The 72,089-nt window shown below is 35.1% G+C and overlaps 1 protein-coding gene and 1 pseudogene across 1 annotated transcript; one reads left to right on the top strand and one right to left on the bottom strand.

The window, feature by feature from the left end:
* Positions 1-27,727: 27,727 nt before the first annotated feature.
* Positions 27,728-49,399, bottom strand: LOC120197390 (annotated as a pseudogene).
* On the top strand, positions 34,277-34,921 carry LOC120197391. The gene has a single exon (XM_039198933.1). The coding sequence runs from the start codon at positions 34,337-34,339 to the stop codon at positions 34,868-34,870; it is 534 nt and encodes a 177-aa protein (XP_039054864.1). The 5' UTR covers positions 34,277-34,336; the 3' UTR covers positions 34,871-34,921.
* Positions 49,400-72,089: the final 22,690 nt, after the last annotated feature.

Genomic DNA, 72,089 nt, shown 5'->3' with positions numbered 1-72,089 from the left:
TTGCTTTAAACCATAAAGTGCTTTTGTCAATTTAAAAACATGATATGGAAATTTTTAATCTCAAAACTAGGAGATTGTTCCACATACATTTCTTCTTTTATAAAACCATTTAGATGGATCGCCTATAATTTCACCATCCTTGACATAGTTGTATTCTCTTGGGTAAGAGACTTCCCTTTCTTCAATGGTTGGATTCTCGAGAGAATTGTGAGTTTCCTCATATTTCATTTCTTTCTTTGATGGTGGTTCTCCAACGTCATGTCTAACGTCATTTGTATTTATAATACCTACGTCATCATCAACACAAAAATCCTTCCTCAAAAGGGGATTATCATCGAAAACATGTATAGACTCTTCTACCACTAAAGTTCTTTTATTAAATACCCGATAAGCTTTAGAATTTAAGGAATAACCCAGGAAAATTCCTTCATCACTTTTAGCATCAAATTTGCCAAGATTGTCTTTACCGATGTTTAAAACAAAACATTTACATCCAAAAGAATGAAAATAACTAATGTTAGGCTTTTTATTTTTGAAAAGTTCATATGGAGTTTTCTTTAAAATAGGCCTAGTCATTACTCGATTAATAACATAACAAGCGGTATTTGAGGCTTTCACCCATAAATATTTTGGCAAATTGTTTTCACAAAGCACGGTTCTAGCCATTTCTTCTAAAGTTCGATTTTCCTCTCAACAACTCCATTTTGTTGAGGGGTTCTAGGTGCTGAAAAATTATGGGTAATCCCATTTGAATTATAAAACTCAACAAATCCAAGATTTTCAAATTCAGTACCATGATTACTCCTAACAATAGAAATGGAGTAACCTTTTTCATTTTAGATTACTGTTGAAAACGTGATGAATTTTTCTAATGCTTCATCTTTAGTACTTAAAAATAGACCCAATTATATTTAGAATAGTCATATACCAATACAAAACAATATTGTTTTCCACCCAAGCTAACAGTCCTAATTGGCCCAAAATGATCTATATGGATCAATTGTAATACTCTACTAGTTGATACATCATTAATGGACTTAAAGGAAGCTCTTTTGTGTTTTCCTTTAGCACAACCATCATAGATTTTATCTTTATCAACTTTTAGCTTTGACAACCCTCCTACTAAAACTCCTTGAATTATTCTTTGTAAAACACTCATGCTAGTGTGTCCTAGTCTGCTATGCCATAACCAACTATCATGTTCATCCTTAACAACTAGGAACAAGTTAGTCATATTAATAGAATCCAAATGCACGATGTAAATGTTTCATATTCTATGACCAACAAGCATAATCCGATTAGATGCAATGTCAACAATTTTACAACCATTTGTTTCAAATAAGACATTGTATCCTTTATCGCATAATTGACTAATACTCAATAGATTATGTTTTAACTCATTCACATAAAATACTTTTTCTATTTGTATGGAAGAGGTATTACCTATAGTATATATACATTCAATATAACCTTTTGAGTGTCACCAAAGGTTACCACTCCTCTATTTTTGTTGTTAAGCTCTATAAACTGGCTCTTGTCTCCTGTCATGTGTCTTGAGCATCCACTATCAAGAAACAATGAATTTGAACTTGTATTTTGCACCTTGTAGCCATGCTCATTTTCCTACAAACATAGTTTAATTTTTGATTTTTGATACCCAAATTATTTTGTGTTCATATTCATTAGTTCCTAAAATCCTAGTCCCCTTTGGTATCCATTTGTGTAGGATATCCTTATCACTAGTAGAAAAAACCCCTTTAATGACATGCATTGCACGTTATCTATGGGTGCGGATGACACACATTTTCCTGTCGTTGAAGCCACCGACATGAATTTCAGATAACGCGCAACTGTGTGTCATAAATCTATGACGCGTATTTATGACACATATTTATGACGCGCATTAATGACGTTCATTGATTGTCATTGAAGACCCCGTCATAAATTAAGATGACACACATTTGTGCATCATAAATTTATGACACGCATGTATGACTTACATTGCGCGTCATTGAAGCCCCCGTCATAAATCTGCTTGACATACATTTGTGTGTCATAAATTTATGACACGCATGTATGACTTACATTGTATGTCATTGAAGCACACATCATTAAAAAAGACGACAAACGTTCGTGTATCTTGATTGTATTTCGTAAATTATATATATATATATATATATATTGTAGATTGACAAATAATCAAACTAAATCACATTGAATGCCTCATAATACTAAATCTATGTATCATATTATATATAAACAATCCATTTGCATACAATATATTCACATTAAGTTATCAAAAATATTGTATTAATCATATGTTGATACAAAATATCAAGGCACAATAAAGTTTACCACATAAGATACCCATTCTTTGCGAATATCATCATTGTCATCATCTGTGTATTCTTTTTTCCCATCACCAACCTAAGTAAAAAATATGAAATAAGTATATAATTTATACTTATTTAAATTGAAGTATATAATGAACTATTAAAGAGTACTAAAATGACCAATTTTACATATGCATTCTTTGAAGCATAATAACATTATGCAAAGTCATCAAATCAATAGCATTATAAAAAGTACCAACTTTGTTCACAACAATATCACCACAAATAATAACATTATGCACTATACGATGCGAAAATCAACGATGTCTATGCTTTCAATAAAAAATATATGGCATGAACAACTGAATCAACCTCATGTTCTTCCATAATATAGCTCTAATTTTTTAACTTTTGGCACCATGATTCCTCGTGCGAAAATGAATTATCTTTTGCTTCCTAAATTCATCAGACTCACAAAGCTTCAATATGTCTTATTCATCATAAAATCTCATTTTTGTCTATTTTGCATCCAACAAGAAAGTGAAAGTAATAATTGCATCATCTAGAACTATTGAATCTATAGGACATAAAACTCGACAATCATTTGTTGACCTTTTATCACCACAAGAGAGTCCCTATTACATCTAGAGTACTTAACAAAATAAAATTTTGGATTTTAATTGCTAGTACGTGTCAAATGCTTTCACAACTCCACCGAACATTTCAAATTATTCTTTTAGACATTGATTCATATATTGAAAAATGGTATCGATTGCCACATGCGTAAAACGTGCAATTAGATTCAAGAATTCACTCATTAATTACAACAGAATCTATCAATAGAAGCAAATAACAAGAAGTTTACCATCAATGTAATCTTTCACTAAGTTAAATTCACAAGATTTTTAAGTTTGTTTCAAATTATAAACGATAACCTCCATTCCATACAAAAACGTGAATCATCAAAATAAAAGAACATTTCAAACTAGAAGTCTAGAATAGCATCTAACTATGAGTTTTTCAGCAGAAATAAAAAGAGCATGACAATTCTTATTAATATGAATAGACAAGATGTTATCGTAGATGAATTTCCAATAATATCATCCTACTTCAAGTCCATATGATAGTTATATGACTAATGTGTATGTATGATATGACAGATGTGTATCAAAAATGTTTGCTTACATTCTTATTGACCATCACTTGAAGTCCGTTCTCGACTATCTCTTTCATGAACTTACAAACATAATATCCACACTTGGTACCTCCCGACTGACGGGGACACTACAAACAGTTTACAATAAATGATTAGTCAAATTGAAAGCTACAATTTAAACAAGGAATGATCGTTCGAAGTCCTCAACAAAAAATTTATCCAATTGAGGCTAACCCTTTTGTTAGATCCACTTTGAGTAGTGTACAATTTCATTGCCCTATAAAAATTGATGAAATATATCAAAGAATATACTGTAATATTTCGATAATTTATGTTACTTACGCATCAATAACTTGCTTCAACTGTTGATGGACATTGGTGGGCCCCAAGGAATCAAGATAATAACTACTTGTTGCTTTCATATCTATCACCGCCAACACCCAATATCTTCTATAAAAACGAAAAACCAAATTAAGTTACTAAAATATATTGATAATCGATGAAAAATCAAATGAAAAAACAAACCCGAGATTATATGGCACTAGGACGATGTCATTGTCCTTTCTTAGAGACAATCGATCTACAATGCTTCGAATTGCCTCATCGCTATTTTTGAATTTTGCCTTACGTCCTGATAGCGAGATTGCAGACGGGCTCATAAAATAATTTCCATGATCTATTTTTGGCATATTCTTGATTTCCTCAAATAAGTACCTATATATTAATATTAGACAAGTACGATGATTAAATATATTGTGTTTGAATAAAATTAAAATTATGCACTTACATCATATAACAAGTAATCGCAGAACCGGTCATCTCATCCACAGTAAAAACCACTTCAAAATCTTCCCAAGTTATGTACGTGAAACCCTCATACCCAAACATATCGTCCTCACATTTCACTTTCACGGACTCCACATTTTTAAGTTGTATATCAACCATACATGCAAACACTTTCAAAACACGGTTGCTTTCAACTCCCGGTCATCTCATCCACAGTAAAAAACCACTTCAAAATCTTCCCAAGTTATGTACGTGAAACCCTCATACCCAAACATATCGTCCTCACATTTCACTTTCACGGACTCCACATTTTTAAGTTGTATATCAACCATACATGCAAACACTTTCAAAACACGGTTGCTTTCAACTCTTAGCCTTGTCCTTATTTGTGCTCTCGTCCTCCTCCTTTTCTTTCTTTTTTCCCTCTTCGGTGTCCCTTCTCTTTTCTCCTCTTCCTTTTTCTTTTTCGGTGTCCCTTCTCCTTTACCCTCTTCATTTTCTTTCTCTTTTTCCATCTTCGGTGTCCCTTGTCATTTCTCCTCTTCCTTTTCAACAAGTTCTCTTTCTCATTTTTTTCCTTTATTACTTTCTACTTAATCTCCGTTCACATGTTTTTTCCCATAAACGCCAACACTTTTTCCTACAATAAAAATATAAGGATATCATTTAAATTAGACATATATAATTTCTTTAAATAAATGAAAATATTACCAAATCAGAGCATCGAATGACTATATGTCTAGGCCACTTCACTAAGAACCCCACTGTATCTTTATCCTTGTAAATGAACTCCTCATCTAGTGGAAACGGTAGTAAAGCGTCTCCTTGCACACTTATTTCCATCATTACTTCAATGTTTTCACCTGTTATATAAAGTTATTACTAAGATACAATATTCTAAAAAGTCAAAAAGAAAACTGATATTTTTTGTAATACCTGATAGATAATTGTGCTTCATTATCGTTCCTTTGGCAACTATATTGGAGGCAACTATATTGGAGGCAATATCAATCGTAAGATAACAAGAAGTATCCTAAAAATTATATATATATTAGTTGTAGTCAAGACTTACATTTAATTCATACTATAATTTAATAAGACTTACAAGTAATTCCTCGGGTGGGTTGTCTTTAAAATCTGCTTTGCCCCACTCTTGGCAACTTGCACCTTCAGAAGCATGATTCATCCCTTTTTGTAGTTTCCCTATTGCACCTTCAATTTGGTTGAACCTTTTTTCAATCTTTTTCTTCTCACCATTTAAGTAGTTCTTCACGGTATTGGGTAAGTAAAAGTATTGTTGTGGCCTTACAAATTTGCCCATCCCTCGTACACGCCCACGTTGTTCCTGGGTACCTAGGGCTTGGGTAAGCATGTCATTTGTTTCACAACTGACTTCTCCTAAAGTTTATGACTTCTGCATCTCTTCCTGTAGTGAAAACAAATATTCATATTCAAAATATTCAAAGGATTAAAGCTCATATGGTGCTATAACAATAAGATGAAAATAAATATAGTAGGAATGTTCACAGGAACTTACCATTTTATCAGCAACAATATGGACATTCGGTTCATAACCTCCTTTCTCGTTTCTTGCATCTAAATTTAAAAAAAAAATAACAATGAATTAACATAAAAAACTGTATATCTAAACTATTCAATTAATTTACTACATACAATCTCAAGAGTTAGTCCAACATATCCTTTTCTACTCAACCGATGATTGTATCTATGCTGTCCACACATTTTTTTAGCTTTCTGACTTATTTCCTGCATTAGAGACATTAAAACAGTCAAGACTGGTTTCTAAAACTAATATATATAACAAATACAGACTGGTTTCTAACCTCCCACTTCTTTGAAAGTCTTTACGATACAAAAACCTTCCACTCATCTATCTTCAAATAAGGATACATCTCTGGAGGGTTGAGCAGATTTGCATTAGGGTCATTCTTAAACTTCTCAATGAATTTCTTATACATATAATGCTTAAAGTTCTTCCACTTTGTCCCAATGGATTGATGGGTGTTCTTCCGACTCCTTGGATCAAGTTCAAAATTCATCTGAAACATAAAACATTAATTAAAAAAATATTATTTTTAACAAAAAAAAAAGATTAATTGGAAGTTAAGTCAGATGTTTGATTTACCATAATGTATTGCCATAAGTCTTCTTTTTTTCAATGTTCAACATCTCGCCAAGTGGCATAAGTGATAGGCACCATTGATCTTGCTACCATACCCTCAAAGGAAGCAAGTTCCGTTGTTTCAACGCCAATCGGAACACCCTTTTTTATTGTAAGTAACGATAACTTTTCCTTTAGTAGTTTTTCCCTTTATTGTCGGACCTCTTTGTTTAGAGTCTTCATCATGACTCGAAGACTGATCCGATTCCATGGTACCAAGTACAACCTGTTTCAACATGATTCAAATAAAAAAAGTTAGTACATTGCTATTTCTTGCAGTTGGGACATAATTAATAACATACAGATGTTGAAATAAAAACATACCAAAAAGTTCAAAAAGATTTTATTTTGTATAAAATATTTTAAACTAATATGCCCTCGTCGTCCGGGCGTGTACACAAGAAATCATCATCAAGTTCTACTAAAGGGGAGTCTTGTAAAAAATCAAAAGTAGCATGGTATTCCAACATATCATCAGTTTCACCATTTGCTCCATACTTTTACATCTTATGTGGTGTGAAGCCGACAATAGACAAATTCGTATCTTGTTGATCTTGAACATAAAAAACTTGTTTGGCTTGACTAGCTAATATGAAGCGTTCAGATTGGTGATGAAGCCTAGCAAAGTTAACCACTGTGAATCCAAAATCATTTTTTTTATTCCACGACTATCAACCCAATCACACATGAAAACATGAACAGTGAATATGCGATAATCAAGATCCCATATCTCCTATATACGACCATAGTAAGTAACAACTCCATACACGTGATTGGAGTCTTTTGCACTAGCAATCTGCATAGCATGTGCAACTAGAGATACTCCACTACATTGAGTTGTTCTTGATTCATCTCGAGATGTTGTATGGAACCGATACTCATTTATGGCAAAACCGCTATATTTTTCTTCACATAAAAACTTGGCCCTTTGGCCAACCAACGAACACTCTCACAAATGTCTTCCCCGTTAGCGAAATGTGTATCAACCTTGGTCTTAAGCCAACTAATAAATGTTCGACTGTACTGAGTCTGCAACCATTTACTATTTCGAGAGGCATGGGGGTTATGATCCTTCAATTCCAACATATGTTGCTTAAATAATATTTAAAGATAGAATCATATTAGAAGTTAGAAAAAGTTTAATGCATTACATAGAGTACAAAGAAGACACAGTGGTTCTTACTATATATACGACTCCACATCAGAAGTAGCTTAGCATCTACAAACTTGACTGTACCCCGTGATAAAAGTTTGCTGATGCAAATTCTTTTATCAACACATTCATGAGGATTGCCAATTGATTTCATGTCTTTTAAGTAGTCTGAGAAAAATTCCAAGGCTTCTTTTGCCACATAACATTATGTAGTACAACCTTCGGGTCGATGATGATTCCGTACATAGCCTTTGAGTGTTTTCATGTATCTCTCAAATGGATACATCCACCTAAAATGAACCGGGCCACATAACCTCACCTCTCTAACTAAATGCACCATCAAGTGGATCATGACATCGAAAAATGAAGGAGGAAAATACTTCTCTAACAAACACAAAGTTAATACAATGCCACTTTGTAACTTGCCTAGCTTATTAACATTAACAACTTTACAACACAACACGTTGAAAAAATAACACAAACCTATGATTGTTTTCCTCACTTTCACATGTAACACCCCCTTTATTGCAAAAGGGAGAAGTTGTTGCATCAGTACATGACAATCATTAGACTTCAAACCATTCATCTTTGATACATCATCAAACATGAGATTCTTGAAATTTGAACAATACCCATCAGACACTTCTATGGTAGAGAGGGTCTCGTAAAATTGGTGTTTTTCCGTGGTATTCAATATGTAACACGCAGGTGGAAGCCAAGTAAGAATCCCTCTTGGTTGAGTTTGTAATTCAAGCTTAATGCTCATCGCCTCAAGATCTTGTCGTGCTCTTAACCCATCCTTCGTCTTGGCAGGCAAATTCAACAATGTCCCATAAATACTCTCAAACAAATTTTTCTTTATGTGCATAACATCTAACTGATGACGAACGAGCAACTTCTTCCAATATTCAAGCTAAAAAAATCGATTTATTATGCCAAAATTTAGCTCTCTCATTGATGCTTTCTTTTTCCTTCTTTGACGTTTTCTTCTTTGACGTTTTCTTCTTAGACGTTGTCTTCTTACCCCATGAAGTCTCAAACCCTATCATATAGTCATAAATCTCTTCACATGATAATAGTTGTTTTATAACACCATCCTCTTGTTGAATGTTGAAATCTTTTTTTCTTTTACGAAGAGGATGTTGAAGTGGCAGAAATATTCTATGACCAAGAAAGCATACTTTTTTTTGAATTTGGCAACCACTGTGAACAAGTATTCTCTGAACATATTGGACACACGTAATAAACTTTGGTAACACACCCCGAAAGATTACCATATGCGGGAAAGTCATTTATAGTCCAAAGTAATATTGCTCTTAGATTGAAGTATTCTTTCTTATAAGCATCATATGTCTTCATGCCAGTTTCCCATAAGAGTTTTAGATCTGCTATCAATGGTGCCAAGTAGACATCAATATTGTTACCATGTTGTTTTGGACCTGATATCAATAGAGTAAACATCATGAATTTTCTTGTCATGCACAAATAAGAGGGTAGATTATAAGTTATTACGATAACTGGCCAACAACTATACTTGGAACTTAATGACTTGTGAGGATTGATACCATCAGCGGACAAGGCTAATCTAAGATTCCATTTTTCTTCTATGAATTCTTTCCAAGTTCTATTAACAAGCTTCCAAGAAGGGGAACCGCGAGGATAACTTAGCATACCGTTATTAGCCCGACCGTGTGCATGTCAAGTTAAGTCTTGTTCCATTTCTGGTGACGAAAACATTCTCCTAAATCTGGGGATGGGAGGAAAATACCATAAAACTTTCGAAGGTACGTTTTTGGTATTCTTCTTCCAACGAGATGTGCCACAAGTTGGACATTGAGAAGCTTCCTTATGTTCTTTCCAGAATAGCACACAATCGTTTTCACATGCATTAATTTTTTCATATTGTAGACCTACTCCTTTTAGCAATTTCTTGGCATTATATAAGGAGCTAGGTATTCTATTGTTTAATGGTAAGTCATCTTTTAGGGCACCTAACAATAATTCAAAACTAGCCTCAGAATACCCAAATTGACCCTTGATATGTTGGAATTTCAATAATCCACTAAGTGCATTATACTTTGACCATACGTAAAGTGGCTTCTCACATTCTTCAAGAAGTGACTTCAATGAATCGGGTTCTTTTTCTACATCTCTGAAGGCATCATATAGCATATCTTTTGTATAATCAAAGTCGGGAGGAATAGATTTGTTAGGGCATCTAAAATCAATCTCGGGCTGTCTTTCTCCATGGAAAGACCAAACCTTATAACTTTCATCGAAGCCATAGACAAACAGATGATAGTGCACGGTATGAATTGAGTGGTGCCACAAATTGATACAATGTATACAAGGACATCGAATAAGATCTGAATTTGGATCATTACTTTGTGCAAAGTCTAGAAAGGTGTTTATACCCACTTAATATGCATCAGATAACCTATCAGACGAAATCCATGCTTTATACATCGACCATTACTTACCAACCTAAATAATTATAAAATATTAGCAAAACTACAACTTTATAACTGATGATTAATGAAATATTTATGTAAGATATGAAGAACAAAATGTTTACCCTAAATTACCGAGTACAAAGTAACCCTAAGAAATTAATTTTGTACTATGCTATAGAACAATGTTTAAGGGTTATGACACATTCATAAAATCTAAAAAACCTATTCGAAACTGGAATAAATCCTAACAATGTTAGATAAATTATTGGTGTTAGCCTATTCGATATCTTCTAACGTTCTTGGTGTTAGCCTCAAAATCTCTGTCTTGTGCTTGTTGTAATTTACGTTGAAGCACATGGTTGTAACATGAGAAAGCCTCATTGCCTATATTCGTAATCATCATTCAAAGAATGTATTCTTATCTAAGTTAATAATCATATTTACGTTACTTGAATTCATGTGTGAGCATTAGATAGGAGTACATGTCTGAAATGATTATATTAGACATAAGATTCTTAAAATTCATATGCTAGTACCCATATGGCAGACAAAAATGTTAGAAATAAACACTTCAAGAAAAGAATGAAAAGTCGGAGCAACATATAGTTACAAAATTCGACTAAAATAAATAATAAGATAAGATGCCACTAACCAGTATACCCAGAGAACTGTGGATATTATGTATGGGGCATTTCTTGAGAGAGACTCAGCAAAGGAACATCATGTTCCATCCAATGATAGCATCCGTGCCAAAGTTATGCCAACCTACATTTATTAAAAATAAAAATTAAATTTCAAGAGGGAGTGTTTAGTTAAACTAGCAAAACAATAAAAAGGGAACTATGCTACTCGAATGTAAGTATGAGTGTCGAATACATGTATTATTAGATTTTTTAAAGTTATTTCTATACATTTAGAAGATATTTGGAGGTCATATCCACATATCTATATGTCCGACACAAAATGTCAGATACCGATACTTCAAATGAAAAGAAGAATCCAAACAACATAGAAAGCAGAAAAAAGCAGGAAAAGTTGTGTTAGTGAAACATTAAGTACCAATGCAAAGGAAAAACCCAGATATTTAAAGCCTCTTCACTAATGAAAAGTCCACAATCAGCAGCCATAAGCAACCACAAGTAAATCCATCTGAAACATGGCAATTAGGTAAAAACTTGGAACTATTCTAGTTAGCGAATGAAATACATATGTGGGAACTGGGAAGCAGAGGTACCTCCCTGACTCCTCATTTTTTTTAAACAAAAGAATCCCAAACATAATATAACCTTCTAAAAATCCTCGAAATATATACTATTGTAGAGTCATTCAGACCTATATCGCTTGGACTCGGAAGTGAGTAACGGATACGAGATTCTTTTTAAGGTTTGTCCATGTACTTGGAGAGTCATATCACCATACCCTTCTTATATCGGATAATGATACTTCAAGTTAAGTGAAACAAGATATGTCTGTAAACATTTCAACAAGCATAAAAAAACATATATCACAAGACAATCAAAGTTCAACATTTTTGAACCAAAATACATAATCCATCCAAACCCAAAAATCAAAAAGAGATCAAGAACTAGCATAAGAGTCCACTGAAGTAAAAAAACTGAAATAGCCCACTTAAACAACCTATGAAATGAACAAATCAGTAGCGATTAAACAAATAATAGAAAATAAAACAAGCATGCATGCAACAAATCTCGATTCAAAAAAACATATATGAAGTAAAAACATCAAAAACCCATTAAATCAGACAAAATAGAAATCAACAAACCCATAAATATTGGAATAGAGAACGAGGATTACCTGTGGAAACCCTTGATTTTTGACTCCCTCGACTGCGTTGTGGTGAATGGTCAAACCGGTACTGGGAGGTTGCAAAGACAAAAAGGGGAAGCACTGCGTGAACTTTTGTTAACCAGGGGGAAGCAGAAGCAGGAAAAGATGAAAAATAAGGGGGCAGAATTAGAATACGACTCCTAAAGATGACACACAAAATTCATCTATACTCCGTGTTTTTCTAAATTTTTTGGATTATGACTATTAAATATGACACATTATTGTAAGTCATAAATCGTTCACATTTTAAAAAACATGACATTTTTTTATGACACACATGTTTTGCAAGTCATAAATTAGCGTGTGTCATCGTTCGTGTGTCATTAAAGGTATATTTTCTTGTAGTGTATCTTTAGTAGTAATGAGTTCTTTAGGAACCCATATACTTCTAACGATTTTACCATTAGAGGTTCTTTAGGGACCTATATGATTGTAGTTTTTAAAACTTTTTCTAACAAAGTTGGATTTTTAAGTTTCTCCATCTTCAAAATGTTTTGTTCCAACTTTATTGAAAGAAGCTTTAAGATCATCAATTTCTTTTTGATGATATCCAAGTAGCCATGTGTGCCTTGTGATTCTTCTTGGATTGACCCTTTTTCTTTAATTACGGGCAATCATATTTGACATGCCCGGACTTTTTGCATTCGTAGCAAATGATCGGGTCCTTCTCCTTTGGTTTATTTTTAAAGCCTTAATTTCTTTTGAATTTTCTTCCTCTGTTGGGCTTCATTAATTTTCTGAACCTTTTGGCAAATATTGCCATCTCTTCATCATCATCGTCACCATCAGAATCACTATAAACTTTTATGGATTTGAGAGCAACTCCAATATTCTTCTTCTCCTCCGTCTCCTTATTTGTATCGTCATTATTCTTGAGGTATACCTTATCTTGAATCATCATTTTGTGAGAAAATCGATGAGTTCATCGAGAGTTAAAGACTTTAAGTTTTTAGCTTCGATAATCACCGTCTTCTTCGATTGCCAAACTTTAGGAATAGAATAAATTAACTTCCTCACAAGATTCACATTTGGAATGATCTCTCCATATGATTTGAGACCATTGACAATCACAGAAAATCTATCCGTCATAGCTTTGATATCTTCATCCGGTTTCATCCTGAAATTTTCATAGCTATGAGTTAGAAGACTAATTTCAGATTCTTTTACCTCGTCTGTGCCTTCATGAGTGACTTGTAGTTTATCCCATATTTCCTTGGCGATTGTACAAGATGAAACTCTTCCGTATTCATCTGGTCCAAGAGCACAAAATATAATATGGATAGCCTTTGAGTTGAGCTGGAACATTCTTGTCTCTTCTTCACTCCATAATCTTGAATGTGTGGATGGTATGGTGTATTCGTCTTCCACGATATTCCATGCTCCCATGTCACTTTCTTGAATGAATTACCTCATTATATTCTTCCAATAAGCATAATTATCTCCATTGAAGAAAGGAGGCTTGTTGACGGGCATTGAATCAAGACCGAAGGCGACGTTTGAAGTGGAGGCCATTGATGACTTGAATATCGATATAACTCTTCCCGAATCGACTCAAGAAGTGGTTAAACCTTCAAATGAGTATGGATCTAATACCAATTGTTGATTTAATCAATCGATGAAATAGCCAAGAGGGGGTGAATTGGCAATTAATATTTTGGTGGAAGCTTTTGCAGAAAATAGAAAATATTTGCACAGCGATTTAGAGTGGTTCGAATTTCTCAACCAAAGTCTACGACTACTACCTTAGCTATCCACACTGAGGATTTTCCAACAAATTCACTAATTTGTCATTTCTTTTTAGGATAAAGAGTAACCTTAAAACTCTCTCAAGAATTATACCTCAAATTCTTGAGAACACTCTCTCCAAAGAGAAGAATACAAATTTCACAAACTTACAGAAAAACTTTACAAGGCAAGATGTTTGCACAATTCTAGAACAAATAAAAAACACTCAAGAATGAATGCAATTGAGTACAAATTGTATTCTTGAAATCAAAATGAATATTGAATGAAAATATAGGCTTGAATTGCTCAAACTTGATGTTTAAGGCTTTCTCTTTGATTCTCTCTCAATTTTTGTTGATCAATGGCTTCATAACTTCTTTAAATACACCTTGGATTGATTCTAGCCATTTGGAATCATTTGGGTGATGTTAGAGCCATTCTAGTGTGAAAACCCTATTGAAAAAGGCTACTGGGAGCGTGGGGTATCAGTACACCCTCAATGGGTATCGGTACCTACATTGTAAAATTCAAATATTTTGATCGTTAAATGACTAAGGGTATCGGTACCTCTAGGGGGTATCGGTACTCGTTTGGCATTCTATTTTTCTTGGAGCCAAAATCAACATAAGGGTATCGGTACCTATGACTTAGGTATCAGTACCTCCTTATTTATAGCTTATTTTTGGCTTGATTAAGGTTCGAAATAATTTGTAAAAATTGTTTAAAAAACATTTGAAGTATGAAAAACAATTTTACACTTACGTAAATATTAAAATTGATTTTAAAACTTGGAGTAATATTTTTGATATTCGAATAATTTAATTGAATATATTGAAATTCAATATAAAATCTTAAAATTCATTAACACTTTATTTGTTATATCGAAACATCAAGATGTTTTCAACAGATACTTCAGTAAGAATACACGTGGGATGCTTTAACTTGTTAGCGTCATATCATAAAACATTTGACAACACATTCATCCTTTCATGTGACTCCTGTGGGGATAATGTAATAGCATAATGAACAAAACAATTATGCATGGTCAACTCCACTGTCATTTTTTCACCATTTTCATTCTTCATACCCTTCTGCTTCATTGGAAATATTTTCTCAAATCAATGACCTTTCCCTAAGATGATAAGGTTTTCAGCATGCCCCAACACTTGCTTCTTGTTGATGTGAGCCTTCAAAATGCTCCAACATTTTTCATACTAATGTGATCGTTCAAAATACCCTGTTGGGATCATTTCTGTATAATATGGGCCTTCAACATGCCCCCAACATTCCGAGTTATAAGGCTTACTCTCAATGTCTGCTTGATTTGAATTTGAAGATCTTCACAAGGTCCAACTTTGATGATGCCCCATTGCAGGTAATCGTGTCTCTATTCGTGCCCAAATTTGCATACTTTGAATGCTTTTATTATGGTGTTACTAAACATCAGTGTTATCAAGTAACTTGAGAGATTCTTTTCATGTTGTTGCAAACTTAAGGAGTGATCATTCCTCCTGACCAAAATATCTAAGATATGTACCTCTTTTGAATGAGATAATCATCTTTTCCTTGACTGATTGCGTTTTTTCCTTTTTACCATGGCTCGAGATATGTGCCTTTCTTTCGAATGAGGTGATCATCTTTTTTTGATGGGTTACTTTTTTTCAATAAGGTAGAATAGGCATCAACTTGATTTAAGAACCTTTCTCGTTTAAGACCATCCTGTTTAAAAAAGGGTTTTTCCTCATTCCTTTATCAAAGAATGATTTTTTTGTTGTTGTAAAATAATGCCCTTTATAGGTTCACAATAAAATCAAATTATAAAACATGAGTTTAATGAATATCAAATAAATCAACTACTCTTTTAAATCATTAAACAATCATAGTCCTATGGCAAGTGACTGATTTAGGGTGTAGGTTGATTTTGGTAAAGTAAGGTCTCTTAGGTTGGTCTAGCATATATATCCCTTGGAGAATCCACTAATTTGAAGGAATGGTTATTATCCTCATCTCATAGAGATACTTCTTGGTTCCAGACTCTCTGGAATGTCTTTGGGATGTGTGGTACTTCATTAAGAGCTTAAGATCGTCTCTTAAGTCGTTGTTGCACCATTCAATATTTGAGCTGTCTTTTCAGATTTTCAACTCGAATCCTTATTTGGCTTCAAGACGTTATTTGAACCCTCCTTTTTCATATCATGCATTAAAGATTTAAAAAATCAATTTTTGCAAATAAAAATCAATCATGAGAAGCAGAATGAAATCTGAAGATAATCTCTTTTACTTAGAAATCCATGTCTGATTAGAATGGACTTTTTAGGGACATAAAGTAGGTCAGGGCTCATGGTTACGAAAGAAAGGGATAAAAAGTCCCAAACAAGTGGTTAAGGGTAATTGAACCAATGATCAATTTATTCTGATGCCTTCAATCATGCCTTGCTTGACTTGGATCTGCTTTTCTACTTGTCTCTTATCATTTCTTTTTCTAGTTCCCTCATATCTCCAAAATTTCTTGCGATTCTTACCTTGAATATGAAATGTGAATCATTTCTTTTTCTTTCCTCATATCTCAATTTCTTGCTCTTCTTTGTTGAATTGTTATTCTTGACTGGATTTGATCTTCAAGCACTTCGTATTTGACCTACCTTGTAGTTCAAAATTCTCTTTATTTCATGGAGATTTGTCTTCACAATAAAATTGGATAGACAATCTTTATTCCTGTGAGCAGGTATCCTTCTTCTTGCCCCCCAAGTGTGGAGGTTGATCCTTGGTTAGGGTTGAATCAGAAGAAAAATCATTCAAGCTCAAATGGGGACAACAAAGGATATATTTGTCTTTTTTTCTAAGGAATAAATGAAAGAAGGTCGTTCATCATTTCATACACAGAAGTCTTTGTAAAGAGAGGTATCACCAGGGGATGAATACTCATAATTAGCTTTTATTTACATGAAAACAATGTAATTAATGCATGATATAACTATTTAACTCAATCCCCTTATTTCTTCCTTTTCTTGTTTCGAACATGCCCCAATTACTTCAAAATTCTCTTTGGCAAGTTGATCTCTGATGCCTCGTCTCGCTTCTTCTTGCAGGAAGATTAATGGATAATTGAAAGTTTGGTACTTTTGAGGTCTTCAGATTCACCGATATGACAACTTTGTATTTGGAGACAAAGGTGTGACTTTTGAAGTCATGTATATGGTGGAAGGTAATGTTATAAACAAATTAACTCTACCCATGAAGGTAAACATATGGATTTGGTGTCTCAAAAACAAGTAGAGGCATTATTTCAGAGTCTCAGATAAATGTAGTGTCAGGATTTGGTTTTGGTAAGGACCAAGAGTAGATCAAGTAATCGTATGGAATATGAGAGGTCTAATTTTACCACTTGCCGAAAATCTATAATTCTTGAAAAAATAAAAGAATATTTAATTTACTTGATACTCAAAAAAATTTCATGATTAAAATTTGATTCCTCACTCTTAACTATAAAAGCAACACAAATTTACAAGAAGACTGAGAAAAACAAGTTCTAACAAGATACTGAAAATGAAATGCTACTATGGTAGATAACAACTTCCACTTATTTATCTAGAGTGCCCCATTATTCTTAGAGTGTTAATTGTGTAATCGGACCAAAATATTTGTCCTCATTTGCCCCCAATTTCTTGATCATTTCTCTTATACGGGCTTTCTCAGATGATTCCTCGGATGTACAAATCTCTACTTCTTTCTTAGCAGCTTTTTGGTCATATATCATCTCCTTGTCTATCATTTGGAAGTTGGGCTCAAATTGATAAAAATAATTCTCATTGGTGATGATTGTTTTGTCATGGTCCTGAACACATATTGCAGCTATATTCATCAAGTTCTCTAAACTGCCCAAAGTCCCACTTGTCCTCAAGAAGTCTGATATAGGTGTTTGGGATGTCTTCAGGGTGGCATCTTCCCAATTTATTTTTAATCCTATGGGCCAATCTCGGATTACATCCATGGGAGCTTTTCTACTTCGATTTGCTTTCCCATTTTCTTGCGCCCCATATTCTTCGCAGGATTTGGTCATATTAATCTTTGTTGAGGCAACGATTTCTGAGCATTGAACCTTAACCCCTTCTTCTACCTTGCTCTTTTGAATTGCTTGCTCTAAAGGATCCTGAAACTTTTCCTTAAGGTTACTAGGAACCTTAATTGAATAATCTGGAGTTCCAATCTGATTTATCCAAGGAACTTTCTTATAGGTACACTTCTTATTTGGAGGCCACTGTGTCTGGGCATCTAACAGTGCAATCAATTTTGTTGAGAACATTTTTTACTGCAATTTTTCACCAGAAAAATGTAAATGAGGAAATTAAAAACCCTTCATATTCTTTTTCTTCTTGATCAACCTTCGACCCTTTTATATGACCCTCTTTTTTTAGTAAAGCTTATTTCTCACAATGGTACCTTTATTTCTCATCACTTCTTCATTCATTATTGATCCAGTGGGACCCCTTACGACCATATCTGATTTTTGAAACTGGCTTGAGATATCCCACTCCTTAATAGATCCTCGATCACTTGATATTTCAAATTTGCCACTGACATTCATAGTCCCACTCAAATCCTTTTCAACAAAATCCTCTAGTGGTTTTTCTCCATGAATAACAACATTCACCATCTCCATTAATTTGGTCATTTGTTCACTCGATTCGTTCTGGAACATTTTTTCTTGATTGACCATCTCTTGTTGGATCTTTACAAGTTGTTCCTAGAATCTTTCAATCCTTCCCATACACGCTAATATTTCATTCATTGCTTTCAATATTTTAAAGACCTGCCTCGAAAGACTTTAATCTGATTTCAGAACTTCTGTCATGAAATCCTTCACAAATTACTCCCACTTTTTCATGATGCTCGCATGTTAAAATGCATGATATGCAATGTATGACATGGATATAAAGATGAAAAATATGTAAAAATGCAAAAATAAGAATGCAATGCAAATGCATGTATGCAAAAAGGTGACATTCATAAGTGACCACCATAGAACAACCTCCATTTAAACAACCTTCTTATTTAGTCAATCACTTACAAATTAACATCTATAGATGAGAAGATACAAATGTAAAAAAATAGATACATGAAAAAATGGGTTAATATACATAAGATAAACAAAAAATACATGGTATCTATATATATCCTAATCTCATGCCTTCTAGTTCACATGCTTATTTGGAAAATAAACATAACTACATGATTTCTAGTTCGAATACATTTAATTGAAAAGTAAAATTATACTATAAAAATTAAAAAACTCAAAAAACTTTTCCTTGTGTGCTAACCTTACGAGACTTATTTGGGTTAGGCTCCATTTAGACTCAAGTTCTAGGTTTATTATATGCTGGGTTAGGCTCTATCTAGACTCAAGTTCTAGGTTTATTATATACTGGGTTTTGGCTCTAAGGTAAGAAGGGTCAACGAATTGTCCTATGTTAGTGTCTCCTTGGACTGCCAAGCCCTCAATCCTGGTCCATTACAGACTTTCGGATTAAGTTCAATTCGAATGAACACACTTCCTTATGTCCATACGGAGGTGAAAATCACACGAGAAACATAAGGTGTGAGCTCAAGGAATGATACCCTATCCCATACGGAGGTGAAAACCACACGAGGGAGTAGTTTCTCATTCAAACTAAATAGGACAAGAGCGGGGTTTTAGCTCATGTCATGAATGCAGTGCACAGTGATTGAGGAAAAACATAAAAGATAAAATAATATACATCCTATTATTTTATTCTAATGACTCAAAGTTAAATCTGTAAAAAAAAACAAAAAGTTAGTAAAATAATTATGAAGGAAAAAACTAAATTTAAAACAAATTTATAATTTTATTGCAAAGACAAATATTAACAAACTGGTGGCAAGACTCTCTTTTTAAAAAAAAATTCCCCAGCGGAGTCGCCAAGCTGTCGAGACTTTTCTCTGCCCGGAGACAGAGAGTGCAAATAGTACACCCCAAAGGTGTAACTAGTCTCGAAAAAGTGTGTTTATCCTCCTTGAATAAGATGAAACACCAAATTGTAAAGTCGCCACCAATCTTTTAATATGGTGAGATTGGTCACCAAATATTATATTATTCTAATAAAATCCCTAAGAATAATATTAAAATAATACAACTCGGTTCTGCTTACCAGAAAAATGAGTTCGGGAGTCGGTTACGTATAGGGAATGATTAGCACCCCCATAACGCCCAAAATTGGTACATGTGTTTATTAATTAATGTCTTTGCAATAAATTATGAATTTGTTTTTAAAATTTAAATTTACAAATAACTTAATATGAATAATTACTAAATAATATTTAATATAAATATTAATAGTCCTATTATAATATTTAATATTAAAACTATATAAAGTTATCTTATATAAAATATATTAATATTATAATTAATCTTATAATAATAAGTAATAATTAAAATATAAAATATCAAAATTAATTAATCTAATTTGAAATAATATTAAAACTATGTAGTAATAATATAATTTAACCTAAATTATTAGACATAAATATAAATAATTAATATATAAAGGACTAAATAGGTTATTTTTCCAAAAACATATATATACATATATGGACTAAAATATAAATATATAAAATATGAAAACCAAATTAGAATATGCGAAACCTGATTTTGGTGACCATATTGTAAGATTACAAAATTGGAGGGACCACGGTTGTAGTTTACCCATACGAACACAGAAGCCCCCTCTCTCAAAACGACATCGTATGGGAGAGGGTATATATGACCCAAAACCGGCCCTAAATGAGATTTCATCCTCATTTTCCATTTTGCCTAGAGAGGCTCTTGGTTCTCTCTAATTCCCTTAGCTGAGGGATGGCAGGCCACCACGAACCACCGTCCGCCGGTGATTCCAGCCACCGCCAGTCACCGTTCATGGTGGCCGAAATTAAAAAAATACACCAAAACGAAGCCCAAAATCTCATAAACCCGATTCCAAGTTCCTTTTCCTCTAAAAACTTATAGATAAACTTAGATCTAAGTTATTTACCTTCGGTATTTTGACTCTCCGATGACGTTGAAGACTCCGATGAAGGTGGTAAGTCTCTCGGCCTCTTCTACTTATTTTTTTCCTTTCTACTGCTCATTGGTTGTTTGCTATTTGTTTCGCTTTTTCCGTTTCCGTTGTCTGGTGTTGAGTTGATTTCCTTGTTGCTGTGTCTCTCGTTTTTTTTGTGTCTTTTGCTTGCTCTGTGTGTTGTTTCTCTTGCAAGATCGGGCTATTTATTGCATCAACCTTGTTTTCATGATGCATCAATCGAGAAAGGAGGGCCAAGGGAGCCTTGGCATTATATGCATTGTTGATTCGAATAACCGGTCGCATGGGATGTATTGTGCAATTTCGAGCAAAGGTAGAATAAGAAAAGCAAGAAATACTTGCTCCTTTATTTACATGCATGAATTGCATGACATATTTGTACCTCATCCTCCTGTGCCAAACCTTGAAGATTATGAAACATGAAATGTTTAACTATTCTGGTCCATTGACGGTGGAGTTACATTCGACTTTCCGGAAAACCCTGAGGATGTAGCTAGATCAGGTCTTGTAAGCAAAAAAGATCATGTTATCGACATAAGCATACAAGATGCATATATTAATGTCATTCGTTGAGCGAGGAATTTTATTTATAACGAAAACCAAAATTTTGTTGGCAGCTCTTTCAATTGGAATTCAAATGATATAAAGGCTCAAGAGGTTGATGTTTTACATCTTATTCCGAAGAAACTATCGTTAAAGATTGTTAGTAAAATCAAAGCCAACGAGAGGTTTACAGTCTACGTTGTCATTCCAATGAGGTCAGAGGGTGTTCCTAATAGTCAATCTATACAGGCAATACTAGATTGGTAAAAGAGGACCATGAAGATGATATACAAAGATGTTGTTCAGGCTCTACAGGCCATTGGAATCGAGGCAAACCCTGAAACAAAAAACAAAGATACAACTAATTTGTAGTTAACAATAGAAATAGTTCAGGAAAAACTAAAATGGTTTATTAACCTACTGCAAAGGGTTTAAATAAATAAAAATGTAACAAAGTGTTCCTAAAGGAAATATAACTATACTAGAAAATTAAGAAAACAAAAATATACGTTATTGACTTCAACTAAGCAACTTATTCCTAGATTTTAGGAACAAAATACTTGACCAAGAAAAATAGAAACATAAACAAAAAAAGTAAATATAGAATCTATTGAGATGCATTATTTTTAACACTAGTGAATACTCAGGGTTAATGACACCAAGAGCTACTCTAAAGCTTTCAAACTCAGGTTTTCCTAAAGCTTTGGTGAATATGTCTGCAACTTGTTGATTAGAAGATATTCCACTCAACATAATTTCTCGATTCAACACATTCTCATGGATAAAATGATAAATAACTTCAATGTGCTTCGTTCTTGCATGAAAGACCGGATTTGAAGCAAGCTTGACAGCGCTTTGGTTGTTCACAATAAATTTGTAGCAGAGAATCTACTGCATAAAAAATATCTTTCATCGAGCTCCTTAACCACATGCATTCTTGTGCAGCCATGGTTGCTGCCACATATTCAGCTTCAGTGCTGGATAAAGAAACCACATTTTGTTTCTTGCTACACCATGATATCATAGCTGAACCAACATTAAAATAATAGCTTGAGGTAGAATGTCTATCATTTGCATCTCCTGCCCAATCCACATCAGTAAATCCTGTTAGCACAAAGTTCTCACATCTTAGATGCATTAAACCATAATCAAAATAGTTTTTTACATATCGTAGAATTATCTGTGCTAAATCTAAGTGAATACACCTTGGACATTGCATGAATTGTGTGATCACACTAACATAGTAAGCAATCTCTGGTCTTGTGATAGTTAAGTAAATTAAACTACCAACAGGTTGTCAAAATTTTGTAACATCTTGTACCAATTTTCCTTCATCTTTCATCAACTTGAGATGGAACTCCATAGGAGTTGCTTTTCCTTTTGCCTCCTCCAAACCAAAACGTTGCAAAAGCTTCTTTGCATAAGAATTTTGAGATATGAAATATCCATCATCTGAATTTTCAATTTCCAGACCAATAAAACATCCAACGTCACCTAGACTTTTCATCTCAAATCGAGTAGATAAATCACTTTTCAGCTTTGAAATCACATCCTCATTATCTCAAGTAATAATCATATCATCCACGTATAACATGACAAACAAGTGCAAGTTTGATTCTAATTTAACAACTATACTAGAATCTGCATTTGAAATTTTAAAACCATAAAAGATGAAGTATTGAGCCACTTTACCATACCAAGTACAATGCCTTCTTCAGTCTACAAACGTGGTAAGGATGCTGCTTTGAACCATTACTTTTGGGTTGTTCCATAAATACTTCACGATCTAAATCTCCATAAAGAAATGCATTCTTTACATCAAGCTGTCATAACTTCCATCTTTTAAATGATGCCAAAGCAAAAATTGTTCTTAGTGTTACCATTTTTGCAATTGGACTAAATGTTTCTTCATAGTCCAATCCATAACTTCGCAAAAATCCACGAGCAACAAGTTGAGCTTTGTATTTATCGATAGTTTCGTCTAATTTTCTCTTCAAATGATATACCCGTTTACAAGTTATAGGCTTACAATTCTTTGGTTTTGGTACCAACTCCCAAGTTTGATTTTTGTGTAAAGCTTCAATTTCTTCTAATATAGATTCTTGCCATTTTGGTTCATCTTTGACTTCCTCATAGCTTGCTGGTTCTTCTTCGTCCACTGCTCCAACAATGAAACATGAAGTAGTGGAACAATTATTGATTTGTACCTCATAATATTTGAGATGTTGTGGTTGTCTCTTCTCCCTTGTACTTTTACTTTGAATTTCTTGATAATTGCTTTTCACATCGAAGGAATCAGATGTCGAAAATTCATCATCAACACATCAACACATCAAGTTTCTAGAAAATAGGACGATACCTCATCAAAAACGTCTATAAAAGTGACAAACTTCTTTGTTTTTGGATCCATGCATCTCCACCCTTTCCAACAAGGATCATAACCAACAAAAATACACTTTTTCACTTTTGGGTCAAGCTTGGTTCTGTTAGATTTTGGAACATGGACATAATAAGTTGAACCAAATACACAAAAATAATTTACATTTCGCTTGATCTTATATAAAATTTCAAGTGGAGACTTTACTTTACCTGGCCATGGAGGTAAGTGATTTATTACATGACATGCAATTGTATAGCTTCAGCCCAAAATTCTCAAGGGAAATGTTTGTCATGTAGCCAAAAGAGACTCATAGAGTTAAGCTGAGCTAACTTTCTTTATGAAATGCCATTTTGTTGAGGAATATCTCGACATGTCATCTACCGTAAAATCCCATTATCACTGCATTATTGGAGGAAATCATATGTCATACACTCTCCTATATTGTCACTCTGAAAGCATTTAATCTTTATCCCAAATTCTTTTTCTACAACATTTTTAAATTCAACAAACTTTATTAAAGTTTCGCTCTTCTCCTTTAGGAATTTCACCCAAGTGTTCCTTGAAAAATCATTTATCAACACCATTATCACTTGCGATTTGAGGACTTCATGAAAGGAAGACAATGTGATTTACCAAATTGACACCATTGACAGGTAACATCTTCACGAACATTTTGCAGAGAAGGCATGCCGTCTACCAACCTTTTTGAGGAGATTTTCTGCAACAATTGATAGCCTAAATGACCTAATCGAGCATGCCAAATTGCCGCATTTTCAGTCCTGCTTGTTTTCTTTACATAGGTTTCTTCTGCGACAATAACAAATAAAGAACCTCTCTTCTCACAAGAGGTAACAACATCAATATATATATTTTTTTACGTTAGCAATAACTTTTACATCTTTAGGCCCAAACAAAACATATTTTCCCGAGTCTGTAATTTGGGAAACTGAAATTAAATTTCTCTTCAAACCTGGAACGTGGAAGACATCGTTCAACTTGACTACGTTAGTGTCATCCATTCTAATCTTCACAACCCCTTCTTGTGCCACCGGATAAGTTGAATTGTTTGTTGTAACAATAACTCGTTCTCCTTTGTGTTGACGTAGATCTGAGAGTAGTTCATCATTTTCGGTTATATTATGAGAGCAACCTGAATCAATAATCCACTCCTCTTTGCAGCTTTCATGGCTGTAGAGAGCTTGGACGTGTGCTGATTTTTTGCCACTATCATCAACATCTTCTACAGTGAAGCACTGATCCCATTTAAGTTGATTTTCTTCATTTTCACTGGCAACATTTGCTTTGGAAATTTTGACTCTACAATTCCTCTTGATGTGCCCAATTTTACCACACCTGTAGCACTTAATAAAGTTTTTTATTTTGTGAGCCATCATCTGTAGTATTTACTACACCAGATCTTCTTTCATTATTTTTATTCCATGTTGAAGTGTTCTTCTTGTAATGGTTCCCTTTTGAGTAAAGAGCAGAGTTTGTGTCAAAGCCCTTTGCCATATGTTTTGCTAAGGCCTCCTGATTATATAGTAAGATTTCTAACTCCTCAACTGAAGGTTGCTTTGCCCACCCTTGAATAGAGGTAACAAAAGGAATGTATTCTTTCTTCAATCCACGAATGAGAAATCGTCGCAATCTAGCTTCACTGGTCTTATCTTCCGTATCTAGTTCTGAAATTTCAGCACAAATACATTTAACTCGAAAAAAATACTTAGAAATAAACATACCTCATTGTGTTAATTGTGCCAACTCATTTTCCAACGATTGCAATCTTGCCATATTCTTTCTAGAAAGAATCCTCTCAAAGGTCTCCCACACTTCTTTTGGTGAGTCGATGTCCCAGACATGATCAATAAACTATTTTCTAATTGAAGTTCTCAAAGCAAAGAGAGCCTTACCACACTTAATCTTCCATTTTCTGCGTGGTTCAGAATTTCTCGAAGTGTCACTGGGAATTTCATCATCAGGCCCTGCAATCAAATTCCACAAGTCATGACCTTGAAGATATGCCTCCATACACATTCTCCAATATTTGTAGTTTGTCCATACAAGTTTCTCAACACCATACTGAGTGTTAGAACTATTTCCCCCATTTGCTAACTCCATCTTTGCTTTCAACTTTGAATCTCTTCCAACAAGACAAAACAGTTAACTTGATAGACAAAGAGAGAGAGAAAAAAAAAACAAATAACAATGGCACTGGTACCATGAAACAAAAAATAGAGATGCAACTAATCTATAGTTAACAATAGAAATAGTTGAGGAAAAACTGAAATGATTTATTAACCTTCTAAAAAGGGTTTAAATACAAAAAAAATGTAACAAAGTGTACGTAAAGAAACTCTAACTATCCCAGAATATTAAGGGAACAAAAAGATACATTATTGACTTCAACTAAGCAACTTATTCCTAGATTTTAGGAGCTAAATACTTGACCAAGCAAAACAGAAACATAAACAACAAAGTAAACATAAATTCTACTGAGATGCACATTTTTTAACAAACTTGAAAGACTACTTGACATTTTTCTGCCTTGGTAACAGAGAGAGAGAGAACGTTTCCTGGCAAATACAAATCTTCAGAAAAACCTCAACCTCATTCCGATTACGATAGAGCTCAGCAATCTAGGCGTTTCATGATCTATGTTCATGCCAAGATGATGATCGGTAAGCTATTCAATACATTTTGATTTGAACATATAATGTTACTTTCATGAACAAGCTAAACTCAGATGATTTCGTTTTCACAGTCGATGATGAATATATTATAATTGGATCAGACAACATTAATCAAAGATCAATGGATGATGCCAGAGATACAGAAATCTCAATGGAAGCGTACCAACCGTATCGACTAGCGAGCCTGCCAGGGGTCGAATTCATGGCCTACGAATGTCATTGTGGTAAGAGCACATAGACAAGCTTGATAAGTGCTTTCTTGAACCAGAAAACTTGGAATGTGTCCGGATGGTGAATCAAATTGCTGAGGAATACTGGGAATTGTACGCATGTGAGTCATTAGATTATGGCTTGCTATGCCATTTGCTGAGGTATCCGATTCCAGGGAGGAAATATTTCTCGGACACTGAGGCTCGAGTTCTCGGATCCAAATCTGAGATACTTCCATCAATTCTCACTACCTAAATTCAGTAACTTTTTTGAAGGTTTTCTTTATATTTAAAAAATGTAACTTAGTACTCATGTTTGAATAGAGTGTTGACGATTTTTTCTTTCTATTTCACTATTTCCCTTCCTACAGCATTACTGTATGCGGACAGAATATAACTTTCAATGTAGTTTATTATTATTATTAGCGTTGATGGGAGATTTTGATTGTGGTCGCTTTTTCAAGATTCATCTTTTATGATTTAGATATAAAATTATGATATAAATTTCATTGTTAAGTAATGGATTCAATTTTATGTAGGTCTATCAGTAATCATGTATAGGAAATACAATTATTCAGAGCATATGAAATTTCGAAAGTTTCCAAGAATTCTGAAAACTCTGATTGACAAAGAATTGACAGAAAAATATAGTTTAGGAAAAACTTGAGATAAGATTTTTTTTTTAATGAAGAATGCTTGTTAAATATTCTTTTTTATTAATTTGGATATTTATTCGAAAGATTTTTAATTATTTAACGATAAAGGTTCAAATCGATTTTTTTAATCAAATCAAATTTTACTTATCTTTCCGCTAATGAACACTCATGGTTGGGTTTTGCTAGATGAATCCTCTCACTGTTTTAGCTTTATCGTGCATTTCATCAGAATGCTTGAAAAAGCTTTCTTTCATTTTCAGTCCTACGAAAAGTCCGGTATTTGGGTTAAAACCATATTCAGGTTTGGCCTTGCCAATTCCACTTCTTTTTTATTGCAACTTACGGCACTGATTTATAATCAGAACTTGCCCTCAAAAAATAAAATAAAAATGAATACAGTGCTCTGAATTGCTGCTATTTTTTGTGAACTGCCAGACGTAGAAAACAGCATCGAAAACCGAAACCAGAGGTGTGAACAAAAGCAGCATGAACAATGAAGATGGAGGCGTTGTTCTGTTTCATTATTATTACATATGCCATGCACTGAATACATACATACAACACTTAAAAACCAAGTCTTCTGGACCTGTGTTTCAATGGGAGAATCAGAGGAAAAGAAGTGGATGAAAACACAAACCTACAGATCACCATGGATAGTAATATGCTCTTAGGAGCTTTCATCTGCCAATGAAAACCTGGAAACCGAAGCTTAGCCGAAGAGGAATTGCTTCGTTTGGCCAGTTTTCGTGCAACTGATGTTGCACCATGTCCACTCAAAAAGGATCAGTAAGTCATTGCTCTAAAGAAACTGGGATTTCTGTTAAGACCCTCCGTTGGTTTCCAGATGATACTTTCTAGCTTACTACAGAAACTCTTGTAGAACTGTCAAAAGAAAACATTATTATCAGTAAGGGTATATATATATATATATATTGGTACCTGAACTTGACTTTAAGGTGCAATTCTACAACAAAACCCTCGGTTTAAGGTTCAATTTGCCACCTAATGTTTTTTTGTGGTTCAATTTGCCACCTAATGTTTTTTTGTGGTTCAATTAGGTAACTGAATGTGACTCATTGGTTCAAATTGATACTCAAACTTCAATTTTTGGTCCAATCGATGCTTACAATAAATGACTTTTTTGAACCATGAAGTCAAGTTTAAGTACCTAATTGGAAAAAAAAATTAGGTACTACATTGAACCTTAAAGCCAAGTTCAGGTATCCAATTGGACCCAAAAAAAGTTTAGACATTAGATATCAAATCGCACCTTAAAGCCAAGTTCAGATACCAAAATATATATTTACCCTATCAGTAGTTGGGGATAGACATTTCTTGAAACTCAATTTACTCTGATAGCAAACAAGATACAAGAACAAGCTACCAATTCAAAAAAGGGATTTGCATAACTACAGTCAAAGGTTGCTATAGGTCAACAACATATGGTGTAGGCAGCTAGGAAGCAAACTAGACATATCCATGTTGTATCATTAATCGGAAAATTACAGAGAATATAATAAGCTAAAATAAATCTGCGATAAGGTCATTCTTGATTCATAAAACAGAAACAGAAAAGGTTAGAAATAGACGTTTTAATCTCATGCGAAGAAGATTGAGGACAATGGCATAAGAGGTGAAAGGTAGAACTTGGAATCGTTTAAGGCAAAAATGGCAGAAGGAAAGACAACTAAGAACAAGTACATGGCCATTTACTGGAGAACATATTGAAAATAAAATCCCTCTAGCAAACCAAAAATGGTTGAATTGTAGCTTTTGAGATCAGTTTGAGAGAATCAACTACACCAGACAAAGATTTAGCACATATTAGAGTAACAGGAAAATTATTAACCCGCTCTAGTTTAATCTAATTTGTATTGCATGTGTTGGAATTCCTAGAATCAAGGGACTATCTTTTTTCTTAATTCTAGGAGTTTGCCTTATGTAAATAGTCACTAATCTAATTCCCTGATCTTAGGAATCATTTCCTAACTTAGAGTAGTTCTTCCTTATAAATTGTAATTTACGTTTAGAACAATAAAGTAAGAATTTCATTTCTTCTCACATTTGTTCATGGCATCAGAGTTGTAGGACTCATTCGATCCTATTCTGCTCTTCCTCTAGAAATTGTTCTTGCGTTGTTTTCTTCCTATGACAGAACAACCAGAAAATTTTTCCGAATCTGAAACCTCACATGTTACCCAAAACATAAATCAACCAATCCCTCTTGGTGACATGAGTTCCTCTCTTATAATCACCAACCACCGTTTAGATGGAAAAAATTTCCTACAGTGGTCTCAATCAGTTCTAATGGTTATTTGAGGCCGTGGGAAATTAGGATATATCAATGGAGAAATTAACTCGATGACAATTTTCCTCTCTTCGAACTTCTGCAAAAGCTTCACCAATGGTAGGAAGAGGAGTTCTGCCTAAAATTGTCATCGAGTTATGATGGGAGATAATAAGGACCCAAAACCAGTGACTACCACTGGACATCGTCCTGTTGAAACCTCAGCCCTTGTATCTAGGGGTCCTCAATTCCAAAAGAGGAGTGATGCAGGCCAAAGTCGAACAAGAGAACGACCTTGGTGTGGCCACTGCAACCGCACTGGTCATACGAGAGAAAAGTGCTTCAAACTCCATGGATACCCTGGAAGCAAAAAAATTCAGAAAGAGACAAAGGCTCTTGTATCATCCAACACTTCATCCTCTACAGAAAATACCTTGGATGTCCGCCTAATCAAATCTCAACTTGAAGCCCTACACAAGATACTTGAAACATCCACTGCTCATGGATCCTTGGCTATTCAAGGTACTGCTTTTAATATTACTTCGGATTAAACTAATCAATCCGATTGGATCTTGGATTTAGGTGTCTCCGACCGCATGACAGGTAACTCATCCCTGTTCCACAGCTACATCCCCTGTCACAATCAATCTCGTATCCGAATAGCTGATGGTTCATACTCGCCTGTTGCTAGAACTGGGGCAATTCAACTCACTGAAAAACTCTCTTGACAAAGTCTTACATGTCTCAAATATATCCTGCAATTTACAATCAGTTAGTAAACTAATTGAGGATAATGCTACTCTTGTTGAATTTTCTACTCGTGGTTGTGTTTTACAGGAACAGAAATCGAGGAAGATGATTGGCACTACTAAGGTTGATGATGGACTCTACATATGGAATAAAGACAATTGTAGACACCTAATTTCGTCCGGCTCGATTCGGTTTATATTATTATGTTCATATCGTTATATAATATATTTATGTTGGTTTATGACATTACAATTATATTATATAATATAGGACATATATTTATATTTATTTTTACATGTGCCAGGCCCAAAGCCCAAATGAAAGTGCTACACGCTGACCCATTACACACCCAAACCCAATTGCAGCCCAGATCCAAATGGAGCCCCGACCCAAGACCCGGTTCAGACTCGAACCGGCCCAACATGAAGCATCTAGGGTTTTTGAACCCTAGCCAGCATCCCCAACAGAGTAGACAAGTTGTCGCGACTGTCTTTCGGGTGGGCCTGGAATCGGCTTCGACTTGAATGAAATGGTTAGTCCCACCGATCATTTTAAAAACAAATTTTAGGTTGATCGGACACCATCTTATCAAATCTGCGTTTTACCAGAAATGTGTCGGGTTCGAGAGTCGGTTACAGTCAAGAAAGGATTAACACCCTTGTACTTCCCTTTCGGTGCCAATTAATTTGTCGGTTGTCTTAATTGCGAAAATTAAAATTTAAAAACCCGATTCAAATTACTTACCTTCGATTGATTAAAAATTCTCCTAAAAAGTCAAGAATATTGTTAGATTGTAAAATAAAAAAAAATAAATCTGAAAAAAGAATAAAAAATATTAATATAATAATAATAATGAAATAAATAAAATATATAGATAAAGATAAATAAAATTGAGTAAGAAAAAAATAAAAAATGCAATAAAAAATAATAATAATAAAAGGTTAAATTTTGAAATAAAAAAATAAACATAGAAAAATGTTAAGAAAATAAATATTAACAAAAAATCGAAACATAAATAAATAAAAAAGGATCAAATTGAATTAAATTTGAATTTATTGACTGAAATTAATGCTAAAAGTGAACTTCAAGAGAGAAAAATTAGGGGGTTAGATTGATAATAATCAAAGTTATATATCAAAATTAAATTATAAAGAAATGCATCAAAGATAGGGAGACTAGAAGAAGAATTTTTCCACAATATTTAAAGGGCTATGGAGGAATTTACCCATAATAGTTGAAGGACCATAGGGAGAGTTTACCCAAGGTTCAAAACCATGTGGGTTTATTTTGTTTTCACGCACAGAAGCCAAAAGTTGGCTAAAAGTTACTGGTTCAAGTAGCAAACTAACCAAGTTTCAGGAATGAAATTTCAAGTCATAACTGAGGTATGGATTTCGCTCGGATGAATTGTTTAAGTAGAGCTTTCTCTTCATCAAGCCGCTTCTTCTCTTTGGGATATTTTGGTTTGACTTTCCTTTTCTCTTCCAATATATATATTTAAAAAGTTCATGTTGCTGACTCTCCGGAATCAGTTCAATCACTTTCAAATACCGTGTGACGGGTGGTGCAAGTAATGAGGTTTCGATAACAAGAGGAGGAGCGACAGTTACAGTTGAAACAAGAGGACTCGAATCAACATCTTCTCCGGTTATGCTCGAGTCCTTTTTCTTCGTTCTCATGAAAAGATAAACTCCGACAGAAAAGTTGACAACCAAAAAAAGGGACAAAGGAACTTGTAACGCCTTGCAAAAGACTCCATTAAAGGTTGAGTTGACGGCGATTAACCCATTGTATATGATGTTACTGCACCTGATGAAGTTGAAGGAAAATCCTTTCATTTCTGTTGCTTCTGAAATTGCTTCAATTGAGCTTTATTGGGTTTGTGATAGTAGAGCTTTAGATCTTCGCTCATTGTTGAGATTCTTTTTCCGCTAAAGCTTCGATCTTTCTCTTCTCTCCCTGTTTTTGCTTTCTCCATCACTGCCCTCTCCCCTCAGTATTAAGATGTCTCCTTGATTTATTTATGGTTGTATGCATGTGGTAGTGGTGGAGTAGGACTAGTGGTAGGGTAGGTTTTTTAGTGGTGGGGTAGTGATGAGATGATGATAGTGGTTAGGTTTGATTATTTTTCCAACTTACAGAACGTGTGGTGATTGAAATTTGCTTTTGGAAAAGCCCCCAAATTACAATAGGTACAATTACAAGTTTGGTCCTTGCACTTTGTTCCCTCTTTAATTCCCGGAAAAAATTAGGGTATTACAGTATAACTCAAGGCGAGAAGGGTTATCTGTCAATAAAAATCTTCGAGTTCAATTACATTTAGCTCAAGGACATATCAAATTTACAGCATAACTCAAGGCGAGAAGGGTTATCTGTCAACAAATACCTTCGAGTTCGATTCCATTCAACTCAAGGGCATGTCAAATTTACAGTATATCTCAATACGAAGGGCTATCTGTCAACAAAAAACTGTCGAGTCCGATTCCATTCAGCTCGACAACACATCAATCACATAGTAACATCGAGGAACTACTTTTCGGTTGAAGCCGAGGTCTTTAAGTCAAGAAGTTCTGAGGCAATCTCTTAGCTTAGTAAAACATAATTCAAGGCGAGAAGTGTTATTTGTCAATGAAAACTTTCGAGTTCGATTCCATTCAGCTCGATGACGTATCAACTACTTTCCGGTTAAAGTTTAAACTGGGATCTTTAACTCAAGAAGACCTGGGTTAGCTGTGTTTTAGTGACAAATGACTATCTCTCAGTTAAGTTTACAGCATAACTCAAGGCGAGAAGGCTTATCTGTCAACAAAAACTTTCGAGTTTGATCTCATTCAACTCGAGGGCATATCAAATGCATGGTAGCCACACTTGAGGTTGAGGTTTGCAAGAGTACACTCTGGTGGAAATGAAGACAAATTGAGTCAGGGGTAGAATGAAGACTGCTCACGCAACCATTCACTTCACATATCAACATTTTGTACATCGGATTTAAGCATGTTGAAGAATCCAAGATCAAGAATCAGATTCAAGAGCCATCAAAACTGACAACCAGAGATTGAGATTTCTCTCCAAATCCTAAAATAACATATTTCACATACATTTTAGGCACACATAAGAGCATTACATCCATAGCATCTCATATGAGCATAATTTTGCAGATTCATGCTAGAGTCAATTTCATCTTCGCAACGAATGATATTGAACTCAAAGAATGCAACTTACTCAAAATTGGATTTCAACTTCACAACGAAGGATATCCAACTCAAAGCCAATTTGGTGAAGCAATATTTAAGATTAGATTTCAATTTCACAACGAATGATATTCAACTCAAAGCCAATTTGTTGAAACAATGATTGGATTTCAACTTCACAACGAATGATATCCAACTCAAAACTCAACTTCACGACGAAGGAGCCACCCACGATTTCAACTTCACGAAGAAGGATATCGTGCCCAATGGATCGACTTAGTGTCACAACAAACATTGTCATCTACCGACCAGATCTCCTCATTACGTAGGAGCCGCGTCAACCTTAGATAACCAGCCGTCCTCATCACGTGGGAACCGTGTTATCATCTTTAAAGATGGTCTGCCGTCCTCAATATGAAGGAACAATGTCTTCTTCAAATCCTCTGATTTTCAGACAAAGAATTGGAGCTCCAGACGAAAATTAGGCCATTATTTTGTCTTTGCTTCGTCGTTATTTACACAACAGACGAGCAAAGAGGGGCAGCTGTAATACCCTAATTTTGTCCGAGAATTAAAGAGGTAACAAAGTGCAAGGACCAAACTTGTAATTGTACCTATTGTAATTTGAGAGCTTTTCCAAAAGCAAATTTCAGTCACCCCACGTTCTGTAAGTTAGAAAAATAATCAAACCTAACCACTATCATCATCTCACCACTACCCTCATCTCACCACTAAAAAACCTACCCTACCACTAATCCTACTCCACCACTACCATATGCATACAACCATAAATAAATCAAGGAGGCATCTTGATACATGGGGGAGGGGGCAGTGAGGGAGAAAGCAAAAACGGGGAGAGCAGAGAAAGATCGAAGCTTTAGCGGAAAATGAATCTCAACAATGAGCGAATGTCCAAAGCTCTACTATCACAAACCCAATAAAGCTCAATTGAAGCAATTTCAGAAGCAACAGAAAGGAAATGATTTTCCTTCAACATCATCAGGTGTAGCAACATCATATACAATGGGTCAGTCGCCGCCACTTCAACCTCCAAGGGAGTCTTTTGTAAGGCGTTACAAGTTCCTTTGGCCTCTTATTTTGGCTGTTAACTTTACTGTTGGAGCTTATCTTTTCATTAGAACGAAGAAAAATGACTTGAGCATAACAGGAGAAGATGTTGATTCGAGTCCTCTTGTTTCAACTACAACTGTCGCTCCTCCTGTTACCGAAACCTCATTACCTGCACCACCCGTCACACGGTATTTAAAGGTGATTGAACTGATTCCAGAGAGTCAGCAACATGAACTTTTTAAATATATATTAGAAGAGAAAAGGAAAGTCAAACCGAAATATCTCGAAGAGAAGAAGCGGCTCGATGAAGAGAAAGCTTTACTTAAACAATTCATCCTAGCGAAATCCATACCTCAGTTATGACTTGAAATTCCATTGCTGAAACTTGGATAGTTTATTACTTGAACCAGTAACTTTTAGCCAACTTTTAGCTTCTGTGCGTGAAAACAAAATAAACCCACATGGTTTTGAACCTTGGGTAAACACTCCCTATGGTCCTTCAACTATTATGGGTAATTTCTTTCATAGCCCTTCAAATATTGTGGTAAAATTCTTCTTCTGGTCCCCCTATCTTTGATGCATTTCTTTGTAATTTAATTTTGATGTTTAACTTTGATTATTGCCAATCTAACTCCCTAATCTTTTTTCTCTTGCAGTTCACTTTTAACATTAATTTCAGTCAATAAGTTCTAATTTAATTCAATTTGATCATTTTTTTATTTATGTTTTGGTTTTTTTGTTAATATTTATTTTCTTAACATTTTCTATGTTTTTTTAATTTCAAAATTTAATCCTTTTTTTTATTATTTTTTCTTACTCAATTTTATTTATCTTTATCTATGTATTTTATTTATTTTATTATTATTATATTAATATTTTTTATTTTTTTCATATTTATTTTTTTATTTTACAATCTAACAATATTCTTGACTTTTTAGGGGAATTTTTAATCAATCGAAGGTAAGTTATTTGAATCGGATTTTTAATTTTTAATTTTAATTTTCGCAATTAAGACAACTGACAAATTAATTGGTACCTAAAGGGCAGTACAAAGGTGTTAATCCTTCCTTGTCTGTAACAAACTCTCGAACTCGACACATTTCTAGTAAAACGCAAATCAGGTAAGATGGTGTACGATCAACCTAAAATTTGTTTTTAAAATGATCGGTGACGACTCTAACCATTTCATTCAAGTTGAAGCCCGATTCTGGGCCCACCCGAAAGACGATCGCGACAACAATAAAAAAGGAAGTTTGGCGTTATCTGCTTCACATGAGGACAGAATTATGATGTGGCAGTGACACAAAAGGCTAGGACATCCAAACTTCTTGCACGTGAAGTATTTACTTCCATTGTTATTTTGAAATAAAAATCCAAAATCCCTAAATTGTGAAATCTGGCAACTTTCAAAACATACTCGTATTCCTTATACATTAAAACTTTACATCCAATCCAAACCTTTTTCCTTAATACACAGTGATCTATGGGGGGGCTAGCCGAGTGAAAAATATTACGGGGGCTAGATGGTTTACAACATTTATTGATGATCATACTAGAGTTTGTTGGGTTTATCTCCGCAAAGAAAAGTCCGAAACACCCAAAGTATTCCAAAATTCTCATTCAACGATTATAACCAATTCAATTCCACCATACAAACGCTCCGCACTGATAATGGAAGAGAGTACTTCAACTCGATTTTAAGTCCTTGCCTTACAAAACAAGGCATCATACACCAAAGCTCTTATCCAAACACACAACAAAATGGACTTTCAGAAAGGAAAAATCGGCACCTATTAAATGTTGCTCAGCCCTAATGTTTACCACAAATAACCCAAGATACCTATGGGGAGAGGTTGTTCTTACCGCATGCTACCTAATCAACCGAATGCCATCCAAAGTCCTTAAATTTCAAACACCTCTAAATACCCTTCAAAAAACTTTCCCTCTTTTTCATGTTCCTACCTTACCGGTTAAATTACTCGGGTGCAAAGCCTTTGTCCATAGCCATCAACTCAACCTATCTAAACTTGACTCTCGTGCTCATACTTGTGTTTTTATTGGCTACTCCCCTACGCAAAAAGGGTACAAATGTTACCTACTTTGCATCGTGCATTTGTTTCCCGAGATGTAACCTTCTTTGAAATAGAAGCATATTTTTCAGCAACTCATCTTCAAGGAGAGATTCTCAATGAAGATGAGAACCTCAATACCCTCCTTATTACTCCACCACCCGATCCTAATATACCACAAAACTTTCATACAAATGACATCCTCATAATCCCCTCACAGCAGCCCCCTTCCCAGCGGCACAATGATGATCCTAGTCTGCAGAAACAACAACAGCTTGCTCCACAACTTGCTCCTGAAACTCAGCAACTCTGTGCTCCTGAACTCCGGGTTTATTCAAGGCATCATTACTCTCCAGAAGCTAACATAGCAGTGCCAAATTCATCTACAACCGTAGACTGTTCTACAACAGAGGTAATTCTTAATTCTCCATCTATTAATCTCCCAATTGCTATTCGAAAAGGTGTAAGGACCTGCACCCAACACCCTATCTCTCGGTTTGTTTCTTATGGAAATCTATCCAAGTCATACAAAAACTTTGTGACAAATATTGACCATGTAAAACATCCAAGGGATGTGAAGGAAGCTCTTGAATCACCCGAATGGAAACATGATGTAATGGAAGAAATGAATGCTCTAAAAAACAATGGAACATGGGAAATCTCGGATCTGCCTAAAGGGAAAAAAACAGTAGGCTGCAAATGGATTTTCACCACCAAATTCAAAACTGATGGAAATATTGACAGGCACAAGGCTCGACTTGTGGCAAAGGGATTCACTCAGACATATGGGCTCGACTATGATGAGACCTTTGCACCTGTTGCCAAAGTTGATACTATTCAGGTTCTTCTGTCACTTGTTGCAAATCTTGATTGGTCTTTGACTCAGTTGGATGTTAAAAACACCTTCCTAAATGGTGAATTGGTCGAGGAAGTGTATATGGACTTTCCACCAGGATTCGAAGAAGAAAAAGGTCGGGTATGCAGGTTAAAGAAATCACTATATGGGTTGAAGTAGTCCCCAAGAGCCTGGTTTAGTCAATTTGCCAAGGCTATGACCAGCAGGGCATATACCCAAGGACAGGCTGACCATACCATGTTCTACAAGCATTCAAAGGAAGGTAAATGCTTCATCCTTATAGTATATGTTGACGATATCATTCTAACAGGAGATGATTCGAATGAAATCGGATGCCTAAAAGAGTTCCTTATCACTGAATTTGAGCTTAAGGACTTGGGAAATCTAAAATACTTCCTTGGAATGGAAGTAGCAAGGTCTCGAACATGTATCTCTATCTCTCAACAAAAATATGTCCTAGATTTACTGAAGGATACTGGCATGTTAGGTTGCAAACCTATAGAGACCCCGATGGAATTCAATCTGAAACTTGGAAATAATGAAGATGGAGAGGAAGTAGACAGGGGGAGATATCAACGACCTGTGGGAAAACTTATCTATCTATCCCACTGTTCATGGTAATGCATAAAACTAAAAAAAAGTCGACTTGAAATTAACCTGCCAATGTAAAAACACATTTATTACCAATTGAGATAAGAGTTCTAGGAGTCTACCTCCAGGACCACTGCAAATTGCCCATGCTTGTTTGCATATCTTCCCTCAAGTCTTGTCTGCAGTTGGAAGGAAAGAACAGAAATTAAGGGGAAATAAATGATATAATATATAGTAAACTTATACACTGATGTTCTTTTGCAATATGACACATGATCCCGCTCAGACAGTAGGGTGTCCCATATATATTGCTAAGAACAGAAAGTTCAAGTAACCTAAACAGTGTTGTTTCTTCATTTAACCTTTTCCATTAATGTTATTATCACAAAAAGTGGACAGGTATCTAATATCTGGCTTCAAATCCTCAGTAGCTGGTATTAGCTTAACCGAATTATTTCTGAAAGTTCCTTCGAGAAGTATTCAAATTTAGAATTAGTAAGGTGCCTATCACAAAGAAGCCATGTCGGTGCTTCTCTATCAGCATGTTAGCCTATGCCTAGCTTGTTTTTATCTTTAGAAGAAAAAAGAAAACAATTGGAGTAAAAAGATAAAATTGCTTCATTTTGTGGACAACCCTCTCTAAAGCATATTCGTAATGAACCAACTGAATTTTGTAAGGAAGATATGTCATACCTTGTAATTACGTGTATGAACCTTCAGTCCCATTGATTCAGCAACAGCTTCAACACTTGAGATTATAACTGTAGTTGGTTTGCGTGATACAAAACGAGTTTGCCATTTTACATAATCCTACCAAAAAAAGATCGTACAAAATAGCATTAAACAGTATATACATCTCATTCTCCAAAAGAAGTTATCAGCAAACAACATAGACAGGCATTGAGATCATAAAAAAGGGAGAAGAGAAGATCACCCCACCAACCCTTTCTCATTTCCTGAACGGTATGCAAGTAGATAGAAACTCAATATGCTTTTCTTCATATTTAAAGCAAGCAAGAAAAGCAACAAAAGTACAAGCAATAACCAACCAAGAACCATGACAAAGTGAGAGATAGAATTGACCATTCTTTGAAGTGAAGAATAATACAAAAGATAAAATACTGGGAATGCTAACTTCTGAAACCACAAAAGTATGAGCAATTTTAACTACAAACAACAACTCAACAAGGACTAAGATTCTATACAGGAGCAGAAAATACTGACATGTTTGCTGTACCTGTTGCCTGTTAAATAATGCAGACAGATTCAAGCCTTGGGATAGCGTAATCATCTCAAATGAATTCATTATCAGGGGACCCCCCTCATTGACTAAGGGCTTCTCGGATACAAATTGGTCCTGCGAAGTACCGGTAACTGCTCAGCAAAGAGAATAATGGCACAGAACAGAACAAAAATCCAGAGAAAAGGGTTCTCAAGGCAATCAGGATGCATTAACATGATCTACTCTAATAATAACCATTAGTGTTGACATGAAAAAATAAAAAATACATAAGCTAACATCAGATCTCATAGGCTAAGAAGAGTAATAATACGAAGGGAAAAAAAAGAACAAATTCCCCACCTCAATATCATCAAAAACTGCTAGGACATCATCCAAATTCACTTCTTCTTCTCTAGGTTTCACAGGCACATAATGCTTGCGGAACCATGAATCTTTTTGAATTCCCTCAATTTGAATACGCTGCAGTTACTCCGGAACCAGTTAGAGAGTGGTTCAGAAACATCAAACAAGCATCATAACAGTTACTAATTTGCATTGTTCACCTTGTTTCATCTAACTAATGCCCACGATCGTATTTTGAAAAATTCGGAAAATCACAAACAGTAGAGTTTAAGAAAATAAGACCAGATGTAATGGAACTCCATTCTTTGATTCTCATGCCGAAACTACCTGTTGCATTTTCTAAAACTTTAGGACTTTCATCTAAAAACAAGTTGTTCTATTCATTTGACTATTAGTATGGGTAGTGCTTTGCCTTGTGAATCTTGAATCTTAATCTTTGTGTTCTTCAATATACAGAACATCCACCATATCCCAGGGCGTAGACATCAAAGCTTCTTGAGCTTAGATATTGCATAGAGTAGAATAACAAAAACAATGCTTTGAGTGGTTCAAGGGTGTGTAAAAATATAAGGTATTCATGGACATTGGGGATCATGCAATAAATATGACACGTTAACGATGGAATTCAAATAAACAAAAACTAGAGCGGTAAACATCCACCATATCCCAGAGTAGTAGACATCAAATCTTCTTGAGCTTAGATATTACATCAAGTAGGATAACAAAAAAAAATACATTGAGTGGTTCAAGGATGTGTAAAAATATAAGGTATTCTTGGGCATACGGGATAAGGCAATAAATATGACATGTTAACAATGGCGTTTGAATAAGCAAAAACTAGAACTCACCACTAAGCAAAATATACTTACGGTTTTAGGATTGGGATCAAGGATCTTTTGTATCAATGATTTTACCCCAGGAGAAAACCAAAATGGACAAGTAAATTGGGCAGCACTAATCTGCACATTGACAAAAGGAATAGTTAGAAGTTTTACAGTTATATCAGCACTCCTACTAAATGCTCAAGGGATAACATTAAGTTGAATTAAGGTGGTTCCTCTTAGCAAGACATATACTAAATGGTATGATTTTACTAGAGCGATAATTAATTGCATATATGTGTTTGCATCCTCCATTATTCTATATGCAAAGACGCAATAATTATAATAGCTCCAGCACAGGACTCAATTCTGGAAAAAAAAATTATAAGAACAAGATACAAAATTGGTTCATAGATAACACGGCAAGCACTCATTAGAACTCAAAAGGCCTGGAGGAAAAACAGCTAGAGCATTGCAACATAACTGTAGACAAATAGCTTAATAGAAGTCTGTCTACAATGATGGAAAAATTTACTAATAATAAAGGAGTACATTGCACATTATTAGTGTATAAATTAACAGTGCAAAAATTACGGTAATAACCTTCTTGTACAAGGTTGGAAGGTCTATCTCATCGAATGGGAGATACCCAGCCATTATAACAAAGAGAATGACCCCACAAGACCACACATCAGCAGCCGCACCATCATAACCGTCATTGCCGAGCACCTGATGGGCAATAAGTTATCATGAGATTCAGATACATAACAAAAACTAAACAAATCCATCTGAACCACGTTTAAACATAAATTATATAATCTGGTTCTGATTCAATGCTGACCAGATCTCACCAAACAAGAAAAAAGAAACTACAAATATTAGTGAATAGTCATGATGACAAAAACAGTCAACAACCATCAATAATAAGATGAAACATCAAAAGGAATAAACTAAATTAATGGGCAAATACTTATCAAGAAAAGCCCCGAAAGTCTTAACCATACTTGGTGTCCTATTCATCACTTTATTTCAGCAGTAACATTTAACATGATACCATTAGCATCTCAGACCCTTATCCCCCTTAGTAAACATCACAAACTAATGATAAGAATATTATTTTTGGAATCTTATCAGTTTCTGCAAAGTTGCATCATGTGTAATATTAAACTGATTAATATGTATTTACTAACTGAACACTCATAGACCGTAGTAACTGATAAAAAAGTATGTTAAACCAACTGATAACTATCTGAAGGAGTGACAGAGCAAAGACAGTAAAGTGATAGATCAGCTGTTAAGATACCTTTATAATGTAAGAAGTTGTCTATGGATCAAACCTGAGAACATATATTACTTGGGAAAAATGGGCTCTGCTTGACTGGAGCATGATAAATTTACATTGGCAATTTGATTAGCAAAATTTTACATTATTTAGTGGCATTGGCATACAAAATCTTAATATACAGAAAAAGTTAATATATATATATATTGTAAGCAAAGTCTAGCAGTTCAAAATGTAAGAGGCTACAGTAGATTTTTTTTTTATAGGAATAGGAGGCCTCGTTAAAAACCTCCCTCTTAGTTGGCTCTTGTGAAAGAGGCAACTAGCGGAAGGAGGAAAAGAGTGCCTCATTTTATTGATAACCCATAATTACATAAGATACAGCTTACATAATAAACTTCCCTAGATAAAATACATAACACTACAACAACAGAACAACACCTCAACCAATCCCCTCTTTTGCTAGCTTGTCTGCTTCCCAATTACAACTCATTGGAATCCAATTAATAATAAAACCCCTAGCAGATACAAAGGCCCCAATTTTCTCAACCAAAGAACTAAAAAACGTTGGGGCAGAAATAGGTATCAAGATCCAATCCATTGCTTTCCTGCAATCACTCTCAAGGATAAGTCTTCCCTTCATTGCCCACTCCGATGAAAGAAATACATCAATTCCCTGCTTAATAGCTTTTAACTCAACAAACATAGGAGGTCCAGGTCCCACAACCATAGAGAAAGAGGTTAAAATAGAGCAGTTGGAATCTTTCAAAACTCCTCCAATTCCTCCTTGCAGCCCATCCCCTCTCACCGCCCCATCAACATTGAATTTAAAGAAATCATGAGGGGGCGGAGACCAACAAATAACCTTCTTCTTAGATAGCTTAGTATGGATTTTGTCCGCAAGCGATGGATCCCCTATTATTAAATCAACCTGAATATTAACAAGAGGGAATTTAGCTAAAAACCATTTAGCCAGCCTAAATCTGGTTATAAAGAACAGAGATGAGCTATCAAAATTCTAGTTTTCAAATACAACTGAATTCCTCGCTTTCCATAGTGACCAGAAAACTACTCCAGGGATAAACTTCCAGATGGTAGAGTACTCCCTAATATAAGACCAAGAACAAAGTAGTGAAGCAGGATCTTGGCAAAACTGTAGAAATATCCCAAAACTTTATGAATCTATTCCACAGCTCCATTGCAACCGAACAAGATACAAAAAGATATTGAATTGATTCCTCAAAATTATGACATAATGGGCACGGGACATTTTCCAGATTAACTCCTCTCTTCTTAAGTTCCACTCTAACAGCCACTTTCCTATGAGAAATCTGCCATAGAAAAGTTTCCACTCTAGGAGGTACCAAACCAGACCAAACCCACTTCTTCCACTGAAAAGTATCTCCATTTCTGCTTGAAAGAGCCATTCTGCATGACTTAACCGAGAACAAACCATCACCATTCCCCGACCACCCAAGGAAATCATCTACTGATTCAGACAGGCGAATATTATCAATCAAAAGCATTAATGACATCCACTGGTCCAATTCCCAGTCACATAAGTTCCTCCTTAACTGAATATTCCAAACCCAACCATTATTTTCAAAGCAAAATCTGCCACTTTTCCTTTTTTATTGTTCGATAGAGCGAATATCCTAGGGAACTAACTCTTTAAGGAAGAGCCATTGACCCAAACATCATTCCAAAATTCAATTGATCTACCATTCCCTACTTGAATCTTCGAATTGGACCTCAAACACTCCCCTATTTGATCCTCTTTCTCATAATTATTCAGAATACCTCTCCAAATCCAAGAGTCTATAGGCCAAACGACATTGCATATTGATAAGGATAAATTACTAACATTAAGCTTGCAACACAGTAATTTTTTCTACTGAGCTTTTTTCTCGTTTGCATACTTCCAGACCCATTTCCCTAGCAATACTCTGTTAACCAGTCTCAAGTCTAAGATTCCCAAGCCACCCTCGTCATAAGGTTGACACACCATATTCCAATTTATCCAATGGATCTGTTTCTTGGCTTGTCCTTCACCCCAAAGAAATCTAGCCATTATAGAGTTTAGTTTCTGATTTACCTTCAACGGTAATTTAAAGATAGAAAGGTAGAAAATAGGTAAAGAAGATAGCACCGATTTCACCAATACCATCCTCCCAGCCATCGATAAAGAGGAAACTTTCCAACCTGCTAGCCTGCTGTACACTTTCTGCAGAACTGGCTCCCACAATACTTCTGAATTTTTGATTGCACCTATTGGTAAACCAAGATAAGTCATAGGAAAATAACCCACCCCACAACCTGCTTCAGATACCCAATCTTTCACAATGTCCTCTTCCAAATTAACTCCAAACAGTTTACTCTTAGACAAATTAAGGTGAAGCCCTGAAATTAGACTAAACACCCTCAAAACTCTCCTTATATTGAGAATTTGAGTTGAAGAATCTCTGCAGAATAAAATAGATCGTCTGCAAACTGTAAATGAGTCAAATTAAATGGATTATCCTCCTTACCGATACTAAACCCTTCAAAAAGACCTAGATTCGCAGCCTTACACAACATTAAATTCAAGAGTTCCCCAACTATGTTAAACATCAAATGGGACAAACTACAGCCTTGCCTCAACCCCTTGCCCATCTGAAATTCTGTTGTTGGAGAACCATTAACGAGAACTGAAATTGAAGCAGAAGAAATACAGTACCGAATCCAAGAAATCCATATCTCCCCAAACCCCATGATCTTCAATAATCTCAAAATAATTGGCCATTCGACTGAGTCACAAGCTCTACGAAAATCAATCTTGAAGACAACTCCTTTCCTTCCTTTTTTCCTCCAAAAGTATATGGATTCATTGGCCATAAAAGCACAATCAAGCAGCTGCCTACCAGGGATAAATGCAAACTGAGAGGGGCTAATAAGATCTTTAATAACTGAAACCAGCCTTTTCGATAAGATTCTGGAAATAATTTTGTATAAGGTACCAACTAGGCTAATTGGTCTATAATCTTCAATACCTTCTGGATTAAGTCTCTTGGGAATCAATGTAATAAAAGCATGATTGACCCCATGCTCCCAACTCCTCCCTCTATGAAAATCATTCACAAACTTCATAAGATGATCCTTCAAGAAAGGCCAGAATTTCTTAAAAAAGCCCATCGTGAAACCATCTGGACCCGGGGCTTTGGCACTATCCGAGTGAAAAACTACTTCCAACACTTCTTGTTCTGAAAATTTGACCTCCAGACCATTCTTCTGCTCCTCTGTTAATTTCATGAAATTGAAATTGATTTCTTCCACCTCTAATGTATCTTTAGAATTGTAATTCTTCTTAAAATAATCATAAGAATTTATTATGTTTCTATTCATTGCTCTTAAGTGAAAAAACCTCGTGTTCCTATCCCCATCCTTGCTCCATTTCAATCTTGATCTCTGTAGCCAAATACTCTCCTCTTCTGTGCAGCTTCTACAATTCGTGTCTAGACATTATCAGCATGTCCCTTTCTTGCATTAAATTCCACCGTTTTGTAGCTGTTCCAAACCATTATTCTTACCTTCTAATTCTGAAATCCCTTAGGATATCCCACTTAAATTCCTATTAGGCCACTTCTTGATCTGCTGTTTTGTTCCTCGAAGTAAAGAAAACAGACCCCTTCTACCATTGTCCATCATAGGGTTAGACAAAGACTTTTCAACCAATCCAGCAAACCCGTCTTCTCAACTGATGAGGGTGGGTCAAATTTCAGACCCATAAGTATGTTGTTTAGCCCTATATCCCTTTCTGACCTTATGATGGACAATGGTAGAAGGGGTCCGTTTTCTGCATACTTACGGGTCTGAAATTTGACCCAAATTTGTTCCAAGTGTATCATCTGACCTTATATCCCTTTTTGCATACTTATGGGTCTGAAAGCTACATACATGATCTCCATCCAGACTCCTCTGGCCAGCAGACTGAACTATCTCCAATTCGACACCTTGTTCACTTGGAACCACTTCCATCTCCCCCTGCATATTCTCCTTAATCACCCCAGCCTCTCCCTCGTCAACAACATTCAAGGAATTTTCATAACAGGGATTGGGCTGTAGAAAACCTTTTCCCAACCCATTTTATATTGTAAGCAGGCCCATTAGGAATCAGTTTCTTAATTGGAGAACCAACTACCTCATTATCCTCTGACTGACCAAAGTCAACCCGATCATTTGAACCCCTCAATCCCAGGCCCACATGATTTCCCATCTGGTTAGTCTTATTTTCCAAGAAACCTGACAGCCCACAATTTGAATTTTCTACTGTTGACTTACCTGATGGGACTTGTCCCCCACAAACTCCATTCACACCACTGTTCTGCCCATTATTCAGCCAAGATATGACTTTGAATGTACCATCGTCTGAGAACTCATCACCATTTGCTTCCAAAGAAGGACATCTCCCAACCCCTTCCCTAGACAAGACATAACCATTGTTACATTTTTTGAAATTTTCTCCACCATCTTCCTCCCAGCTTCTTCTGGTTTTTCAAAACAGAACCCATCGAAATCTTAACTTTGAAGGATCTGCCATAAGAACCAATCGTAATCGTCTCAGGTACATCATAAGGACTTTCCACCCTTAGCAAAACTTTCGCCACCGACAGGTCCGATCTGGTCACTGATTCCTCCTTAAAACAAATAAAATCACCCCACTTCCCAGAAAGTTTCTTCACGAATGACTCATTCCAACATAACAAAGGCAATCCATACAACTCTATTTGACAAAGAGCCATCGGAACTCCATCTTTGTTCAATACTGGTGCCAACCAGTCTAAGCACAAGAGCAACTCTTTCTTCTTATTCATCCATACGTGAGAGAACTCCTCAATTCAATTGAATGTAATGATGCACGCATTCCATACGTACCCCCATCTCGCAATCTGAACTTCCACCCCCTCCATCTCCAAAGCTTCCTTTAACGAAACGAGATCAAAAGAAGGTTTCATTATCCCTGTTAATGATCTCTTCACCCATTCTGAGTTGTCTGATGGAATACGCATCTCCCAAATGTTCCTCACAGCAGGAGCATTCTTCTTAACACCCTCCAAGTTACATTCAGAAATTACTACATCCTTATATGAAATGTCGTCTCTCATACCTCTACCCGACTCAAACGTCCTTCCAGTATTTGAAATATCCCTTCCCCCTGACTTGATCTCCACCATTCTCTTCCCCTTATCCTCTTCCCTCCTCTTATCCTTCTGATACATAGCAACCCCAACAGAAATTATCTTCCCATCAAATCACTTCCCATTCACAAACTGGATTGCTTTCTTCCTACTTTCCTCCTCAGCAAATTGGACAAAAGCAAACGTCGAGGACTTATAATTAGATTTATCTAAAAATCTTGGAATGAAAATTCTCAGAATCTGACCACAAGGACTAAAAAAATCCCTTAACACACGTCTAGAGACCCTTTTACTAAGATTATCAATGAACACAGTCCATTCATCCACAGAAGAAATGGATTTTTTCGAATTTTCTCAAATTCTCTCTCTTCCTACGTGCTCATTCTCTCTCTTCCTACGCGCTCATTCTCTCTCAAGAGGCTATAGTAGATAACGATTAATTTTGAGCGAAGTTGCAAGAAAAAATCCATTATACTTTGGAAGTCAAACATAGTACACAAGTAGGAAAAATTGATGCATAATCCTTCAAGTCACTTGAAGGAATGTACCTCTGGTGCAACATAATTTGGAGTTCCACACGTTGTGTGGAGAAGTCTACCTCCCTGCTCATGGACATCAATGCTTAATGAGAGAGAAAAGTAATTACATTTTAAGACTTTTCTGTATAGAACCCAGATATTAGTCAGTATGCTTACTTGCTGGGGTAATGCACTCAGTCTGACAACCGAAACCTTCAAATTTCTAGAAGAGTCAAGAAGAAGATTTTCAGGCTATAAATTACAAAGGAAAAGAAAAAGTTGGTCAGGATTATCATGAAACATTGATTTTGAAAGATTTGATTTCAAAAATATTGCACCTTTAGGTCTCTATGGTAAACGTCCTTACTGTGACAATGAGCAACAGCATCAATAAGCTGTTGAAAGTATCACCTACATTCATCCTCGGGAAGTCTTACACGGTGAACCTACACAAAGAGTAAAGAGGAGATAAGTGTTTCCCGGGGGAAAACCAACAACAAAGGAAAAACTCCAAGAAATTAAAATAGATATATATATATATATATGCTATAATTATGAGATAGGAGACGTCTTACAATTTTATCAAAGAGTTCCCCTCCACTAACAAACTCAAGAATAATATATACCTTCGTATTACTTGACAATACCTAAATTTCAAAAAAAAAAAAAAGGACAAGGTAAATATCAACAATGTAAGCAAGAACATAAAAGTATGATGTACATTAATTAAATATACGCATACCTCATGCAACCTAACTATGTAAGGACGCTTAACAATCTTCATTATGGATATCTCTCTTTTGATCTGAAACCAATCAGAAAAAATAAATTAAAACCAAAAAAAGGTTAGCAAACCAAATGGCATAGAGGAAGAGATTCTTCTGGTAGGCAAAATGCTTCTCCAATTTCATGGTTAATAGAAGCTCTGAAATATTACGCAGCTAAACATTTAAAATCCATAGGCTTAGGTTTGAATGACCACTACCAGGAAAGCATGAACTCAAATACACAAATATCCTCCCTCGAGTGAGCTACAGGGAGGTTTCCTAGCTCCGAACAAGAGCAGCATATGAATGATATTTCTTTGAATTCATATTATTCTAACATATTTTAAGAGGGAAAAAATAATCTCCACCCTCCAGATACCTTGTTTACTTAATTTCAGAAAAGTGATATGATCTATTTTTTTTTTCACTTAAAAGGATCAAAAGCCAAGAGAAAATCTTATAAGCAAGGCTTTTCTTCTCAAGTGGTACCCTCCTTGATCCAGAGAATTTCTTGTATTCTTCATTAAAGCATGTCCCATAGCCATACTCTTACCAGCCATAATTCAAGCATAAAACGCAAAACAACCCAAATTGCTTTCAAACCAAACTATCAAAAGGCAGAGCCAATTTGGTTATTAGCAGTGATCAGACAATTTACAGTAACTTTTGACGAATTAAAAAAGGTAAAGCCAAAGGATTTTAGGGAGCTTTTTTGAAAGAATCAAATAATTACCTGAACAACCATTCCGTGCTTAAGAATAGTGGGTTTCGACAAGACTTTAATGGCCACGCTCTCTCCGGTGTCTGTATTCTTTGCAAACTTAACTTTGGCGAATGTTCCTTGGCCAATTGTTCGCACAATCTCATATTTCCCCAGTTTCTTTGTTCCTTTCTTCATTATTCTTCAACAATCATTATAAACCAAAGAATTTACACCTAAAACCAGTTCCTGCTGCGTTGGCTACTCCTGGTAATAAAGACTAATAAGATCATGTAAAAGTAAAAAAAGTACGACAATCTCTGGCTAGCTGCTGAGAAATCAGAAAGAAAAAGAGAACAAAAGACTATTCCGCCCAAAAATCTTACCTCCAAGAAGACTAGTGAAATTTAACTCAAAATTTTCTGTGTTGAATAAGAAAAAAACGATTGTCCGAGCTTCGTCAAGGGATTGGCCTGATCCGCGACTGTAAATAAATTGATCGTTTATCAATGCAAGCAACGACAGAGCTTCAATTTCTGTTCTCATTTCTTTGTTTCTGTTTTTGTCATTTTATAGGGTGCACTTTTATTTCAGGGTGAAAAAAATATAATTATATGAAAAAAGAAATTAAGATAAAAATAAAATTAACATATTAAAATTAAATGTCATGATTTCAAAAAAAAAAATCTTAAAATTTATAACTGAATATATGTCTTTAATATTCTCATAATAAGTGATATCACAACTATTCTTTAATTCTTCAACTTTTTTTTATTAATATACAATTAATCATTTAGATTTTTTAATTAAACTTCAATTTTACTGAAAAATTAATTTTTTACTTACCAAAATAAAAATTGGATTCATAAATATGTTTGTGTTTTGAGTAAGATGTTAGTATTATCATAGTGTCATTTATGATATTAGATTTAGAGATGATAACGAGACGGATTGTATCGAGTTTTGATTAACTTGATTTGAGAAGTATACACTTTTAATTTAAATCCGGTTTGAGAAACATATTTCCTCTATCCAAATTATACTAAACACAAATGTTTATGGAAAAAACATGCCTTCGACTCTATTTGAAATAAATATATAATTTTTATTTGATAAAATAAGGACATAATTTAAAAAAAAACTATAGAGATTGTGTTATAGCAATCATTCCTAAATTTATATTATAAATTACCTGAGTGAGGCTGGATCGAAGAATTTTCACCTTAAATCTGACTCGACATCACATTTTATAAAAATATGAACCGATCCAACCTGATTCAAACTTGGAATATTTATTAAAAAAACATTTTTTTCAAATCGTATGGTATCAAAATATATTATTAGTTAAATTGTCATCTCTAATCGAACTTATTCGATTCATAATATGTGTTATTCTCAAATTTTATATAACAAACTTAAATTTAATGTCTGAAAATAAATCTTTTATAAAATTGTATGGTTGTGAATGAGATGGATTTGTATTTGAGACAAAAAGCTGGGTATATTTTTTTTCTTAAAGAGGATAGAATATTAAGTACACCTATATTTTTTTAAAAAAAAATAATTGAAAACAAATCATTAAACATATAATTTGAAGTCTATCTTTAAAAAAATTCTTACACGTGTATAAAATTCGTAAACATGTTAAAATACAGGGAACATTATATTTAATTAAAGGTTGATAGTAAATAAGTTATGTTTCTTAAAAGTTATAAATATGTTACTCAATTAAAATATTAGGTTTAAGGGTCACTTTTGTCCCTGTAGTAAACTCAATTTATCATTTTCGATCCTATCGCGTTTTCGCATTAATTTTTCCCTCGAAGTCACTCAATTGCATCATTCTATATCCTATCCCTAACTTAAAACCCTGAATTATAAACTGTAAGTTATGTAGGACTTATAGTTTAGAGGTTATGAGGTTGTGATTTAGGGTTTAGAGTTTATAATTTAGGATTTTAAGTTAGGGTAGGGTATAAAATAATGCAATTGAGTAACTTCGAGGGTTAAATTGATGCAAAAACATGATAGGGGCAAAAGTGATAAATTGATCTACTATAGGGGCAAAAGTTGCCATTTTACCAAAATATTATTATAAATAGATATTTCATCTTTAAATATCAAATGAAATAGCAAGAATCAGTGACCTCAGTGGTAAAAAAATTATTGTCATTTCTTGAGGTTCTACGTTCAAACACCATGAATGTCAGGGATATGAGTGATCAATATCAAATGATTGAGAGTTATCTTTGAACAGATACTACTTTGTACTTTCCTCATATTAATCAAAAAAAATTAGATGAAATAATTATGTGTCTTGATATAATAATAATTTTAGTTCTGGGAATGAAGATTATGCCGGAGAGAAGAAATCTTGGCACTGGAACGAGCACCAAATAGACGAGATACAGTATTCCAGATTGACATCGCAGTTGTAAGTCCAGTCAAGTGAGGCAGAACCTCTGTAATCACAGTAGTTAAAAGCCAGGAAGCAAGCAGTTTATCTTGCAGGCGATGAGCTGCAAACACTGGATTATCTTCAAGCTGGCCAAATGCATTAGTAATGAACTCATCTGGTGCAACAGAACCGGCCGAGATGAACCTCAGCAACCCATAGCCGTCAATTATCAAAGCCACTTGATGCTTCCAAAGAAGATATATGGATTCGGTGAGTTTAATCGTATCATGTTTTGGTATGTGTTGAACGCCAAACATACCTCGAGAAGCTCCTGGACTCAGAGAAGAAGCATTCGGGGATACATCCTCAGGATCAACCGTCAAATCGACCATGACGACAAGAATCACACGATGTGAGAACTTAAAATCGTGCAGCTACTGGAATGAGGAAGAAATAGCGGAAGAAACACACCCAGGTATTGGCGAAAGATACCATGATAAGATAGCACTTGAGCTATCTGTATAAACAAGAAAGGAACTGAAATCTTTGTAATTCTTTATTAACAAGAAGTTGATCTCTCTTGAGTTAGAGAGTAGTTATTTATACAATCAAGGAGAAAGGCAACTGTTGTATAACAAACCATTAACAGCTCTCAACAACTTAACTGCTCATAACAAAGAGCTAACAAACTATTCTAGAACTCACACAACACATGCATAGGCTCGTATACATAACACTAACACTTAGAATTTATCAATTTAATCTTAATATGAAGCAATTTAACAAATTCAACATTCATATTTAAAATTCTATTATTTTAGTCTTTGTTCTTATTCTAAATTACTTGTTTTTATCTCATATATATTATATTATATTATTATCTTGATTTTAGTCTTTGTTCGTATTCTGAATTACTTGATTTTATCTCATATATATTATATTATTATCTTGTTATTTTATTTTAATATATTAATAATTTAATAATGACTTGTTGCTTTCTTATAGAATGTAGTTATCCAACTACTATTTTTATTGATGAAAATTAAATATTTATGATTTGAATAAAAGTTAAAATTAATAATCTAGAATGTAAATTGTCCAAGAAGATTAAGACCGGGACCATTAAAACACTTTTATAAATTATTAGTATTTAATTTAAAATTTAAATTATATTTTAATTAATTTTAGGAAGTTATATTTCTTTTTTTCTTCTCTTCAATTCAATACATATATTTAAAAAATAAAATTAAAGTTATTATCAAATTTTTAATAATGTTTGGGCATAGGCAGGGAGACGTTTCTCTATAGGACTAGCTTTTCTTTTGGATGTTAGCCAACAAATTGTTGAAGAAGGAAAGTGGTTTTGATTTTGGTTTATTAACTTCTAAGGGTAAAATAGAATTTTACAAAACAATACATTGTCCCCCCCCCCAAAGGATAGTTACACCGTAGGCTTCCTAAAACAACGCTGGAAAATGAAAAACGAAAGTACCCTACTTGTTTTTTCAAAGTAAAATGTTAACTTTTGCTCCAATAGTAGATCTAATTTATCACTTTCATTCTTATCGTATTTTCACATCGATTTAGCTCTTAAAGTTGTTCAATTGCATCATTCTATAACCTTACTCATAACTTAAAACCCTAAACTTCTAAATACTAACTAAGGGGTTGTTTGTTTGCCTCTTAAAGGAACCATTCAGCGCTGAATGTTGAACCGTTCAGCATTCAGCGCGTTTGTTTCGCACCTCTGAATGATTCAGTGCTGACTGATTCAGCAAAACAGTGTTGAATGATTCAGCACAGAAGTACATTCTGAATCATTCAGAGCCAGTTATCAAACATCATGTCACATTCAGAGCCAAACCATTCAGAGCCTCTGAATCATTCAGTATTTGAATTATTCAGTATTTGAATCATTCAGCGCTTAATCGTTCTGAAGTAAACAAATTGCCCCTAAGTGTTTATAATTTAAAGTTTTAAGTTAGGGGAAATGTATATAATGATGCAATTAAACAACTTTGAGGGTTAAATTGATACGAAAATACGGTAGGAACGTAAATGGTAAATTTGGTCTATTATAGGGACAAAGGTGACCCTTAAACCTTTTTTTAAGGGATAGAAAGGTTCTATAAATTCATAACACCCCATTTCTTTTTCTTTTTCTTTTTAATTTTTTTGATTTTAAAATAAGAATTAAAACCAATAGAATTCATTGAGTGGTTTTGATGATAGAAAGATATCGTTAATTTTTTTAAAAGGTTTTGAGTTTGCACAATATACGTGCATTGTCAATAATGACAATTAAGAAAAATTAGTATTTCTTGTTAAAAATTTAAAATCTGATGACGTGATGATCAATAAAATTGATATAATAATAAATTTAGTCATAAATTTTTATTTTATTTCAAAATGACATAAGAACACTTTGAATAACTCTAATCCTTTTTTTGAATAACTATTTTACATGTATGTAAAGAAATTTGATAAGATAATTTTGGTTATAGATTTGGATATCTATATGCTAATTAGGATGAACTAAAGGCGACTGTAGAGACTCTTTATAAATACGAACTAACTCTATGGACTGACCTACGAGACTTTGAACTGTCACCATATTCTAAGTATTCTCAACAGGGATATTAAGACCCTTAGAAATGGAATGTGACACATAGGAATAGGTAAAACCATTATCAAACAATGCAAAATATGGAACTGAATGAATTGTAACAGTACCTGTAATCACATCAGGCTCATCGCGATCCTATTGATGTGTAGCAGCGTAAACCAACACAGGTTGTCTGGCGTAAGATCTGGCTAGACCCTACTCTGAGATGCTCGGCCTCTACTAGTTGATCCCGATGCTCTCTTCTGACTACGACCCCCTACTAGAGTCTGAACTGTACTCTGAGTACGAGTGAGAGACGAGCTGGTGTCTGAACTGTAAGAGTTGGCTCTGGACAATACTTTAGGAGATGGTCACCAGAACCACATCTAAAAAAGGTACCCAACTTCTTTCTGCAATCACTAATATGACGTCTCCTACAGTGCTCACATGATGGTAAAGGCTACGATCTAGAAGGACTACCCTGAATAGAATGCGTCATAGCTAATGAACTTGATGCCACATGCATGGCACTCACATCGCCTCTCTGAAAAGGCTCGCCCATGCCTCTCTTTCTGGGGTGTGCAAAAGAGTCAACATAACCAAAAAGCCTTATGAATCGGTCTCGATCTCTCATGTGCTCCATACCCACTTATTCTATCTCCTTGACGGTCTTGGCTATCTTAACCAAGCATCAAATTTTCTCTCCCGGTGGGTAGCATCTCGACTCCTGATCTCATACTTGATTTCATTCTTGAACCTCAACCACTGATCTGATTTAGTGTCAACAAGTCTAGTAGCATAACAACTTAGTCTGATAAACTCAATCTCATAATCTATAACATACATATTACCTTGCTCCAGATTCTGAAACTTATGGCTTCACTCCTGCAAGCATCTCTCTTTGATGTAGAGACTCCGAAAATGTGTCTTAAAAAGATCCCAAGTCAATTGATTCCCTAGAATACTACCAGAAATCGATTGCCACCATCTGAAACTCTCTTTCTTCAACATAGCTAGGGCTCACTTTAGCTTCTTCTTAGGACTCAAATCCATCTCATCCATAATCCTCTTTATGTCCTCTAACCAATACTCAACATCAGTCGGAGGTCCACTAGTAATGCCCTTGAAAGAAATTACTCCAGCAGATATCAAAGACTTTAAAATCTCTACCGCATACATATTACCAGGAACTATAGTAGCTCTTCAAAACATGCGAAAGACAACTCTATTAATGGTGTCCTCATCCATATCAGTAACCTCATCCTCGGTAACGAGAAGGTCTCTCGCAAGAGTAATCGGGTCATCATGAAAAATAGATGGATCTACATGTGGAACATAAGGATCTCACGGAGACATAGGATTGTCTATCGTAACAGAAGGTAGAGTCACTCGCCCTCGACCACGGCCACAACCTAGTCTACGACCTCTGACAACACTCATCGAATAAATCTATAAGGCTCTACAAAAAGAATTTGAACCTAAGTCAGTCTAGCATCAGAGATTTCAAATATATTTAAAACTCAAAAAATAAGGTGACACATTTTTTTTAAATATCAAAAATTTCTTATAAATCTAGATTAAATGACTCATCATAGTCCGAGTGTTTAAAATTGAAAGCTCTTATACTACCAAGTGTAACCCCCTAGACCCGACCTAGACGTTATGCCAAAATCTAGGCAGTTACATATCTTATTCAGAATTTTTTTCATATTTAAAATAACGTTCAAATTTGTATATAGTATAATATGAAAATAGTCATAAGAAAAGTTCATATGATAAACGTCCATTTATCAATATATACATGTATAAGAAAAACCGTATAAAACATATACATAGCAAAATATCGGTAGTATAGATATATCGAGACGGAAGAAAAAACAAGTGTCACCATAGTATAACAAAAAGGTATATAGAGATATACAAAGGTGCAAAAATAGGAGTAGTCAGTCCTCCTGATGCCAAGTCTACTAATCTAAGGTCTGTTACTATCTGAAAAGTTAAAATTTACATAATGAGCTAAAAAGACCAGTGTGCTTCTTACGATTTATAAAAACATACATATAAAATATTTCAGTAAAATTAGTTTATCAAACATGTTTTAAAAATATGAACACTGCCCCCATCCGATCACCAGAATATGTAGGTTCCCCAGAACCATACACTCACTTGTACACCCAGCAAGGGCCTTATACATATAGCATAAGGACCTGCGGTAAGGACTTACCCTATGCACAAAGCAGAAGAGCCTTCGATAAGGTCTTACAATTCATATACTAGACCTGATATACTTCCTCCAATAATACCCCCAATAACAATAATAAACATGTATGTATTCGAGTGAAAACGATAATTAATCCATTAAAACATGAAAATGTTCCATATTCAGAAATCAGGTACAGAAATACCGTAACCAGAGATCATATCAAAAATTATGCGGTAAATTATATTTCAGATAAACAGTATTCAGAAAATCGGGTATTGTCTCGTAAAAATATTTAGTATCCTCATAAATCTAAAACAGTTCAGATAGATAGTTTAAAACAGTAATGTAACACCATCAGGAAACAAACATGTACTTGTCTGAGTAATCTGATAGGAAAGTCTACTACTGAGTCTGCCGATCACGATCAGTGGCAGTGCTAGATCCTACGAATCAGAAAATCTATATCAAAATCCTAATATGAATAATAATAACATTAATCCCTATTTAAATAATTTACATATACCTATGAGTAACTCTCGAGGAACGATGATAGTACGAATCTGACGAACGGGAAGCACCGTATCTAACCGACCCTTGGTTGGGTGAAACACGAGTACCTTCATAAAAATATATTCTCGAATCAATTCTATAACCAAATCTCAAATAAATAAGCGAAAAATACTAAATATACTTAGCATTTTTCGGGTTAACGAGCTTGATTCGGGGCTTTCGGGTCAGAATTTAGAAAAATGGATCACAGAATCGAACTCAAGACATTGAAAAATATAAAATAAGACTTTTTGAAAATTTTGACTTTTTGGCCAAAGTCAACAATCAACGGTCGGACCGGGTCGGGTCGGACCGGGTCGGATCGGACCAGGTCGGGTCAGACACGGGTCAGCGGGTCAGGTCGGATCAACCCATTTCCAAGTAGTCCACAACAATGAATGGTGGAAAGCTCAATTTCAAAACGTCAGAAACTTAATATTTTCACCCCTTCACACGCCGGCAGCAACGGAGACAAGTGGACACCGGAGGACTCGAAACGACGCAAGGAACGATGATACGAGGTTCGAAAACGGAGCAACGATCGGTGATGATCAGATATCAAAGGTTTTCTTCTATAAGAGGAAATGTTTGAAAAGAGAGAAAATTTAGCTTCCAAATGGAAACTTCTAGATTTGAGGGTTATATAAACCCTAAAAAAAAATGGAAAAATCATGCCATAGGTCCTCCAATTTTTTATAATTTTTGAATTTGGATATGAATTTAATCAAAATTTTACTTTGGTCCCTGAATTTTATTAAAATTTCAATCTAGTCATCGAAATTATTTTTAAGAAAATTTTAGGCCCTAATTTGGGGTGTAACACTTAATGTGCAAATGATGTTAGATTAAGGTTGTGAGGCCTTCTTGGCTCATATAGTTGATACTCGAGTTAGAATTAAGAGAATTGAGGATATCCAAACTATCAGAGACTTTCCAGATGTTTTTCCAGAAGAGTTATCGGGTTTACAGCCAGACAGAGAGTTAAAGTTTGGAATCGAAGTAATGCCCAGTTCTGCTACAGTGTTCATTGCTCCTTATTGCATGGCACTAACAGAATTAAAGGAATTGAAGTCGTAATTTCAAGAGTTGCTTGAGAAAGGGTTTATCCGACCAAGTATTTCTCCTTTGGAGCGCTAGTCTTTTTTGTTAAAAAGAATGATGGGTCGATGAGGCTATGCATCGACTATCGTCAATTGAATAAACTTACCATTAAGAATCAATATCCTCTTCCCAGAATCGACGACCTTTTCGACCAGCTTAAAGGAGTTTGCATTTTCTCCAAGATAGATTTGAGATCTAGGCAATATCAACTAAATATTAAAGAAGCTGATATCCTAAAGATGATGTTTAGCACAAGATACGATCATTATGAGTTCCTTATGATGCCGTTTGGACTCACAAACACCTCAGTGGCGTTCATGGATCTCATAAACTGAATCTTCCACCTGTACTTAGATTAGTTCGTGGTGGTTTTCATTGATGACATCTTGGTATACTCGAGGTCAGAGGACGAGCACAATCAACATATTCATATAGTTCTTCAGACTCTTAGAGATCACCATATTTTTGCTAAATTTAGGAAATGCGAGTTTTAGTTATCTAAGGTTTCATTTTTTGGGCTTGTAGTAGCAACAGATTGCATTCGAGTCAATCCTTAGAAGATTTACAAGATAGCGACTATCATAGGTTTGTGAAAGGTTTTTCAATGATAGCGACCCCGATGACTAAATTACTTCATAAGGGAGTATTGTACGTGTAGGGGAGAAAAGCAACAAAGTAGTTTCGAGTAGTTGAAAACTCACGTGAACCAAGCCTCAATTCTAACTCAACCAGAGTCAGGAAAAGAATTCACAGTTTATATCAACTCTTCACTAAACGACCTCAGATGTGTATTAACGCAAGAGGGAATGGTGGTCACCTTTGCTTCTCACCAGCTTAAGCCTCATGAATGGAATTATCCTACTCACGATCTAGAACTTACAGTAGTAGTATTTGTGCTCAAGATTTGGAGACACTGCCTATATGGGGAGAAATGTCTTATTTTCATTGATCACAAAAAATTGAAGTATCTTCTCATCCAGAAAGAATTGAATTTGAGGCAATGAAAATGGGTTGAGTTAATAAAGGACTATGATTGTGTCATCGATTATCACCCGAGAAAAGCTAATGTGGTAGCAGATGCGCTGAGCTGGAATTCGATATCAGAGTTGAGAGCACTTTTAGCGCACTTGAGCATTTCTAGTTATGGTGGATTATTGGCTAAGCTCCGAGTAGAACCTGAGATAGTAATAAAGATCAATAAACTACAAGGTTCAGATAATAATATAAGAATTCATGTGGAGCAAGTTCGTCAAGGTGAGATCTCAGGGTTCGAGTTACATGGAGGAGATGTATTGTATTTTAGAGGACGCATTTGTGCCCCGAAGGTTGATCAATTGTGTGAAAAGATCCTTCATGAAGCCCATTACAATTCACTTTCACTTCACCCAGAAAGTAATAAGATGGATAAGGAACTTCGACCATTATATTATTGGCAGGGGATGAAGAGAGATGTTTCTGAGTTTGTAGACAAATTTCTGGTATGTCAGCAAGTTAAGGCGGAACATCAGGTTCCCTAGGGTTTATTGCAATTGATCCAAATATCACAATAGAAATGGGATAGAGTGACTATGAATTTCGTGATTGATTTATCGGTGATGAGACGTAAGCATAATGCGATATGGGTAATAGTAGATCAGTTGACCAAGTCTGCCCATTTCTTGCATGTTAGAATGGATTTCACTTTGGATTTCACATCCGGGAGAAAGTAAGATTGCATAAAGTTCTGAACTCAATTATTTTGGACAGAGACCCCATATTTACTTCTTGATTTTGGGAAGCTTTACATGAATATTTAGGCACCATGCTCCATTTCAGCACTGCGTTTCACCTTCAAATAGACGGACAATCAGAGTAGGTTATTCAAGTCTTTTGGTGGAGTTTGCATATAATAATAGCTACCAGTTGAGTATTCAGATGGATCCATACGAAGCTCTATATGGGCGAAAGTGTAGAACTTCCCTCTTTTGGACTGAACTTATTTATGGAAAAATATTGGGACCAGATCTAATCCAAGAAACTTAAGAAAACGTTAGGATAATTCAGAGTAGACTGAAGAAGGCATCGGATAGACAAAAGTCGCATGCATATTTGAAATGCAAGGAAATCGAGTTTGCAGTGGGAGACAAAGTATTCTTTAAGGTATCTCTATGGAAGAAAGTAATTCGGTTTGGGTGAAAAGGAAAATTGACTTTGCGTTTTATCGGTCCTTACGAGGTGATTGAGAGAGTTATACCAGTAGTCTATCATTTAGCTATTCCGCCAGAGTTGGAATGGATCCATAATGTATTCCATGTATCCATGTTAGGAAGGTATTATTCAGACCCGTCAAATGTCTTACCCTTGGAGCAAGTCAAGTTGAGCCCTGACATGACCTATGAAGAAGAGTGGATCATAATCCTAGCCAGAGAGGTGAAAGAATTAAGGAACAAGAAGATTCCTCTAGTAAAGGTGCTTTGGAGAAATCATGGAGTTAAGGAAACCACTTGGAAAATCGAGTTTGAGTTAACCCGAGACATTTTAGAGCCCAAAAGATTTATGGTTTGAATCAAGAAAACCGAAGAAAACATGCAGCTCCACTATGTGCATCTTTTCTACCCAGTTAAAATTTTGAGGATAAAAGTTTTTATTAGGAGGGAGAGTTGTAACACCCCGAATATTGTGTTAGTAGTTTGAGTTAACCCGAGACACATTTTAGAGCCCAAAAGATTTATGGTTTGAATCAAGTTTAATGGGAATTAGGATGAGAGGGCCCAAAAATATTAGGAAATATGATGATTTTCTTGTGGGCTTAAAGTGTAAGGACATAAAGAGTAGTTTACCTATTTTTAAGTGAAGCTAAAAATCTTTTGCACAAGTCTACCCAGAACCTTATTGAGCCGGAAGGTACTCCATTAAGCCATGCCCTGGTGTGATCTTTTAAAGAATATGGAAATAACTTCAATTTCACCATATTTTCATAACACCTTGTTGTCAAATGGAATCACAGACTTCCAAAAATGCTCGAACATGTTACCTTGCATCCTCATGAGGAGCACCACCAAACTGTCTAATCAAGTCCAACATATCGAACATAACCAGTTTGAGCTCGAAGTGGGCTACATGAATCTTGGGTTCCACAATTCCATGATTTAGGTCATATATGATAGGGTTTAAGTGATCTAGAATAGTATGAGACCTAGTTACATTCCCAAAATTCAAAATTGCTTCGATATTTTGATCTTTCACTTGACCAATACCTTGATTTCCAATTTGATACATGTTTGCTTGAGCAAGTTGAGCACGTCTATTTTGCCTAAAAAGCCTCATAATCTCAGGTTCAATTGATTCCAATGTCTCATCAGAATGTCTTCTAGGCATAAACCAAATAAGCCTGAAAAGAACAAGGAAAATAACAAGTAAAACTATACAAAAAACTAAAGAAGTAAAATAAAAATTCTATGACAAAACTAAATAACTTTCAATGGCCAATCCTCGGTAATGGTGCCAAAATCTTGTTCACGTTTTATGAATACTAAATATGGATGCAAAACATGTGCAAGTATACACAATCGAATAAGTAATATAATGATGGGTGAGTACTGTATCCACAGGGATTGGAGGAAATTTATCAGTTCAATCAAAACAAATAACTAGTTTATTTATGTATAGTTAGTGATGGTATGTACTAATGTAAATACTAAGGCAAGGTAAAATGTATATAGGTGGAGATGGAATGATAGTGTGATGTGGTAGCAAATGAAGATGTCATGGAAAAATAGATTGTGTGTAGTGTAATCAAATGAGAATTTAAAGGAAAACAAAATGTAAATATTGAATTTGAATAAAGTGACTTGATAATCCTCACACAACAAGCTACTATGGAAATGAATGATAGGAGTTACTAGGAAACTTAAGTCTAACTTTTCAGGATGGTCTAACTTCTATGTTTTACTTGCCCAACAATGTTTACAAAAATGCCCTATGCTATCTCTAGTTTAGGGACTCAATAGGTTGAAAATGCCATGACAATACTTCTCGATGTTAGCAGGTGCAAGGATCCCATCAGCTCAACAGAATATGTCATGACAATACCACTCAACATTAGCACTAGCATCTAACCTCTCGACCGAGCACTACTCATTTTATTCAATTGAAATCCTAACCATATGTTTTAAGGGTGGATTAGGTCTAGTTACTATCTATAAAACCCATTGCTTATGTTAATCCTCTTTAGTTTCTTTCGAACACTAAAGATGAGCTACTTAGTTTCTATCGAACACTAAGTATTTTCCTAAGAAATGGCTACACTCATAGCTCCTACAAAATTAAGTCATTAAGAACCATAAACAAAACAAATAAAATCATAGAAAAAGAAAAATCATCCTTTAAAGAAAAAGCTTAAACATCCATAGTGAACTCCCACCAAATAAAGTTAGTTCATGGTGGGGTTCGAAAAAGCCATGAAATAAATTATAAAATACATTCGTTCCTTGCAACTAAAATATGATAAGTGAGAAAGAACAACAAAGGGAAGGAGGAAAAGGCTTCGACGCGCTGTCGGAGCTTTCCTCGGCCGCCATGAACTGTCTTAGCTTGCTAGCTCCTCTCGGATGCCTAGCTCGCCACTCCCTCGATCCTGCTAATGGAGGAACACCAATAAAAATTGAAGAAGTAGCTATTGTGGATGTGGAGAAAAATTAAGAAGATGATAATGATGTTCTTTCTCTCTCTTGTGAGGTGTCATTTTATAATAAAAATATAAAAGGGTATTCTTGGAAATTTTGAACTCAAAATACCCATCATACCCCCAAATTCATTCCTTGGGTGTGAAGCTTATCTCTACTTGTGACAGTGGACCCCTTCAGGTAGTTACAAGTAGCAGACATGTGCTTTGATAACTGTCCTATTATAAAAATATCTCTTTGCTCTTTTCTACGCCAGAAATGCAAGACATTGCAGCCTGCTTTAGAACCATGTGATGTTATGACATTCTTATTAGCTTTCCCTATTCTCCATGTTTCCTGCACATCACTAGCCAACCACACATTTCCTATCATATCGTACCTTAACAAAGTAAAATAACACAACCACCACAAATGTAACTATATGTAACTACATGAATCTAAAATGACCTATACGAACCTTTAGGCAAACAATAACTTAAGTGAAAAAGGCCTTAAAAGTAGCCTTTTTTACGGAGTTATCACACCCCCAATCTTAAGCTATTGCTTGTCCTCAAGCAATGTATAGCACTTAACATAATCAAAATGTCATGTCAATTTTCAACAATAAGACAATCAAGACAAAAATATAATCTCAACCCTCAGAAAAGTTGGCTTCACCATGTTAGACATATCAAGAAATCATGTACTTTTCCCTAGGTCAAGATTTTTTATGGTTGTGTGTGTGTGATTGTATCTAATCTATACTTAACGAATCTAGGCAATTTTTAATTGAGTTCCTTAGTTTTGTCACAATATTTACTCATTAGTTAAGCATATTTATACTCCCTTTTTACTTAATATATTTTTCTCCTTTTTTTTACGCTGTTACGAAAGGAGTCAGCCCATCGCACCTACTATCCCACACTCTAGGTGAAAGGAAGCATACCTTCTACCCCCAAGCTAGTCAGGTAGAGTCATCACGTGACTGCTTTCATTCACTCATACGCACATGGATGTCATTTATTAAAGAGAGTTCCAGGCAATGCCATGACAAAGAGAAGTGTCCCTCTACAACTATGCCGAAGTAATCATTCATGATTAAACAAAATTCAAACATAAGGGAGTTCTTCAAACAGTGATTTTTCATTTAAGCATAATACCAAATTTTAATGCCAATGCTAACCAGAGTTCTTTCATAAAAACTTCCTAAGTTCCTTAAGTATAGAGGACATACAAATTATGTAAGAAAAATTCACAAATCATCAAACCCTAGAGTCAGTTCTATCAATCTCAACAGTCATTTACATTCAATTTCTAGCCTAAAAAATTCATCATCATCGGGTATCATCAAAACATTTCATCTAACTTTCCTACCAATTACTGATGCCATGGCATAATGTTATGATAATACTATCATGCACATGTTCTACAAAGAACACTACCTCCCCCAAACTTAAGGAAAGCATTACCCTCAATGTTTAAGAGAAGTAAGTAACTAATTAAACTAAATACAATGTCATTCTATGCAAAAATGAATGCAAAATGAGTGGAAGACGAGGTACCTCAATTTCTATGGTGGTACCACGGTGGATGTGCTTGCAGTTCCACACCTGGTATGTTTTGTTAGTGGTGTGGGGATTGATTTCGAAGATGTGGAGTTATAATGGGCAATGGAGGTATTGACATGCCCCACCGAAGTCTTGATACGACAACTGGTTCGACGCGTGAAAGGAGGTGTTGGTACTTCATCAGGACTGGGAGTTGCAGGGGACACCTCAATAGGAAAGTCATGAGTAGGGGATTGGGATACATGATATGGTTCAGGTTCAACATCAGTAAGATCGATATCATCAGGCTCAGGGGTTTTTTCAACATTGTCAAATGCCAGTAGAATTTCATCCGGGTAACCCGCGAAATTCTGTTCTACATGAGGGAGCATCTCTTGAAAGATTGACTCCACTAAAACATCTCTATGCTTGACGTAGCCAAAGAAATTATTTATATCACCCGTGGGAGCACTCGAGTGAGTTATTAATTACTAGACATATTCTTCGAGGGGAAACAGTCTTGCCTTGACATTGCGGGGTTTGTCTTCCTCGGACTCCTTGGTATTGGCTGCCTTGAATTTAGGGTTGACCAATCCCAACATCTTGGGTAGTTGTGCTCTTGTGATGCCTGACACTCCAGATAAAATTTCATCAAATTTGTTGTCATTCACTTTTTTCCTTTCGGTACAATACCGTGATAAGGTTCGGGAAAGCCATCACGCTAGATTTCTTTCCATTGTGTTATGGATAGTTGGCATGAGCTTATGTTTCATGAAGTGGTTCCAAAATTTCGTGCGAGGTTGGAGATTCTCCATATTGACGAAATAACGACTAGTTTGACGGCCATTCCAATTTGTGTTTGGCAAACACAAATCATCTAGTACCCCATCATATATTACACAATCATCTTCCTTCTCAAAATCCACATGCTAGTCTACAATTCCCATTCTTTTCGCCGGTTTGAGAGAAAAAAATAAAAAGTTGAGAGCTTTTGATGTGCTACATGGCATCAGTGCAAAGAAAAAGAGAGAATATGAAGATGAAAAAGTTAAAAGAAATAATGAAGGAGAGAGAGTGAGTGGACGATTGAAAAAAGTGAGTGGATGGGGTGAAATAGGTAGGTGAAAAAGTAAACTGTAAACATTAAACGAGGGGTGAAAGGACAATTCAAAAAAATAAAAAATAAAATAAAGAAATAAATTGTAAAAAGAATATTTGCATCCTTAATTTTGTCTTTTCTTCCCTTAGTAACTGCTCCATCATGTAACCCTGAGTACTGGTGGTTCCTATAGTACAAAACCAATTGTAAATATCTATGAATAATAAAAATAATAAAAAAAAATAATAAATTCTTTATTTAAGCACAAACAGTAAAATCCAATGTCGTGGCATTGAAATTTGGTTCACGGGCCGGGCACACTCAAACGTCATACAGGTAAAGCATTAACTTGTCGCGTTCGATCGAGGCACCAATATAGACCAAAATACCCCACACATATAACAGTTTCAGCTTTAAAATATTTTTCCCTGACTTTTCGTGTCTTTCACATTTGAATTGTATGACCTTTGCAGTAGTCCTCTCTCATTCAAAGTTCTCTTTGCATGAAGCTAAATGGTAATGGAATGAGATCTCTTTTCGCTCCTCTTTGATGTGGCAAATTTGAATCATTTGAGCTGCAAATTCTTTGAAGAGGTAGGTGTCATCCCAATGACAGTAGCCACCATCACGTATGACCTTGTTCTTTCCATGGCTATTCAAGAAAGGAAGCAAAACAACACTAACGAGAAAATTGACAATGTCAGCATACCGTAAATAATAATTTCTTATTAGAGAATTCTTCCTTGATCTCCATTTCATTCCTTAATTCTTTCAGAATTTCTAGCCTAGACAGATGGGTAGTTACTTGGGGTTTAGGATGAGTAAATTCAATAAAATCCAAAGGTTCAAATTTCTCACATGGTCTAGCTATGAGTAAGCTAGACTGACTCATCTCCTTTGGAATATTCTCGAGCTCCTCTTCATATTCTTCATCGAGCTTCAAGTGATTATCAGTGCATAAAAATTTGTTGTGAAAAATTGTGTAGCTTTCCTTTGGTTATCAACTCCTATTGATAGAGGGTTTTTTTGTCGTGGCAAAATTTTTCTTGTCTTCATTAGATGCACTCTTCAAACCCTCATCCTTGTTTCCCATCGAATATGGATCTTCTCGCATCTCCAGATCTTCATGCACAATCTCATGATCGGGCTCTCCGAGTGTCTCTCCCCCAAACTTAGCATCTTTATAGATTTTGGTGTCACTCCTTAAGGTGAATGTACCATAATGCTCCTTGTCTTGAGTCTTAGTGACTTCAGTATTACTAGGTAGACTACCCTATGGGCGAGAATGTAATTCCATGGAAATTTGGCTAAGTAATGGTATTCTTATAACTCCTACAACCTTAAGTCATTAAGCACCATAAACAAACCAAATAAAATCATAGAAAAAGAAAAATCATCCTTTTAAGAAAAATCTTAAACATCCATAGTGAACTCCCACCAAATAATGCTATTTCATGGTGAGGTTCGAATAATCCATGAAATAAATCATAAAATACATTCATTCCTTGCAACCAAATTATGACAAGTGAGAAATAACAATAAAGGGAATGAGGAAAAACCTTTGACGCGCACTGCCAAAGCTCTCCTCGGCCACCACGAACCACCTTAGCTTGCTAGCTCCTCTTGGACACCTAGCTCGCCACTCCTTCGAGCTTGCTAATGGAGGAACACCAATAAAAATGGAAGAAGAAACTGTTGTAGATATGGAGAAAAATGGAGAATATGATAATGATCTCCTTTGTCTCTCTTGTGAGGTGTCTTTTTATAATAAAAATATCTAATGGTATTCTTGGGAATTTTGCACTCAAAATACCCATTATAACCCCAAATTCATTCCTTGGGCATGAAGCTTATCTCTACAGGTGGCAGTGGACCCATTCAGACGGTTACAAGCAGTAAACACGTGCTTTGACAGTTCTCTTTTTATGAAAATATCTCTTTTTCCTTTTCTGCACCAGAAATGCCAAGGCATTGCAGTCTGTTTTAGCAACATGTGATGTCACGGTATTATTTTCAGCTTGTCCTATTCACCTTGTTTCTTACACATCACTAGCCAACCACACCTTTCCCATCATATAACACCTTAACAAAGTCAAATAACATAACCACCACAATTATAACTATATGCAACTACATGAATCTAAAATGACCTATATGAACCCTTAGACAAACAACAACTTAAGTGAAAAAGGCCTTAAAAGTAGCCTTTTTTACGGAGTTATCACTCTTTCAAGAGTACTGAAACTTTGAGTCATAGTTTTGAAACTCCCAGAAAGTATAGAAACTAGGAAAAATGGAATGTTTAAAAGTATTGGTACTTATATAAAGTATCAAAACTTTTGCAGGAGTATCGATACTCTTAGTATGTTTTGGAAAAAATGATAATTTTTAAGGGAATTAGACCCGAGGTACCCTAATACTTCAATATATTATCAAATAAGGCTATAAGTGAAAATTTTACGATGTTTAATTCAAACATAAAAACCAAATAATCAGGGTGACATAAAACTAGACTTGGTTGATGTTCATGGGGTGTGGTGTCCAATGTAGTGATTCTGGGGGCCATATCCTCGGTAGACTAGAGGGGTGCATGAGCTCTGAGATGCAGAAATCCCTCAGCCACACCATGATGTCTATCATAGCATAAAGATCTAGTATCACAAGGATACTCACTAACGTTGTATTGATGATGCATTGTATTGTTATTCAATTATTAAAGCATGTTGTAAATGTACACCTGTTAGTATATTTTACTTGTTAGTGTGGCATTAGGCTTGTTAGCTCAACATTTGGAGTTTGTTTCCTTACGCAAATTAGGTGAACATAAGTAGAAGAGCCTTTTTTACTAGAATAAATCAGACCAAACAACATAGCAGAGTGCATCTCAAATTTCTAGAGGGCATGTATATTCAAAGTTCTATTTTCTAAATTTGAGCCGTAAATTGTTTTAAATACTTGGTTTGTATATTTTGATTTATTTTGTAATTGTGGGAGCTCTCGACTATAAACTATTTTTACATGGATTTTATTTTCTATTTTATTGCAAGTATTTACAAATGAAGCTTTAATTTCAACTGATTATAATAAAGCAAATTTGTTGGTTAGTCAGTGTGATGGTTCCGAGTGGCACTCTCATTGGTCGAATGTGTGTCGTACTAGTGTAAAGTGTTACATTTCCTCATTGAATTCAAAAAACATAAGATTTGATCACTTTCTTTTCATTTTAATTAATATTTGGTCACTCAAAGTTAACGACCGTCAAACCTTTAATAGTTTGCTGACGTGGCATAGTAAATGTATAAAATTAAAATTACATCATTTTCATGTGGATAATATGTAGATTAAGTTTTGGTCACTTTACTTTCATATTTTTACACTTTAGTCACTTAATTTATCATTTTGTTAAGTTTATGACACTTTTGTTACCGTTTTATTACTCAGAGGCTGATGTTGTATGTGTGATGTACTATGCTATGGCACATAAATATGTGTATGTATTCACAATTGAACAATAATATAGTAGTGAGGGAGTATCATCTACACAGGGTTTCAAGGGATTTCAATTTAGCTTTTGTACTTAATTATCACTAGTAAAGTATAGATGGTATTCACAATTGATTAAGAATGTTGAGGAAATGTAGCAGATAAATGAGTGTGGAAATACCGTGGTAAAATAGTAAAAGATGTTGAGACAAATGAATGAAAAATGCTGAGGCAAAGTAAAGTTGAACTCTGGGGAATGAAATAAGACTTGAGAACCTCACACAATTGAGCTATAATAGGGATAAATGGTCCGGTTTACTAAGAAGAGTTATACCTTGTCTCTAGACTAGTTTACCTTTTCTAAGAGGATGCTACTCAATAGGATTTACTAAAGTGTTCCTAGGCTATCTCTAGTAAGAAACCTGATAATGAAAATGCTACAGCAATACCTCTTAGCATAAGCTGCAACATAATATTATTGACTAAGTCCTATCTTTTTTAATCATTAAAAATCTTGCCTTATCCCTAAGGCGGGTTAGAGTTTCACCATCCTAGCTTAGCTCCATTGTTCACGTAAATCTAACCTAACTCTCTCGATATTAGGTATCCAAACTTAGAAAATGGATAACTCTCGAAAACTCTTCAAAGTTTAAGCTATAGCATTAAAACAATGAACAAAACAACATTTAAACTTGGAAAATATAAATTATTCATTCAAAATAAAATATAATCATCCAAAGCAAACCTTATCCAAATAAGTTAGTCCAAGGCTAGGCAAATTTCATCCATCATTATCATTCATTTAGTACAAACCCACATAGACAATAAAAATGAAAAATACAATGGAAGAAGAAGAACTCTCAAATATGAGCTACCACCGTGAGCTAGAATCGTCACCTTGAACTGCCTCAACAAGCTTGGCTCCTCTCGAAGACCCAACTACTATCCCCTCGAGCTCGGCTATGAAGGACACCATGAAAAAGAAGGGAAATAAAGAAAACTAGAAGGTTTTTGTGAAGTGACCTTCCTATTCTCTCTTAGGTCACTCTTTCCAAAAGCCCTCTTCATTTAAGTCATCCTTGGCTATTTATACTAGGGAATATTTTAGGGTTTGTGCCATAAAATTCCCTTTATACCCTATGATTTCACACTCTTAACATGAGGAATGAGGCATGTTGGCATTTGGTCCCAAAAAGGATAGCTTGACAAGGCATTCACGTGAGGTTGGATATCATGGCAACAAAAATCCTTGTCTTTTAGTCTTTTCCTGCGCCCGGAATTGCTATCCAAAATGGTGTAGCAATTCTCCATCTTCTTCAGCTTTAGCTGTCCACGAAATTTCCTCAACTAGAATGTTAAGACAAATTAATACTTCTCTTTTAGTTTTCATCACCTGCACAACATTAACAAAACCAAGATTTTTCTCCTTCAACGACATCGATTTCAGAAATATAATGTTGCAGCAAAACATTTCCGCCACATGAAACTATATGAACCTAAAATGCAACTATATGCAATCAAATGAGCTTTTAAATAACCAATAAACTAAGTAAAAAGACACAAAATATAGTCTTTTTACGGTGTTATCACACCCCAAACTTAAGATATTATTTATCCTCAAGCAATGGATAGTGATCAACAGAAGAAAAATTCTATGACAAAGTTTGGATCAAGACAGTAAATTGGAATAAAATTTCAGCCCTCATAAACAATTTGGCTTTAAAATGCTATACAAGTCAAAACATCAAAAATGTTTCCCTAGAACAAAATCCTTTTTCATGTGTGTGCATGATTGTATCCAATTTATGCTTAATAAAGTTAGAAAATTTCTAAGCAAGTTCTCTAATATGTTGTAGCATTTTTCAATTCATTAAACACAAGTTTCCTCCCATTTCCTTAATGTAATTAAATATTCTTTTAAACACTACTATGAGGGGAGTCAACCTATCATAACTACCATCCCATACTCTATTTGAACTGGAGTAAACATTTCATCCCCGATCTAGTAGGTAGAGTCATCCCCTGACGACTTTCATTCACTTATATGCTACAACTGCCATTTATTAAAGGGAGTTCAAAGTAATGCTGTAGCAAAGAGGAGTAACCTTCTACATTTATACTTAAGTATTTATTCACAAATAAAACATTTCATAAACATAAAGGAGTTTAATTAAGCCTTTCAAACTATCAATTAAGTTCATTAATCATCAAGTTACGCTATAGCATGCAAGAGTTCTTTCATAAAAAATGTCTAAAATCATTAAGAATAGAAAACATACAATCATGTATCAATTAATCACAAAGAATCAAGTCTTAAAGTTGGTTCTATCAATCTTAACAGTCATGTACATTCAATCACAACCATAAAAAATTTCAACATCATTGGGCATCCTCAATTTATTCCAAAAAAATAACTTAACCTAACTAATGTCATAGTAAAAATTATGCTAACAACTACAAAATACAAATGCTTAACTATGAACGCTACCTCCCCAAACTTGAAGGATGCAATAACCTCAATGCATGAAGACTAAATTAAACTAAACAAATTATATGAATGCAAATACTAATGCAAATGAGGTACCTTTCTATGGCGATATTGGTGTCTTGCTCCTCGAACGCCTTGTGTGCTTCTTTCTCAGGGTGGGGCTGTCCCGAACGCCTTATGTGCTTCTTTCTCAAGGTGGAGTTGTTTTGGTCAAGATCTTGTGCGGTATGTGGTGGTGTGGTAATTTCAGACGCCTTAAGAGAAGGGTTTTCATGAACGTTCGGTAGATCTCTTCAAACGATTCCTGGTCATAGGTGGGTCTACTTGCTACGGTAGATCAGGTGAATGAGGGTTTTCCTTGTCTTGCTTTATGGGTTCAATCTCCACGTCCTTAGATTGGTCAGCTTCCTCATGGTGGTATAGGTTCTGATGCTCGCCCAACTGGTCTTCCTCTTCTTGATTCTCTGATAAATGGTGGGCAGTGATAACCTCATCTAGGATAGGCACTATGGGTCGTATCTTATCAGGTAGGGTCTTGTCAGCATGTTACTCCTCCTTAGCGTGTTGACCCCCCTCATTGGATACTGCAGTATCCTTTGGTGGTGCTAGGATTTCTTCAAAAAAAGGCCGGGAAGTCTTTGGTGACTAAGGGAAACATCTCTTTGAAAAAGGAGGATAACACCTCATCCCTCTTCTTTACATAGGCAAAAAAGGTTTGTATAGTGCCCAACAGATTTTTAACATTTTCTCTGGTCTTCCAGGAGGATTCGACCATAGCCGTCAGTCTTGTCATGATAATTATTTTTGCACCCCTTTCCAATGTCTCTGTGGGGGTATCATTATCAAGACCCATGAGTTCCAGAATCTTTTCCTTGACCAATCCACTCTTAATCGGGATAATATCTTCAAGGGGATCTTCAAACACCTACTTATTGCGGTACAACAAGGTTATAAAGTTCAGAAAGATCAATGTGCCTTTCTTCCTTTTAGCACAATTATAAACATGCTTCAAAATGATTTGACCAATGTTAATCGGGCAGCCAATGATGATGGAATGAATGAGAAGCATCCGCTGTAGCAAAACCGTAGTGTGGTGTGAAGTG

This window comes from Hibiscus syriacus, unplaced genomic scaffold (assembly GCF_006381635.1).
Source record: "Hibiscus syriacus cultivar Baekdansim isolate YM2019G1 unplaced genomic scaffold, ASM638163v2 tig00117048_pilon, whole genome shotgun sequence".
NCBI classification, from domain to species: domain Eukaryota; kingdom Viridiplantae; phylum Streptophyta; class Magnoliopsida; order Malvales; family Malvaceae; genus Hibiscus; species Hibiscus syriacus.
The sequence above is the reverse complement of the archived record's forward strand: the minus strand, read 5'-3'. Positions and strand labels throughout refer to the sequence as shown.

Bases quoted from the DNA above. Each gene is read 5' to 3' on its own strand.
- LOC120197391 (XM_039198933.1), top strand. From the start codon at position 34,337: ATGAGCGAATGTCCAAAGCTCTACTATCACAAACCCAATAAAGCTCAA.